This window comes from Pinus tabuliformis, chromosome 4_1 (genome assembly GCF_031772625.1).
Source record: "Pinus tabuliformis cultivar Carrire ecotype Pingquan chromosome 4_1, CPIR1, whole genome shotgun sequence".
Classification (NCBI taxonomy): Eukaryota; Viridiplantae; Streptophyta; class Pinopsida; order Pinales; family Pinaceae; genus Pinus; species Pinus tabuliformis.
Window position 1 is genome coordinate 136,674,035 of NC_142303.1, and position 72,089 is coordinate 136,746,123.

A 72,089-nucleotide genomic window follows, 5' to 3' on the forward strand; every position below is an offset into this window, starting at 1 on the left:
CCATTTCCCAGGAGAAAGGCAAGGCTATAAACCTAGAGCTAGAAGAGGAGGATATCGAAGACATCCCCATGGAGGATGAGGATGTGGGAGTGGAAATAGAAGAGGTTGAAGCCCAGGGTGTGAACCTTATTACATGGTTGCTGGAGTATGTCCCTCCATGCAAGCCTAAGTCCAAGGCCCCCAAGGACATTGATGAAAGTAAGACTCTGTTGCAAACCTCATTGCTACCAGATGAGATCACTTTTGACGGTCTGCATTTGGCACGGGTGCTGATTTTGAAGCTCGAAGACTAGGACTTAGTGGATCATGAGAATTTCCCCCACCTCATGACCATATAGTTGATATGTCGCATCATGGACACAAAAATGGGGATGACTGCACTGGAGTTGAGAAAGTGGCTCAAAAGAGTAGAGAAGGTAGGATTACTCAACCTGCTCTGGGTGCCGCACTATAACCACACCCTCGTGATAGTTTTAGTCATCAAGTAGCTGTTGTACTTGGTGCATGTTGGGTGTTTGTGGTTGGAGAAGCTGATACCCATCACTGATATGTTGATTCACCGCATCACATGCCTAACATATACAAGCGAAAATCAATGAAACAAAAGTTCAAATTGGTGAAGAAGTCACGTGGGTACGTGATCTCCAGCATCTGCAACCCCATTGTGAAGGTGGCAATGTAGATACTTGCAGGAAAGGTGATGTGGAAGTGTCACACCAACGAGATTTCGGCGCCTGTCATCACGCTCACACAACAATGCATGGAAGGAGTCCAGTTTAACTGGTTAGACTACCTTCACGGTGATTTCCTAGCCAACTGCCGCAAAGTCCAGGAGCAAAGCAAGACGTTCCACTACACGTGGCTCTTGCTCTTGATTGTGCTTGCAGCTTGGGAACTACAAGAAGAAAGCCAATTCTCCTCGGTCGCGTTGGACCTTTTTGAAGTAGCGAAGTACACTTCGCTGTGGGCAACCAAGGACATGGAGTGCATTCACGATAGCAAAATCTTCTGGATCCTGATGGAAATGAATATCGGGATGGCTATGAATCACAAGCCGTGATTGTCGCCAACCGTATATTCTAACTTGCAAAGCTATGCTGAATTTGATGAGCCCCAGAAATGGGTAATTAAATGGGCTCATTTTGCCTCTTCATTCGACTTAATCCACCATTCTCATTAGTTTATTGCATGTTTTTTATTATATTTATGCTAATAGAGTGAATTGGGTTAGTAATTATGCCATGAAGTCTAATGTGTGCTTTATGCATATTTTTTGGTTAATTTCGGACAAAGTCAAAGGATTTATGAGCATTTGGTAGCCAATATTTGAGGAAAATAGGGAAGAGGATTTGTATGGGGGTGTCCCCTTCATTTATGAACCCCTAGCTCGAATTCTCCATCAGAAACTCAGAGCACAAGTAGCCACATTAGTGCATCCAAGAGGTAGCTGAGCAAGTAAAGAAGGACTATTGTTTATCTACAATTTTGGGAAGCTAAGCTCCTTGATTTTAGGAGGGTTGTTAAAGGACTCCATTTGTATAAGTAAGGGGGCTTAGAGCCTTAGTAGGTTAGCCAGTCATTAGTAGAATTTTTGACCTTTTGTGCAGCACTTGTTCAACTCATTTTCGAGTTTATTTTTTAGAACAATTCATGTAATTTGACTATTATTTTTCATAATGAAGATGAAACAGTTTTTGAGCCAACACTGATTTGTTTCAGAGGGATGAAGCTCTTGGGTTAGGGCCCAACCCAGGCTGCCCATCGCCTCTTGCTTTATACTTATAGGTTTTTGCTTCAGTTCATGAGTTAATTTTTGTTACATAGATTCATTTTACTTTGTTAGATTAGGTTGCTTTTGATGGTTTTCATAGCTGTTTTTGTTTCAGTTGCTCAAGTAGGTTAATGCAGTGACAGAATAAGATTCAAAAAGGCCAACAACATGCCCTGATCTCCTTTTTCCCTTTCTGTGACTATGATTTGAGGTTAAGGCACTACTACTACCACCAAAACACAATTTTGCTCTTCCATGCAACTTCTAGTGTGATGACTTGATTTGGAAAGATTGACATATTGATTCAGATTCAGTTGCCTAGATAATTTCCTATTCTATTACCATAGATCTCTCTGCATGATTTCCTATTCAAAGTTTACTGTTCAAAATTTTCTGTTTGTAGGTCAGAATTAGGTAAAGCTAGAGAAATTTTTGTTTCATGGTAAAATGAGTCCTTTCTTTGATCAGTTTTTGTAAGTAGATGTGCAGATATCTTGTAGGAAACCTCAGATCACCATACATCCATAAAAGGACCAGCGCCAGTTCAATTCTCACAGATTTCCCAAATCACTCACAACACTTCGCCAATCTGCCCTAATTTCTGCATTTTTCTCCATAAGCTTCTCTCTTGCCATTTGAGCAAATCCAACCATCATGTTCCCTCTTGATCTTCCTTGACAAGCTCCAGACAACTCAACACTTTCATCTAGCTTTTAGTTACCCTTTCTCATTCCCTTTGAAGCCAGCTTGGTGGAAAAGATTTGTTGATGACATTAACCTGAATTGGACTCATGGTAAGGCGGAACTGGAGAAGTTTTTCAATCATCTTAACTCTATATCTTCCGAAATCAAATTTACTATGGAGCTTGAAGAGAACAGTAAGATCCCCTTTCTAGATATTCTAATTAGTAGAAAAGAGGATGGTACTTTGGGACACCAGGTCTATAGAAAGAAAACTCTTACTGATAGCTATCTTCATGCTGACTCTTACCATCATCCTTCCCAAAAATCTGGCGTCTTAAACACTCTAGCTATTAGGGCTTTCAGGATTTCTGACCCTGATCACCTAAAAGAAGAGATTGAACACTTAACCTCTGTCTTCAAAAACCTTGGATACAAGGAGTGGAGTATCAGGAAAGCTATAAGAAGAGCTCAGGATAAGGTCCTCTCTAAGCGTCCTCCTGAAGACAAGAAAGAAAATTATGGGAAAGTTTACCTTCCATTCATCCAAGGGATTACAGATAAGATTGCAAAATTTTTAAGGAAGAACAACATAAACACTCAATTTACAACATGTGGAACTATAAGGCAAATGATGAGGTCAATTAAGGATAACATTGATCGTCAACAACTCAAGGGTGTGTACAAGATTGATTGCTCTTGTGGCAAGAGTTATATTGGGGAAACAGGTCAGTCTCTGAAAATAAGACTAAAAGAGCACGCGACTGATATAAAGAATGAGAGATCCCGTACATCAGCCCTTGCAGAACACTCGTCCAAAACCAAACATCATGTGTGTTTGGAAGATGCTAAGATAATTGCAAGAGAGGATAATTATCATAAGAGAAAAATCAGAGAGGCCATCGAAATTATGAAATTTCCTCAGAACCTCAACAGGGACAATGGGAGTGAAATTAGTGAAAATTGGCTTCCCCTGATCAGACAAATAAACCCCTCCAGGCCTTTGGAAGCATAGCATAATTAATTTTAATTAAATTTAATTAGATTAATTAAAACAAATTAATTAATTTAATTTTATTTAATTTTATTTTAATTTAATTAGTTATATTAATTAAATTAATTTTAATTAATTCTAAATAAAAAGAGAAATTAAATAAAATTACTCAAATAATTAATAATAACCAAGAAAAATAATAAATAAAATAAAGATTATAAATTAATTAATTGATTAATTAGACAATCAGGGCATAATAGGTTAAACAATGAAAAATGGTAAATAATAATAATAAAATAAATAAAAAAGAATTATGGATAAAATTAAATAAAAATTAATTAATTAATTAAATAAAAATAAAAACCATAAAAAGAATTATAAATTAATTACTTAATTAATTTTAATTAAATTTAATTAGATTAATTAAATCAAAATTAATTTAATTTAATTTAATTTAATTATTTAATTATATTAATTTTAATTAATTCTAGCTAAAAATAAAAATTAAATAAAAATTAGTCAATTTAATAAACTAAAACAATTAATAATAACCAAAGATTAACATTTGATTAATAAATAAATAAATAAATAAAATAAAGATTATAAATTAATTAATTAAATTAATTAATTAACTAATTAATAAATTAATTAAATTAATTAATTAATTAATTAATAAATTAATTAAATTAATTAATTAATTAATTAATTAATTAATTTAATTATTTAATTATATTAATTTTAATTAATTCTAAATAAAAATAAAAATTAAATAAAATTAGTCAATTTATTAAACTAAAACAATTAATAATAACCAAAGATTAGCATTTGATTAATAAATAAATAAATAAAATAAAGATTATAAAATAATTAATTGATTAATCAGAAAATTAGGGCTAAATAGGATTAACAATGAAAAATGGTAAATAACAATAAATAAAATAAATAAAAAAGAATTATGGATAGAATTAATTAAAATTAAATTAATTAATTAATCAATTAAATTTAAATTAAAACAATAAAAAGAATTATAAAATAAATAAATTAAACTTATTTATGAATTAAGTATATCAATTAAAATATTTTTAGGTTCTAGGTAAAACAATGGGAATAATTAAAGCTAAATAAATAATTAATTAAAAATAAAAATAAATAAGAAATCATATATATAAATGTCGGCTTCTTTATAAAAATTAGGGATCTAGGTTTATTTATACCCAGGTCAAAAGACTCTTCTCTCAATAAGCTTTCATTCATATTCTATCTAATTTAGTCCTGATGATGGACCCCCTTTGGGGTTTGAAACGTCGACAGAATGAACACGAAACTATGGATAATCCGGATCATGCCACTGCAAAAAACTACCACAGAAGCTTAAAATCTAACATAACTTTCCCATCATTTTTTCACCTTCAAAACTCCAAAAATAGCTCTCAGCCTCCTCTTGTAGATCCTCCTATAGATCCTCCAGTAGATCCCCTGCAACCTCTTGTAGAATTTCCTATGAGTGATTTTTTGAAGTCTGATCGCTATGAAAGTCTTCAGAAGGGTACTAAGGGCTTCTTAGGACCTCTCCACACCTTCCTCCACCTCTACAAAAGCCAACTCCATCTTCCGTCGCCACAAAGCCTCTGCACAATCACAACCAGATAAATTACAAGCATAATAATTTCACATAAAAACACTCAAAAGAACAAAAAGATGTTTTCTTCTCAGTTCTTTTCAGAAGTAGCTTGAATAGATGCAATTTACCTTTTCAGTAGTTAATGGAATTCATTTCATCAGTTTTCATCTCTTTTTCTGCAAAAGTAGGGTTAGTGGGTAAATTAAGGTTTGCTAGGGTTTGCGTTACATTTCAGTGTTCTTTCTCTTTCTGCAAGTAGAATAGCCTCTTTATAGTTAGCTTTCTTTCGTCACAGTTAAAAGTTTCTTCTGGAAACTCATAGAAGTTGGCTTGATCTCCTAGTGATCTTGCACCTGCTGACTAAGTGACAGCCTGTAGTAAGAGCTAGTACTTGTGCATACAGCATTGTTGCTTCAAAGTTTGTTACGAACTAACGGGTTGATAAAAGTAAAGTAGGATGCCCTAGCTCACCATTCTCTCTAGTGCCATTGCCAGGGAAGCGTCAGAGTATTTTGTGATTACTACTTTTCTTCTATTTTCTACTTCAACATTCTCCTAAGTAGTTTATTTTAGCAAAAGTAGAGTAGTTGTTTCATTTCAATTCTGCAATTTCATTTCTGCAATTTCAATTCTGCAAAAGTAGATTAGGAATTTCCTGCTTTCATTTCAATTCTACAATTTCGTTTCAGCAAGTGTAGATTAGGCATTTCCTGCTTTCAATTCTGCAATTTCCATTTCAGCAAGAGTAGAATAGACATTCCCTGCTTTCATTTCAATTCTACAATTTCCATTTCAGCAAGAGTAGATTAGTCATTTCCTGCTTTCATTTCAATTTTGCAATTTCCATTCGAGCAAAGTGGAATAGTCATTTCCTTGCTTTCATTTCAATTCTGCAATTTCATCTCAGCAAGAATCACTTCAGTTAGTTGCAATTCGTTGTTCAATCCATTTCAGTTTTGCAGGTACAAGCAGAAAAAAAATAAAATAAAAAATAAAATAAAAATAAAAAATAAAATTAAAAATTAAAAAAAAAAAATCACCCAAAAAGAGATTTCCTTTCATGCCTCATAGGAATAGAGACAATTTAGGAAAATTACTACCCAACACCCGCACCACATCACTAAGTCACCCTTCTCTCTTCTTTGGTGGCAGTGATCCAAAAGAACCTATAAGTGAACCAACAGAGATATATGAAGATCCTATAGAAGAAGAAGAGCAAGAAACCATTCCTGCTGAGACCATGGTTGAAAACAAAAACATTAGAGGAAATGGGGAAAGAATAGAGGGTACCTGTCCTATCTGAGAGACCAATGGGGACACTAAAATGAAAAGCATAAGTCCTTTAGCCTTACCTCACTTCCATGGATTGACTACCGAAGATCCTGATACCTTCTTGTTTGAATTTGTTGTTCTCTGTCGAACCTATGACTATGCAGAAGATGAGCAGAAGTTGAAATTGTTTCCTTCTACCCTCAAGGATGTAGCATTGTGCTGGTTCATGGGGTTACCTGGAAACAACATCACAACTTGGGCTCAGATGCAGCAAGCCTTTAACAACAAATACCGGGACTACTGTAGATCAAAGGATACCAAGGAAGAAATCTTCCAAATGACCATGGGAAGTGATGAATCCTTAGAAGACTATGAAGAGAGGTTTCAACTTAGTTATAAAAGGGCCAGGTGCACACTTGACCCCGAATCTCTAAAGTTGGTCCTGCTCAGAGGAGTCCCTAAAGACCTTCTAGATACCCTCCAATTACTGGCTGGGGGAGACATCTACCAACTACCTTATGATGACATAAATACTATGTTTAGAAATCATTCAGGGTAGCCAGAAAGAGAGGTAGGGGAAGTCAACCTTTAGCCAATACATCCTCATCCAATTCATCTCTTAGAAGTGAATTTGAGAATCGACTGGAAGATTTCAAGAGTGAGATGAGGCAGACTCTTGCCATGCAAATGGATACCTTGCATATCAAAATGAAACAAGAGAAAGCCGAGAGGGCTTTGGCCATCTTTTGTCCTAGGTGCACTAGAAGGCATCCTATGAATGAATGTCCATTGAACTCTATAGAATTGTGTTCAGTCTGTGAAGAAGACCATTCTACAAAGCAGTGCCATTCCTTGCTTGGACATAAAGCTGCATATTAGGGGGACGAAAGAGCCACTGAACCACTCTATTTCATGAACCAAAGGAGGCCACATGGGCCCAGACCTTACCAGCAGGGAATGCAAGGGACATCCCAGACCTATTACCACCCCAACCAAGCCACTTCCATGCCTTCTTGGGTCCCTCCTCCTCATCCTTCCTGGTCCACACCCCCTCCTTGGTCATATCCTCCTCAATATCATGCTCAACTAGCTACTCATTCATTTCACACCTATGCTCAGCCACAACCTCAGTGGAATACACCTCATCAGGGGTGGAGGCCACAATACAAAACTCCTGCCACTCTTTTGTCTCCACCACCTGTTCAACTGCAGCCATCACCTCCTGCTCCACCAAGGCAACCCCAAATGCCTGCTCAACTAAACCCGAACCTAAATAATAGACATGATCAGCAAGTATATAATGGGGAACCACCATTTCCAAACCCACACATTGGAGTAGCTCAACCCAATTACAATGCTAAGGTACAACACTTCCAAACAACTCCTTTTGAGTTCAATGATATTCACCATAGCTCAGGAAGAGTATTGCAAAAAAGAGATTATATTGATATCATTGAAGGACTACATCCAGCAGAAGAAGATTCAAAAGAGAAGATAAAAGAACCATGGGCTACACTTGACGAAGAGAAGATATTAGAATTAGAGATCGAGAGAGATCCCTCATGGTTACCATCAAATCCTCCATGTATTCAAGAGAAAAATCAGCAAAAAGAGGAAGATGTGAAGGTTATGATAGAAGAAGACATGAAGAATGATCCAAATTAGAAAAAGGACCAAGGAAATCACAACTATATTCAAATATGGTTCCAGACAGTCCTTAAGTTGTAGCAGTACTCTCTTCCTCAACTATGCTTAATCTCTTCAAAGTCAAATCATTTGGTCTCTAAAATCCGGATACCTATCAAAGCATGCATTTCAAGCCTCCACATCATTTTGTCTATCATCTCGATGTGCACATGGATCCATTGGAAGTATTCTTATACTTGAAAATGATTTTGTTTTTCAAGTAGGGTAGGGTAGAGAAAAAAGGAAAGAGAAAAAAAAATGAAAAATAAGAGGAAAAAATAAAAATCTAAGGTGAAAATCTCCTCTGAGGTGCCTCATATTGGCTCATTGATTCAAAACCTCCATGAGGCGGTCAATGGATTGGAAAGAAGAGAAAAAGAAAAAGAGAATAAGATCTCTAGGTGAAAACCTCCCTTGGAGGTGCCTAGGGCAGGCAGTTAGGGTGAAAACCTCCTTGAGGCGCCCTAGTTGTTTAAAAAAAAAAAAGAGAAAAAGAAAAAGAGAAATGAATTTCCAGTTGTATTGCAGGTTTGTAGGAGAACTTCAGGAAGTAGCAGTAGGTGCCAAGAAATATTTGAAACTAATAATAGCATCTATCCTACCTTCCCTCACTTTTCTCCATCATTCTTGACATTCTTTCCACCTCACTGTGCTTCTTTTATGAAAACTGTGTTTTCTATAGGAGGCTCCTGTAGAAATTACAAAGAGCTAGAAATGGTTTTTAAAAGTAGTTTGGGGAATATGGAAGCTTCATAAAGGGTTTTATAAATCCCACTGCAATCTTCAAACCTCTCTTCCATAATTTCCAAGTCTGCATTACATCCCAGGCTCATTTTTTCTTACTGTCCAAAAAACTGCAGAATGCTCTGATACAAAAATACATAGAGCAGAAATTTGTCTTTTCCCTAATTTGAAAACCATGCATCCATTTAAAAAACTGTTTCATGGGGAGTTGTATAGGGATTATGGCAACATGCCCAAGCAATTTTAGCCAATTCCAGAGCACAGTTTCCAAGAAATAAGCTTTCATCACCTTCAGCCATTTTTGCATTTTCTCCATATCGATGCATCCATTTAAAAACATGTTTCATGGGGAGATGTGTATGGGTGATAGTAACATGCCCAAGCAATTTCAGCCAATTCTAGTGCACAGTTTCCAAGAAATTGGCCTCCATCACCTTCAACCATTTTCAATTTTTCTCAAAATCCGTGCATCCATTGACCACAATTTTTCAATGGGAGGTGCATAATGATGACGGAAACATGCTCAGAAAATTTTAGGTCAATCTAGTCTACTGTTTGGGAGATACAGACAAAACAAGTCACTGTCCCATTAAAATCTAGCATCAACAGCATGAGGGTGCAAATATGAAGGTTGAAGTAGACTCCTACAACTTAGATCCAGCTAGCGGATACCTACACAAGAAAAATAACCACACATCAGAAAGAAGAGAGCATGCAGCAAGGGAAATGAAAGCATGTAGTAGTCAAAGGAGCCATAACACCTCACAACAAACGCATTCAGATCTCAGGTAAGTGACTAAACCCATTCCTCTGTTGCATCTGTATGATCTAAAAACTGCATGGACAAATGAGATGGTTGTGATTAAACTAGATCGGTGGCCAGCTAACTGGCCACCCTCATCCAGTTCAAATAATGCTTAGTGGGTGCACTTAGTACGTGTTCAGTCAACTTTGAAAAATCTCAGAATAGGTAGTGGCAGAATCCAACGGGAATGATGGATATGATTACGGCAGGTGGCATAAAAGTTTCATAATGACACTGAAGTAGGGACCAGTGGTCTAGATGAGGGTAACGTACCCTTCCTGCCACCTCACCTCATCACCGAAAAAATCCCCGTAAGCTTAAATGTGTTGCAGTAGACCGCCATCACCACCTTTGTTCTCATTTGTGTTGACGTGCTCTCGACTGTAGCAACCTATCTAGCACTTCCAGAGCCTCGAAATAGTTGAATTCTGTCATTTTTAGGACCTGCCCACTTATCGGGCTCTACAGGAGCATTATCGGATTCTATAGGAGCCTTTCTACAGGAGGGTCAATGAGCAGCATTGCAGAAGAAAAACCAGGATTTTTTTTCAAATTCAGGCTGAAAAAGGTAGGCTCGGTGAAAACCCACTTTACATTTCCATATATACAAAGGGTGATGTGATTTCCAGCGAGTATTGAGTTGAAAAGGAAGGAGAATTGAAATCGAAGTTCTTCATGTTTCTTTAAAAAAAAAAACACACAGTTTTATCTGCTCTTTTCTCTAAGATGTTGTCTCCTTCACCATGTTCATACTCACATATACAAGGGAGTAATGCAATTGTAGAAAATTAAACCAGTAAAGAAGGAAAATTGCATTAAAAGGTCTACCTAGTTCTTAAAGAAAACATCGGTTTTTTCCCTCTATTTTCGGGATCCTACACCCCAAAAACTCAGTATTTCTTATTTCCTCCTCCAATCCCTAATAGAATACAACATCAAATTGAAGGCAAGAGTTCCAGACCAATTGGCTCACCATGGGCTAATTAAATTGATGGTGGAAGATGCCCCCACACTTTCACAATCCCCATAGCTTGGGAGATTTTCAGAAATATGACTAGAGAGGATGATATAAAAGCCCTCACTTATGACCTCAGTCCATCTGGAAGTGAGGAGGAAGAACAAAAAGGGGGAAGCTGGGAAGGAAATCCAAGAAGAAGAAAGGAAAACCCAAATGGAAAGAGAAGAGCTTGAAACAGAGGAAGAGGAAACCCAAGCAGAGAAGGAGAAACATGACACCAAGGAAGATAAGTCTAAAATAGAAAAGAAGAAGGAACCAAGAACAGAGAAGGATAAGACCATAGTAGAGAAAAAGAAGAAGCCTAGAACAGAAAGGAAAAATCCTAAGACAATATAGAAAAAGGCTACCACAGAGAAGGAAGAAACTAAGCAAGAAGAGGAACAAACCAAAATAGGGACAGAAGAGATAGAACCAGCAGAGACAGGAAAGACAACAGATGAGGAAGTAGAGGCACTACAGTGCAGTCAGCCAGCCAAATCATATGCAGTATACCTGAAAGACCAGTGGCTACAATTCCAGATCAAGACCCTGGCCCAAAGGGGCACCATACCTTTCTAGGATTATGGATAGTTCATAGATTTGTGTGAACACAGTTCAACAGAGGACAAGGCGAAGTTGGCAGAGTTTTATCTACATAACATGGTCCTTATTGATATGGGCCTATGGAACCCCAACGCGAGGTTAGATGACTTGTAGTTGATGGCTATGGCATCTTGGATGAGTCATGAGGAAAAAAGAGCAACAGAAATCCAAAATTTGATGGCAAAAGAACAAAATGAACCTCTGATGATTAGAGCATAACCATCAGACCTTATGGCCCTCATTAGCACATGCCAGTAGCTTGCAGATAATCCACAAAGTGTCCCTAAGTACATCAATGAGCAAGCTCAAGCTATTGCACATTTTGAAGACATGGAAAGATTGTTTGGGGAAGATGCATCCATGTGTGCATGAGAAGGTGGAACACACTACCCCATAGCCTACAGATCAGGGAGTACCACTCCCCAAACAAATGAGAGAAGAACTAAGGAGAGTGCCCCTGTATAAGCACTCTATGCAAAGTTTGAAGGTCCATTGGATTGGTCTGAAGTTGAGTCCTCCACTGCTGCTAGGATTACTGGAAGGCACAAGGGAAGAATAAGAAAGACAGCGGTGGGAAGAGGTAGATGACAAAGATGGATTCCATGATAAGGAAGAGGATTTCATATCTGAGGCATGGAATGTCAAGGAGGCCATCAAGGCAATCAAGGATGAGGAGATGAATTAGTTGCTAAGAGGATGAACAACACCTTCAGTAGGGGGGTAATGATGAGCCCCAAAAATGGGTAATTATATGGGCTCATTTTGCCTCTTAATTCGACTTAATCCACCATTCTCATTAGTTTATTGCATGTTTTTTATTATATTTAGGCTAATAGAATGAATTGGGTTAGTCATTATGCCATGAAGTCTAATGTGTGCTTTATGCAAAAAATTTTGTCAATTTTCGACAAATTCAAAGGATTTATGAGCATTTGGTAGCGAATATTCAAGGAAAACAGGGAAGAGGATTTGTAGGCTGATGCCCCCTTAATTTATGAACCCTTACCTCAAATTCTCCATCAGAAACTTGGAGCACAAGTAGCCACATTAGTGCATCCAAGGGGCTGCCGAGCAAGTAAAGAAGGACTGTTGTTTATCTGCAGTTTTGGGAAGCTGAGCTCCTTGATATTAGGAGGGTGGTTAAAGGACTCCATTTGTATAAGTAAGGGGGCTTAGAGCCTCAGTGGGTTAGCCAGTCATTAGTAGAATTTTCACACTCTTGTGTAGCACTTGTTCAACTCATTTTCGAGTTTGGTTTTTAGAACAGTTCATGTAATGTGACTATTATTTTTTATAATGAAGATGAAACAGTTTTTGAGCCAACTAATCTCTTTCAGAGGGCTGAAGCTCTTGGGTTAGGGCCCAACCAAAGCTTCCCAACACCTCTTGCTTTGAACTTATATGTTTTTGCTTCAGTTCATGAGTTAATTTCTATTACATAAATTCATTTTACTTTGTTAGATTATGTTGCTTTTGATGGTTTGAATAGTTGTTTTTGTTTCAGTTGCTCAAGTAGGTTAATGCAGTGATAGAATAAGATTCAAAAAGGCCAACAGTAGGCCCTGATCTCCTTTCTCCCTTTCTAGGACTATGATTTGAGGTCAAGGCACTACTGATGCCACCAAAAACATAGTTTTGCTCTTCCATGCAACTTCTAGTGTGATGACTTGATTTTGAAAGATTAATATATTGATTCAGATTCAGTTGCCTAGATCATTTCCTGTTCTTTTACCATAGATCTCTCCGCATGCTTTCCTGTTCAAAGGTTACTGTTTAGCATTTTCTGTTTGTAGGTCAGAATCAGGTCAAGCTAGAGAAATTTCTGTTTTCACGGTACAGTAATTCCTTTCTTTGATAAGTTTTTGTAAGTAGATGTGTGGATCTCTTGCAGGACACCTCAGTTCACCATACATCCATAAAACAGCTAGCACCATCTCACTTCTCACAGATTTCCCAAGTCACTTGCAACACTTCGCCAATCTACCCTAATTTATGTGTTTTTCTCCATAAGCTTCCCTCTTGCCATTTGAACAAATCCAACCATCATGTTCCCTCTTGATCTTCCTTGACAAGCTCCAAACACCTCAACACCTTCATATAGCCTTCAGTTACCCTTTCCCAACATTTTTCCACCTTCAAAACTCCAAAAATAGCTCTCGGCCTCGTCTTGTAGATCCTCCTATAGAACCCCTGCAGCCTCCTATATAATTTCCTATGAGTGATTTTTCGAAGTCTGATCACTATGAAAGTCTTCAGAAGGGTACTAGGGGCTTCTTAGGACCTCTCCACACCTTCCTCCACCTCTGCAAAATCCAACTCCATCTTCCTTCACCACCAAACCTCTACACAATCACAACTAGATAAATCACAAGCATAATAGTTTCACATAAAAACACTCAAAAGCACAAAAATATGTTTTCTTCTTAGTTCTTTTCAGAAGTAGCTTGAATAGATGCAATTTACCTTTTTAGTATTCAATGGCATTCGTTTCATCAGTTTTCATATCTTTTCCTGCAAAAGTAGGGTTAGTGGGTAGATTAGGGTTTGCTAGGGTTTGTGTTACATTTCAGTCTTCTTTCTCTTTTTCCAAGTAGAATAGCCTCTTTAGAGTTAGCTTTCTTTCATCGCAGTTAAAAGCTTCTTCTAGAAACTCATAGAAGTTGGCTTGAGCTCCTAGTGATCTTGCGTCAACTGACCAAGTCACAGCCTGCAGTAAGAGCTAGTACTTGTGCATACATCATTGTCGCTTCCATGTTTGTTACGAACTACCAGGTTGATAAAAGTAAAATAGGAAGCCCAGGAGTTGCAACATTATTGATGCAATACTGGTGCTCACAAGAATTCAAAGCGAATTTCGATCATATCTTAATCAGGGCACAGAAAGACCCTGTGCAAAAGTGATATGACTTGCCATACCTAGCCATAGATGATGCCATTGATGCAGTGTTGGATAAATGGCTGGTGGAGCGGCACACCTCCATGGACTTGGGGGTGGGTGGAAGAAATTCCACCACACAAAAGAAGAAGGACGAAGCCAAGCTAAAGATGGTGCAGTTGGTCGAGAAGAGGAAGAAGGAGGCCACTGAGAACGCTAATGTAGAGTAGATAGGAAAGGAGGCAGGAAAACACACTTGAGGCATAGAGCAGGGCTCTGACAAAGGCACGCGATCGCCTTCACCTGTAACTTAAGGAGAGGACATAGAGTAGCATGGTGCAGACCCTTAGGAGATGTTTGACCGTATTAAGCACCTGAGAGAGCCAGAAAAGGGAGGGTCCAGAAAGAATTCCAAGGCAACCAAGACCTCACTGGACCCCATCAAACTAACGGAGGGAGATTTATACGACATCAGTGACACAGTCAAAGATGTCACCACAAAGGCCCTGATGCAATTTGAAAAGCAACACCAAATCATCCTAGGGGACATCCAGACTAGATTGCAGAAGTTACAGGCCCGCGTGTTGCAAGTTGGTACAATGTCTACCAACTTGGCTATCAACACATTTGAGACTTCCGATATGATGCGCATGAAGGCTTCCAGTGCACTAGTGTTGTAGGAGGGAGCACTGACAATAGAAAATGAGGCTGACAGGGCCACTATAAGTGCCTTGGAGGGTGTAGGATTGAACCTAGCAACGCCCCTGTGCAAAGCACTCCACTCCTTGGAGGATGGAGTAATTCCCGAGATGAGGGCCCGCAAGCACCTTACCCTCCAAGTGATCAGTGAGCATAAAATAAACAATGAGCAAATGGCCTTGAAGAGGAATGCTGCCATCATCGCTAAGGCCTAGGCGGCCAACTAGAGACAGAAGATCATACAAGTCATAGAGGAGGCCTATAGAATGATCCCGGAATTGGCCATTTTGGAGGAGGAGCCAGTCAAGGTCTACATCTATAAATTGGCCATAGGGGTGTACAAAACTCGGACAGAGATGGCACAGGTACAACTGGAGATGAACTTGCAGATTACAGAGCTCCAATTGAGGGATCAGCCTTTAACACCACCACAGGTCAAGGAACAGCAGGTGGCCACTGTCACAGAAGCAGTCGCTACAGTGGAAATTGTACTAGCAGACTACACATAGTTGTTTGAACATTTGTTTGAGGTCCTGACCGACTTGCAAGAGGACCCAAACATCTAGAGGCTCAAGACGAAAGCAAGCAAACTCCAACAACACTATGACAAAGTTAAGGGCACAACACAAACTGTCACGCTGACACAGAGGTTAGCTAAGTTGTAGGAATCCAAGTAGGTGAAGGAACAGGTGGACACAGTGCTGCACAAGGAAGCAGTGTTGAAGGCATGACTAGAACCATGGCTGGAGGAAGCATATGCAGTAACAAAATAATTGAAGGTAAGCTTATGACTCTACAAGTGACGCTACAACAACTTCATGTTAATAGCACAGGGGCAGTAACTGAGAAGACAATTGAAGATGCGAAGCAGGCAACATCTTAGTGCACAGCCGAGGTTGTAATGATCAGGGTCGATATGGATGAGCTTTGCGGAAATATCTCTGCACCTGCCAAGTGACTCAAGGGAAAGTCACGATGTTCATGTTGGGGGCCTATTGGGAGGGGGATCCCCCAAGGGTTTTGGGTCTAAAAGCCCATGTTTTAGTCAATTTTTTAATATTATTGTGAAAAATCTGCATTTTGTGGTCGCGGAGCGTGAAGGTATTATGTGTCACAAATGGTAGTCCACCTTAGTTTTGTAAAGTAAAGTTGGTTGTAAGAGATCTAACCATGGTCCGCGGACCATGGGATTGTATTAAAAGAGCTAAGATCTAAGTATTTAGTAGAAACACAAGGAAGAGAGTCATAACTTTAGAGCAAGAAGTTTAAGTCTTCGGTTGCAGCGTAGGTAGAGGCTCTGCAGCTCAGTGCGCAGAGGCCTAGGGTAGAAGTCTACAACTGAGTGTGTGGACCCCTGTAATTGTGTGCACAGCGTGAAAAAAGTCTGTAATACTTAGAAGATATTAATAAAAGGAGTTATTTTACAATTTCTGTGTATTTATTCTGTTGATGGGTTTGGATATTTTGTGTATGAATTTCCTTTATTATGCTTATATGATGTGTGAATGAATGCAATTAAATTGAATAATTGAACACAATCATGAATATCTGCTTATGTAGTGATAACTGTAGCTCTCTGATAAGATAAGAAAATCAATTAGGATAATTGAGGAATCTGCATGGCACGCTGCTGTAGTAGCGTGAAATTACCTGAGCTACATGTTAGAGCTACGTGAAGGTTGATCGTGCACTTTCGCGAAGGTATTGAAAGCTGGAATAGAGCATTTGTCTTACAAGAGCTAGAGCAAGATCACGTGCATGAAGGTAGGGATATACGAGTTCAAACGACATCACAACCATCTCAAGGGCGCAGAAACATGGTTCCAACATCCCCCCATATTGCTTGGGGTGAGACTTCAGTCTGCACTCCACGAGTTGATGTCGAAAGGGCTAGTAGTGTAGGGATTTGTTTGACTAAACAACGTTGACAACCATTTCCTTTTCCACTTTCCTTAGCAATTAATCAGTCACAAGTGATCCCATTCACTAGGAGTTTTCCCAACATTCAACTTGGAATAAGTGTCCCATCAACCCTCGTTATTATTTTTCCTTTCTAAAATTTTATTACATGGAATTTTCACCAGGGTTGTTACAATCTTGACAAAAGTAGGTAATGTTTGAAGGTATTTGCCTCATGGACTCTTCAAAAATTTTCTCTCAACAACACTATAAGAGTATACATTCAATTACAAATTTCATTAATATATCCTCTAACAACACTTTTAAACCAATAAATGACTACATGGGAAATTTTTCTATCCACAAACTATAATCTCCAAACTAACTGGTTGCCAATTCCTAGTGTGGTCATTGAATTTATGGATCGACTCGTGACTTTGCTTATAATACTCGAAAATTGGAAAATAATATCTCATAAAACTTGGTGAAACCATACCATTGCAACCATGTATTAACACTTATATGTTGAATTTTGATCTCGCTCACAATATATTCCCATAACTTTGCTTCATACCATTGGTTGATTTCCTCCTTGCTAGGATTCCATATCCCCTTCAAATCGTGAACCTCAGTCTTAGGAATAGAACCATTTGTTCATGCTTTCGTGTGATTCGAACTAGGTTAATGCATGAAACTTGACCAACAAAATCCACTAGATACAAGACATTTTGGAATTACCTGTAAAATAAGTGAAGTCTCACGTGAGGAACCTACGGGGTTGTAGGAACCATGTTTATGCAGTAGTGAGGGGAATTGGAATTCAATGCATGTAAGCATTCTACAAGACCCATCCTAAATTTGAATTCCAACTTTGATTACACATATTCAAAACAATTGTTAAAACATTACCAAATAGAAATATATTTTTATTTAAAAATGGGTACAACATGAAAATATATTATCAGTCATAAAAAGTATAACACATCAATCTTTAGACATCTTTCATTACTAATAAAATGGACCATTGAGTGCAATATTGCCACATTACAAAGTCAATCCATCTCGACTCATCAGCCTTGTCATAACATTAAGAAGTTATAGAAACCAACCATATTTACTCAACTTATCAAACACCAAATAACTATGAACTAATCATCTAACCCCATGGAGAATTGTTTAACCAATCAACCAATATGAATCCCTTCAGTTTCTTCAGATTTATACATAGTTACAAAGACTTGCCTACCATGGGAAATACTACAGGAAAAAATCACAATGAGAAATACCATGGGAAGACACAATATTCTTGCTAATATGGACCAAATCAAAATAGGTTTGTAGATGCAACCAAACTTAACCATTCTAACTCATTTTCTTTCACGTGCTACTCCTTTCTATGCCAATTCTATGCACACCTCTTTATGTGATAAAATTGGATGTTGTTCCTCTACAATGTTTTTTCTTCATGTTTCTATGTGCAATTCCAAAACTTCCTCAAAAGTGTCTTCAAGTATATGACACCAAAAACTTTAAAGACCTTTAATAATTTACACTTTGAAATAATCTCAAAAGGTTTCAATGAAAATGCTTTGATAGCTTTTGAGATATATTGAAGGTTTAAAATTTTTTATAAAACAAAAAATTGGAAGCTAATTTCTTAATTTTTCCATAAAGAGCATACTAAATATAGGAGAGCTAATTATTTTATTTTACATCTATGTTGATGCTATCTATGAAAGTGTTATACCCAATTGGATGTTTGGGAGATTTAGGTTAACAAATTAAGGATTCTTTGGGAAGAGGTATGATCCATGGATCGAGCTTGATTTAGAAATAAATATTGTTTTAAGAATATAAGAGTTTATATTTTAAAATTAGGCTTGATTTAATAATTTGACCACTTCCAAAATCAATGAAAGCTTTGGGGAGGGGTTGCTCGAGGAATCCGGCTTATCTTGAAATAAGACAAAAGTTTAAATTATTTTAGAACTATGAATATAAACACTCCATTTTTAACTTATGAAACAAAAAGGAAATAAAAAGGGTTTATTACTTTCCCATTTCATCAAATGATAAAAAATAATTACCTGAGCATAAGAAATTTTTAAAAAAATTAACAAGGATCAAATAAAAAGAAAATCAACTATGCAATTTTTTAAGTAATCGAAACCTCAATTATGATCATTGAATTCAAATTCACCTTGTGATGGAAACCAATAGAAGACCAAACATCAAAGAAACTGAAGGAAGAGGGAACCCCATGTTTTTCAAAACATGAGGAGTTGTTAAGGGTTGTACATGGGATTATTGAGGGCTCAACAAATGATGAAAAAATGGGTAAACCCTTGCATATCCACTATGTATTGTTGGATCATAAGCATGAAGTCCATGCGTTATCATGCTTTTATTTTCCACAAACATCCCAAAATCAATGCATATTTGGTCCTAGTAAATCTTTCCTGGAGAGGCATTAGAAATGATACCTACATGTTAATCAACAAGGCTTATCTATTATGTCAAGTTTATTAAATAATGACTTTTATTTCTCTAAATATTGCATCAATGGTCTAGGATTAGTTTTCCATCATAAGGCCTAATATATTTGAGATACAAATATTTTCACCAATTATAGTCATGGGAGCATCACATAGCATCATAGTCCTTGCTCCACTACTAGTTAGCATCATGATAGCCTTGGAAAAGAAATTTGAATCCCTTATTTTTTCATTAGTTGCACTTCCTTTCCTCATACTCATTTTTATTTTGATATATGTTTTAATAATCATTAGATGTGACAAGTGATAGACTTTAAAATATTTGTGGGGTATTATTTATAGTAGTTGGGATTTATTTAACTCTTTGATTCACCTAGTTATTAAAGTAATTTCCTATTTTATATTTATCCCACATATTTCAACTCTTCACCATTCATGAGATTGGTTTCTTAAATGTGTAGAAGGATATCTCAGCACATCATACTCACTTACTAGCTAGGAGCTAAGAGGAACCATTGTTTTCTCACCCAGAGAGATCATGGTCCAACCACTTACACAAAATTTAAACACTTTACATATATATATATATATATATATATATATATATATATATATATATATATATATATATATATATATATATATATATATAGATAGATAGATAGATAGATAGATATTCAATATTTTATTTCCTTATAAGTTGCAACCTAGTAGAGGCATGTGAAACTCTTTGGGATTTCTCTATGTTTAATGTAGGGGAAGCTAGAGGAGATGATCCAAGTGCCCTATTTCCCTGATTAGTGGTATCAGAGAACTAGCAATTTCATTTAGTCCTATCATTTCCACCATGTGATGAAGGATGAAAATCTATTAAATTCATATATTAGTTTGGATATTAATGTAAGAATACATGCAAACAAAATAATTTCCAATCATTAATTAGCATGCATGCATAATTGATAAATTGAATTCTAATGCACCCATTAGAAGCCAATTTAAAGATGTCAAAAGTTATACAAATAAGAAACTTATATTTAGTCCACACTAGGGGGATAGCCTATAGGGCCTCAAAGGAATTTGGGGAATAAGTAGGGTGAGATTTGTGTTTTAGAGTCGAGAAATCTATTAAAAGTATGCAATAGGTATCTTCATTGAAATAATTCACAATCATGCTCATGTTGGCAATTTTTAAGTTCAAAAGTGTAAAATAACAAAAGAAAAAACAACATGGAATATAATTGCGCTTCAACTTAATTAAACAATTGTAGCAAGAATATATTAATGCCTCTTGAGAACTTCCAAAGATTAGAAACAAATTGATGGGTTTTCAGGTTAATAATTAAAAATGTGTTTGCAAAAAATATGGAAATGATACAGATGACACATTTAATGAGTGCTAATAGTTATGGAATGTAGTTGAGATAATAAAATGAAAGTGAATCATTGCTTGATTAGGAGAATGTGACTAAGTAATTTTTTCTTTAAAGGAAAACATCAAACTATAACAACTGATCATTAAATAAAAACTTAGTCGTACTTAAGAAAAACTGAAATAATTAATTTTAGTTCCTTTAAAGTAAAATTTTAATATTAATTCTTTCTTGAATACTTTAAATAAGATGAACCAAATTTCCTATAAAATTATCATCGATGAAATTGGATTTAAGCTATTTAAAAGACTTGAAAAATACATAATATTTTTTAATTTAAAAATTTTCTATTTAAAAATTTTACTAATAATTAAGAGAAATCAAGCAACAATTATTCCAAAATGAAGATAAAACTATTATCTTTTGAGAATCTATAAATGTAATTGAAAAGGAATAGAAAGGGATTTTGGACATATGGTTCAATTGTTTTATAACTGAAGAACATTCTTCTCCTACTTTTTCCACATGTTCATGTCAACCTCTAGTGATATTGATTTATTTACTTAGCATTGAGCTATTATAAGAATATTTTTACGTTCTTGGATTATTGGGTGGAATTATTGCCACTATTCTTGATATGAAATTGATATCTATAATATAATATGTACGTGGTTTCATATTTTAATTTTTTAGTTCTTATTGAATTTTAGTTAAGGTTTTAGATTGCGATATATATATATATATATATATATATATATATATATATATATATATATATATATATATATATATATAAGAATTTTAAACATTCTTATAAACATAATTTCTTAATAGTTGAGCCAAAATCTAAATGATTTTTTAGCTTCAAATAGCATGAGGTTTAATTGGGAATTTTTCTTGGAGTGAACTTATTACTATTAACAAATATTCTCTTCAATTAATGACTTTACAAGATGAAGTGTTCTATAATTACTTAGTAAAAATAAAATTATCTAAAGACACAACAATAGTCATAATCCTCACAATCTCACACACTTAAATATTGCTCAAGACACAACATTCTTCACGTTCCTCACAAAGATCTTACACATCAACTATAACTCAAGGCACACTATTCTATAATATTAAGAAATTTTAGAGTAGAGATGATAACTAGTGATTTGAGAAACTATTTCTACTGGTGAGAATTCTATAGTTAGGGAATTAAAATCTGGTCAAAAGCATTCCACTATAGTTTTAAGTATTTCATGAGAGTGTCATAAAATGGATTTTTCCAAAAGATTGATGATTTTTATAAAAACTGATGCAAAACTCATAGTAGTTGTAACTCATTTCAGTATAGATATTCATGATAAAAACTTACAATAAAATGATCTCATTAAAATAGACACCACAATTGTTATTTCAAAATATTCATTAAACTTAAAATAGACACCATAATTGTTCTTTCAAAATATTCATTAGACTTTCTTTCAACAAATTTTCCTAGAGGTTTAATTATCTTTACAAAAGGTGATGCCAACTTCATAGTGGTTGTGAATCACTTTTGAAAAAGGTCAAGGTCAACGGGATGCTTTTAAAAAAAAATAAAAAAATATTTATGTTAAGTGTATTCATCATCTCCAACTAACTAACTATGTTTGTAGGCGTCACTGGGACTTTGAAAAACCTTATAAATTTTATACAAATGGATGGATACCAAATTAAAATGAGTGTTTCCTTTCATCTGTATATAAATAAATATAATATATAAAAATAAATAAACATAATTTATATGATATTGAAATATAATTACGAGAGTATATATTTTAAATTATAAATATTCAAAACCATGTAAAATATCAAAATAGATAGTTTATATTTTAAATATGTAAAGTTTCATTATTCATTGAAATGTTGAAATTGCAACTAGTGGTGGTCTTCATAATTGTCATTGTACTTATATTAATATGTATTTTATGTAAAAATAGAAGAAGAAAACATATTATTATTTTATAGCATTTTCTTCATGCTTTGTTTTGGTCAAAAGAAAATTTAAAATGGAATGTTCTTTGTGACCCTTGTAAAAGAAGTAAAATTTGAATTTTGATAGTTTCATTTGTCCCTCCAACTTTCCAAGTCGACCCTCCAAGGATCAAGTCAACCTACCCAAAAGACATGCCTCTTTGCAGGAACAAACAATTATAAATATAGATAATTCGTCTCCATCAAGGACATATTTCATAGCACCTTTATGAGGCATGAATGTTGGCATTGATGTTATGATGTCGTTATTGAATGTAGTGTTATTAGTTAGCATTGATGTCAACCTGGTATCCTAATGGCAGCATGAGTTTCAGTTGTTTGTGTATTCTTGATTAGATGCAGGTATTATTGACTACAATTGGTTGCAGGTATCTTATGTGCAGATGGTTGTGTAGATGGTTACTTTGACAGTTGTACAAGTTCCCTTAGTATTGGTATTAGCATGTTATTGGTATTAATAGGTGCCCTTGGTATTGGTATTACCATGGTATTCGCTCATGGTATTTTGGTTGGTTTCTTTGATAGTTGTATAGGTGACCTTGGTATTGGTATTACCATGGTACAGGTGCCCTTGGTATTGGTATTACCATGGTATAGGTGCCCTTGGTATTGGTATTACCATGGTATTTGCACGTGGTATTTTAGCTTGCATGGTATTTACACTTGGTTTTGGTATTACCCTAGTATTTCCACATGGTATTTGTTCAAGGTTGATGTGTTTGGATTCCTAGATGTATATGGGTGTATCTTGTTGAGTTTGGTTGGTTGTTTCTCTTGAGTAGTGATGGTTGAGTAAGTAGAGTGTGTGTGAGAGAAGAGTAGTGTGTGCAGGTTGTGAAGGGAATTTTGTAGAAAATCTACAACAATTCATAGCAATAGTCAATCACAACAGAAGCATGATTCAACCAAAATGTTATGCAACAATAATGAGATGGAGTAAGGAATGAGAGTAAATAATTTATTATATGATTTCTTTCAGTATTTTCATCAGATTAACATTTGTGTAAGCAACATATTTTTATTGATGGGTTTGTGTAGTGATTGGGTGTGATTTACAGATTGTTGTTTCGTTGATTTTAAACTAACAAGGAAAGAAGTTGTGTAGTTATAGTTGAGAAATTAATATTGGCTCTAGTATGACATATTAATGAAATGAGGGTCACATAGAAGAGTGAAGTGGGAGCTCCAAAAAATTCAATAGAGAGAACATTTCTTCATCAGTCGAATGGGAGTTGGGCATGGCTCGTTGGTCATTGTGGGTTCCAGCAGATCATATGCATGTTTGTAGAGTCGTGAGATGAAGATAAAAGTTCGAAACTGATAGTAGGCATTTGTATATTCTTTGTGATTTAATTTCTTGACGAATAATCAAATTATTCAGCAGTGCAACAACAACAAGAGTGGTTTTTGACTTGGAGGGGATTTTTCACCAGAAATATGATGTGTCCTCTTGTGAGTGTTTATTTGGTTATTTTTATGGATTTCATATATATTTTTATGTGATCTAATCTAATAATGGGTAATGTACGTTGTGATTCAGTAAGTGGAAAAATATTTAAAAGTCAATAAACATTGTCACTATTGATTCACCCCCCACCAATAGTGAGGCTATTTCCAACAATGAGAGCGAGCTTTCTGAGGCAAAAGAATGAGGTTCTTGAGGCACATATATTAGAGATTGCTGAAGCATATATATGAGATTTCAGACACATAATATAGGGTGATATATGAGGAAAAATACTACTTTTAAAGAGGCAGTACTTCTATAAAATGACGAGTTATTTGAGGCATTGTACTTCTATGAAATGTGAGCTTTTGAGGTGATTTATTTTTGAGATGATGAAAACTTCCTATAAACTTTGTTCTTTGATGATGTGAACTTCCTGTAGCCCTTCCTTTTGTAATGATGCAAGCTTTTTGTGGTAACATACTCCTGTGGTATCTAGGTGCATTGTGATACTATACTTTTGTGATTAGTTGATTGTCTTGTGGAGAAAAACATGGCAGAGTTTGGAGGACTCACTTGGTGCTTGGATCACTCATTAGTTTGACTTGGATTTCTTTTGTTGATGAAGAATATATATGGAAAGGATTGTTGGGTTTTCCCCTTGTGGGTTTTTCCCTAGCATTTGGCCTAATTTTTGGTGTCCCATGTGCACTATGATATCTATTTAATGGATAAATTATTAATGTATTCTTTCTTGATGACATAACTTAATGAAGTAAATACAATAAGGAAACATGTGTATTAGTCACAAGTAATTATCATGATCATAAATTATTTTTTGAAAACACATTTAAACATGGTTTCAAATATATGAAGATGAGATTACAGTCTAGGGAAAGATAACTATGTAAAACTCATGGATAAAAGGATACTCCTTGGTTCTTTCTCTAACATCCATTTCGCATCAAATATGAACTTTAGAATTTTTGAGGTCTAGATTTGAATTTTAATATGATAACAACGTTATGTGAAGAAAGGCTATTTCTAGAAGGAGCTAAGCTTAATTATGTACAAAATCTCAACATCTATAATAATATTGTGAAAATAGCTCTTAGGTATCTGTGGTGGAATGTATCAATTCCAAGTCTATGATTTATTGAAGAAATAATTGAGACTGAAATTTCTGATATTATTATGCCAATTAATTCAAGTGTGAAGGGTTGTCTTAATAATACAAATTGATTTGATTTCCTTTGGAAGGATTAATAATAATTCATTTTGTGATAAGTCTTTGTAGAATAATGTCTAGTAGAACTAGACAAAAAATTTGAGATCTGTATTTATCCAAAAGATCCAAAAGCTCTAAACATAAATATGAGGTATTTAAAGGAATACATCAAGGGCTAAATAAGTCTCCTCTCCCTCACTCAAGGATTATACTATTCCAAGCCCTATGGATACTAAAGTAAAAGTTCTAACATCTACTTCTCCTGTAAAATATCTCCAAAAGTATTCTTAATTTTTTGTCCAAGTTTGACAGTCATTTGAGGTCTAGTTATTAGGCCACATTCTAGAGGAATATAGTAAGCTTTATCTCTGTGATCCATGATATACATTTGGTCCAAGTTCTGAGTTGTTACAGGTATATAATTAGGCCAAGAAATGAGATCACCTCAGGTTTGCCTCGAGTAATATGTAATCAACCCAAATTCCAAGTCTCCTCACCATGCCAAAGATATATATTTGTGGTATTGTTCAAGACCAAACTTCCTCTTTCCTAACCAAGTGTGAACAAAATGATCAAGTTTGAGTCATCATGAGATAAATCCAAATTATATTGGTTATAGTTTGAGTTTATCGACCTCTCCAGAACCATTTTAAGTCCAAGTACATCACTACAATTCATAAAAATAAAATTTGTGGCATGGTTCGAATTTATGGCATAATTTGAGTCTTTGACATGAACAAGACATAAGTCAATCCTAAAAGGAGGAAACATTTGAAACCAAAACTATTTTTGATGATCTATGTACAAGATTATGATCCTTGTGTAAGAAGGGGTTGATTCCCTATGATAGATCAAATATATTAGCTAAAGTCAGTAGCTATGTGAGCCTTATTTTTAACCATAAGTCTAAACATATGTATGACATTCTAGTTTCATTGCAAGAAGTTAACTTATCATTTTGAAGTAAGCAGTTCGAAGAAATGTTGATTCGTATCAAAGATAAAAGTTGCAAGATTCACCGATTTTGGCATGAAAGAGAACTTCCAGATTGGAAGTTTAGGGCTTACAAAACCCTAGAAATTTGAAAAGATGTTGAAGGAATCCTATCAAGCTACAATCAATTTATTAACTCTAGCAAGGATTTGAGCGAGAAAAAACTCTAGGGTTTCTACCCCAAGAATGGTTGTTTATGCTAAAAGAAGAAGAAACCATAGCCTATGAACGATGATGTGGATGAAGTTGTCTTAAAAAATGGATGCAAGATGGAGCTAGAAAAAATCCATAAATTAAAGAGGGAATTAAATCTTCTCAAAAGACAAGTATTCTATAAACCGTTATATTTTTATTACTATTGTTGTTTTTGCATTTACATTTGAATAGGTTCTTGTCTATATATAATTTTATTAGTCATATTTGTTTTTTCATGGCCTCCTAGTGAGGATTGCAAAGTTAATTTTGCTAGAATTGCTAAAGAATTTTCAACATATGGAATAAATAGTGTAATGAAGAAAATCATGAGGATTTTTTTGAATATAATAGAAGTAGGCAGTTTGAAAGATGCATTCATTAAAGAAGTCTAAAATTAGCATGCAACATGAAATCAAGATTTTATGAGTAGAAAGAAGTAGTTATTGATAATACATCTACTTCAGTTGAAAGGATTACTCTACATTTTGGAAGGATATGAAAGAGGACCTGATGATTAAATGACCTTGTACTGTGGGATTGATTTATATATAAAATGGTATTTCCTTTAGAGGGAGAAGAAAGAAGAACTTGACACAAAGGATCTTGGATTGATACACTACTACTAGAGATTTGGTAGAAACCTGGTCAAGGAAAAAGCATATGATCAATATCCTCCTAGAATCTAGACAATGAAAGTTGATTGGTCTTCTAATATATTTAATTATATTGTTGAGATTGTAGTGCTCATTATGAGAAAAGAAGGAAGATATGATAGTTTGTGTAGGAAAATTGGCTTCGAAAATATGATGGCATGTTGGATTTGACATTGATACTAATAAGATGTTTGAATATTGAAATACCACCTAATTTTTCATGGAAGTTTGAAGAACTTTATGATTTGAGAAGTATGGTGCACATAGGAGTCAAGAAGGTACAATAAATCTCCACATGTGAACATGTATTTGATTCAAGGGAAGTATTAATACATCCTAGACAAGCTTCAGCTTGTAGATTACTCCTCCTAGGTTGATCGGGAGTGAGGATGGACATCTTGTTCTCCATCTGTCATGTACTATGGCGAGGACTAATAGTCCTAATTCTAGTACATGAACACATATAGTGAGAATCGTGGATTGAATAAGCATATTGGGAAGACATTCTTGAGTCATGTTTAGTGGATAATGAGGATTAACACCCTACGTCAAGTACATGGATTTGGTTAACGAATGGTCCAATGGACTTACATTTCCTTGGGATTAGCAGGAAATGGTCATGTTGAGGACATACTTCGGTGAAACTAGGTAGAGTATGTGCTTCAAAGACGTGGTGTGGTGTCCTATTGAATGCCTCCTAACATTGTGCTATGATCTCGTGGAGAGATAGATCTTACTTGTTAATCACGTAAATGTTGGTTATGACGATGTTATCATCATTGATACTTATGAATTTGGATCCTTTCTTATAGAAGTCTTCAACTTGAGAATATCCTCATGAGTCACTATGAATACCTCCCTAGTTAAGAGGGATTGTTGAAATTGTATCTAGGGTTAGTCTTCATAATCGTTATTGTACTTGTATCTATATGTAATTTATGTAAAAAGAAAAGAAAAGAAATTATTATTATTTTATAGCATGTTCTTCATGCTTTGTTTTAGTCAAAGTAAAATGTAAAAGGGCATCTTCTTCACGACCCTTTTAAAAGAAGAAAAATTTGAATTTTTGGTAGTGTCGTTTGTCCTTCCAATTTTTCAATTCAGCCCTCCAAGGATCAAGTTGGCTTGCCCAAAAGATGTGCCTTTTCAAATGAACGAAAAACTATAAATAGAGTCAATTCATCTCCATCAAGTACATATTTTGTGGCACATTTATGAGGCATGAGAGCGAACTTTCTGAGGCACAAAAATGAGATTCTTGAGGGCCATATATCTGATATTCCTGAGGTGTATATCCAATATTTCAAAGTAAGAATAAAGGGTGATATATGAGGCAACATACTACTATGAAGGAGGCACAATACTCCTATAAAAATACAAGTTATTTGAGGCACTGTACTTTTTTGAAATGCAAGCTTTTGAGGTAGTTTATCTCTATGATGATATAAACTTCCTATAGTACTTTGCTCTATGATGATGTAAGCTTCCTATAGCACTTCCTTCTATAATGATGTGATCTTTATATGGAAACATACTCCTGTGATATCCCAACTCACTGTAACATCATACTTCTATTATTACCTTACTATCTTGTGGAGAAAAATATGGCAATGTTTGGAGGGATGACTTGGCACTTGGATCACTCGTTAGTTTGACTTGGATTTATCTTGTTGATAAAGAATCTATAAGGAATGGTTTTCCCCTTGTGAGCTTTTCCCTGACTTCTGACATACTTTCTGTTGTCCCTTGTCTTTTGTCTCTTGTGCACTATGATATCTATTTAATTGCTAAATTATTAATGTATAATGTCCTCATTACGTAACTTAATGAAGTAAATACTATAGGGAAACATGTATATCAGTCGCAAGTAATTATCATGATAAGAAATTCTTATTTACAAACAAATTTCAACATGAAAGACCCATTATCCATATTGTTATAATTAGGCGATATGTGCATCCATTTTAGAAGATGGATTGTAGAATTTTAATTTAATTAACAATAATTATTAACTCGATGGTAGAGATTTAACCTCCATATAATATTCTAAGAATTTTAATTTAATTATTAATAATTATTATTAGGTGGATGATGGGGATTTAACCTCTATATAATATTCTAAAATATTCTTAGTAATATTAATATTCTTAGTAATATTCACAATTCAAAGGTTGAGTTTAATCTTAAAATTAGTTATGGAATTTCTTCCATTTTAATTAAATTAATTAATTAAAAAATTCTCATATGAACAAGTGTAATGTGAAATACACTACAATTTCATGGACATGTCATATTTGCAAGTTATGATATGACCCATGCTATTGTAATAACACATATTTACAAGTTAATAATTTACATGATAAAGTGGGTTGAAAATCCATGACTCCTTTTTGTAATTGATAATAAAAATTTACATCTCTCTCTATATATAAGGTAGTGTGATATGTGTCACGAAGTAGTTGTTCAATACTTGGACTTATTCCTATCCACATTTACACACTAAAATGTAAGTTTTATTTTTTTAAATATTCCATTCTAACTTCCATGGAAAGGATTCATTATCCATCTAGTGTCCTAAGCATGACAACCATGAAGAGAATAATTACACATGGCAAAGACATAATTCTTATCTACCACATCTAGAAGACTAATTATGAAGTTTGAGAATTTTTATAAACAAGTTAAAGAAGAAAATGAGGTTAGTTTTGTTTGATTTTAAGTTAAGATGATCATGTATGGTCATTGCACAATAATAAATTAGTGTAAATTCTGAATTTAACTTAAAACAATAATATACAACATTTACACATTAAAATGTAAGTTTTATTTTTTTTATTATTCCATTCTAACTTCCATGGAAAGGATTCATTATCCATCTAGGGTCCTAAGCATGACAACCATGAAGAGAATAATTACACATGGCAAAGACATAATTCTTATCTACCACATCTAGAAGACTAATTATGAAGTTTGAGAATTTTTATAAACAAGTTAAAGAAGAAAATGAGGTTAGTTTTGTTTGAGTTTAAGTTAAGATGATCATGTATGGTTATTGCACAATAATAAATTAGCATGAATTCTGAATTTAACCTAAAACAATCATATACAACATTTGCCCATTTATAAACTAGATTAAATAAATCTAATTGAAATTTGATCCACCTATCTACATAGGAAATCATTTAATACAAGTTTATATAATAAATAATAATGAAAAAGAATATTTCACTAATTTATAAAATGTAATTAAAAATAACACAAATCAATTTATACATTGAAAAATTCCTTCACTAAAAATATAAATTTATATAATAAAAAATTCCTTCACTAAATAAAAATCAAGAAATATCCATTCATAAACTTAACAAATTATATACTCTACAATATCTCAAGACAATATTTTCTTAGTCACCTTATTATAACAAAATAAACATTCCACAACTTATAAAATATTTCAAATTTATAATGTAATTATCGGGACTAATACTCTATAAATGAAAATGGACTTATATAATAACGGTGGGGAACAATACTTTATAAATGAAAAAAAATATTAAATCTATAATTAAAAACATAACCTCCATGTGGAAAAGAGATCTCCATTAATTCTTTTACTTTTATGAAAAAAAAGATCTCCCTGCATTTATATTAATTCTTTTATTTTTATCAAACTTATTCTTTTAATGTGTTAAAAACTTACAACTAAAACTTAATATAATTCAAAATTGAAAAGAGAGAAATAATAATAATAATATGACCCTATTAATAATACTATGATCATATGATCATTAAATATTGAATGCAGGAGATTTCACATCATATTTATTAATACTTATTTTACTTTTCCAGTATGTGTTCTTAAAATAATTTCCCAAAAATAAATACTTTTAAATTTTTCTTTATTTAAAAAAAATTATAACTTTTTAATTTTACATTATTATGTTTTAAATTTATTTAATAATTTTCCTTTAATACATTTCTTATTTTAAAACTTTTCGTTCTTTTGTTTTCTTTTAAGATGACTTTTGTCTCTAGTTTTTTATATTTTATTTTTAAATTAAACTCATAATGGTTTTTATTTTAAAATGTATTTACGACACATGTATAAGAGTTATGTAATTATTAGGTCTCATTCCCTATGGGTTCATTTTTTTATGAAACTTTCATGCAAATAATTATTGGCTCTGATTCATATGGGTCCATTGTTTGACGAAAAAGCCATTCATGTAATTATTTAGACTCATTCATATCGGTCCGTAGATTGATGAAACTTTGGTGTGAAGTAATTATTCATACTCTCACACTCATGAATGGACCCATTGAAAAAAAGTAGTATCCCATGCAAAGTACTTGAGCCAGTTTCCAAGTTATTATTTTCACGCAAAGGTATTGAACCACTCTCACCCTAATAAGCCATAACAATAATAGTTACACGAGACGAGACTTACTGTTAGAAAACACCCATGACCTCCCTGATATTCTGACGTGAGTTCCAATCTAACTAACGATTTCTCTCATTGCTCGCATCCAAATTTGAGTTGAAAATATGAATTTCTACGCTGGTTGTATTTAATTACATGCAACAGAAAGAACAACTGGTCGTATTGGGTGGGTGGACTACATTCGTTATGGAGACTCGCGTAGGCTCCGCATCGTGGAAAAAAATTTAGCAGTGTCGATTCCTCTTAATTCTACTTCCCACACCACTGGTTTTAACCCTTGGATTGAATCTATGAATCATAATTGCCTGACATTTTAGGGTTTTCCGCTTTTCTAGTCTTCAGACAGTAGCAACAGATGACTGTGGTAATTAATGAAAAAAACCAGAATGGAATTTCCAAAGGATAGCAATGATACTGGAATTTCGTAGCGTAACCTTTCATGTTCTTTAGCTGGATCCTTTGGTTAGGTTTGAATGATTATGCCCAACTTTTCTTTTCTGTAAAATAATATCTTCAAATTAGGTTAGGAAGAGGTATTTCTAAAGACACTGTTTCTGAGATTTACTGGCCACGAATAACCAATTAACATGCAGTTTTTTGGCATTTAAATAGATAATAAATATAGTGAACAAAACTTTTTTTAGGTAAAAAATATCTTCCAGCTATGTTAGAAAAAAGTGGTGGTGTCTAAAGAGCTAGAAAGTATGGGGTGTCTAAAGAAATTGTTGCTGGGATTCACTGGCCACTAAAAACAAATTAACATGCAAAATTATTTGACATTTAAATATACTACATTAGATATGAATATCATAAACAAAACCATGGGTTCTCATTATACTGGATCCTAAAAGTGCTGTTAACTTGACAGAGTGCATTTCCAAGGTAAAGTATATTAAAACCTAATCAGATATATTCATTTAATGGCAGAGAGATGGTTGCACTGAGAAAGTGCAGTTTACTGGCGGGGAGATCTCAGTGTATAAGCAGGTCGGTGGGTGTATCATATTTTTAAATCTGGAAAACAAAATAGAACGTTTGATTTCTTTCTATTTTAATCCTGAGCAGGATAAAATCTTAGTCTTGTTCCTTGTGGATACCAAAAAATCTATCCAAACCTAAATTATGCGCATCTTGATCTTAATGGCAGTCCCTATTGCTTCCTTTATGATTTAATAATTCAGATTTCTCTCCAACTCACAACTTCTTTCATAAACAACTTCATGATTCTTATGTTGACAACCACAGGCGTATAAATGGACTGGTAAATTTTTAATCTCGAGGAGGATGGCAGAAAAATTTTCAATGATTCGCACGCGCTAAAGTATTGGTAAATTTTAACCCTGAGGACGATGGAAGATATCTTTTCTACGATTCTCCCTCACTAAAGTAGATTAGTAAATTATTAATCTTAAGGACGATGACAGATAACTTTTCAATGATTCTTACGCACTAAATGAGGACAGATTTTCTGCAGTTCTCAAAATAAATCCTCAAGGCTAATAGGCTTCCACACTTTCTAAAAGAATTGCCAAGACTGCTAAACTTTATTATAAAACACCGCAGTTATAAAAACCTGGTTTTAGAAAATAGTTGTAAATGTTGGACTTTTTATGTGGTTGAGCTACTTAAAAATCCATATTTTTTATTTGTTTAATGTTTATAGCACTATTGGATTGAATATTTCTTGAATGGTTGTACTATAAAGTTCTTGACAGGAGAGGAGAGGAGGATAGACTTTATAGATTCAGAAGGAATTCTAAGATTAAAGGTGTCTCTGATTTTATAAAGTTTTTCAAAGGAGAGGAGAGGAGGTAAAATTTTATCATTTTAGAAACAATTTCAAGATTAAGATATTGGAGAAAGGTATGTCTAATTTTTGTAAAGTTTAGTTTTGAAAAGGAGAAGAGAGGAGGAACGACTTTATAACTTTAGATACAATTTGAAGATTAAGATACTTAGGGAAAGGTATGTCTGAATTTATAAAGTTATTCAAAGGATAGGAGAGGAGAGACTTTATAGCCTCAGAAACAATTATAAATTCCTTCAAAGGAATAAAGTTTTCCAAAGGAGAGGAGAGGGGAATTCTACGATTAAGATATTATAAGATATTAGAGTATGGTATGTCTGATTTTATAAAGTTCTTCGAGGAAACGGAGAGGAGAAACTTTATAGCCTTAGAAACAATTATAAATTTCGAAGTAGAGGGGAAAGACCTTACAGCCTTGGAAACAATTCTAAGATCAAAGATATTAGAGAAAGTTATGTCTGATTTTGATTATGTTAATATTTTTTAAGCAACTGAACAGTCTGTTTGTGTATAGCAAACGTACCTCTCTGAGGGAGGTAAATTGATGGAATGGAACACTAAAAAATCAGCGATTTTGAAAAAGAAATTTTGGAAATTCTAGATGGATTCCTAGGATTGAAAGAATACCATGCTGGAACAACTCCATCCGGGAATTTGTGTAATTTCAGTAATTAAAACTAGTAATTCTAACCGTCTATAATAATTTTGTCAAAGTATAAAGAAAATCCACTGGAAATTGGGCTCTATTTGCTACAGGATAGCCTAATCCCTCCTCTATCAACTCCACAACCAAGCAGCTAATCATTTTGGAGATGTCCCATTAACAGAGAGAACTTACCGAAATCATGACATAATGAAGTAGAGAAACGTCCAACAGAAAGATCTTAACATACTCATGACCTAATTAAGCAATATAGAATGCCCATCACATGTAACTGGAATGTATTATTAAATTAAATATTAGCTTGGATAATATTGATCGTAAATAACGAAAAATAAAATTGGTAATTAAGAATAAAGAGGAGAAGATGTTAGTGGGAACTCACCTCCTGCTTCACTCTGTTTTGTCAATGGCCGGCGGGTTTCAAATGCTAAAAACAGTAAATATTTATGGAAATAAATGCTTTTAAAAATATAAAAATATAAGAGTGTTTAATGATATTACCTATATTTCGAGAATTTTCATCACAAACATAATTAGAATAAACTATAAATGATTAGGCTACCAAAACCATATACAAATAAGCTATTCTCAGTCCTGAGTTGAAGTTCATAGGTCCAGTTGGGATACCTTTAGTATGGTTCTAAACAATCTCGTTTTTAAATCAAAATGATTTTTTGAAAGAAAAACAATTGCAAATTTACAAAGACTGGCTTTGATAGGAATCCATGCATAGCTGGCAAATATATTCAAAGTATCAACCATAAAAACCATATAGACACAGTTTCTAATATTTCATTAATGAACTAGCAAACACTGCAACTGACCTGTAATAGCTAATATCGTTCTAAAGATGTCTAAAGGATTTAGGTTTTGGATAAGGAAGAACTTTAGCTTATGAAATTTTAAAGGGTTCAATATATTCTCTGAAAGGCTATAGACTATTTTCAAAATAAACAAGCTGACATAGAGCAGATGATATTAGGTGCAACTGCCATTGCATCTCTTACATTTATCACCTGTACACTATTACTATATATCCTCCACAATAACAAAATAATCCTAGTTAACCCTAATTCGGACCATCACAACTTGATTCCCCCGCAGTGCAAACTCTCTCCCTTGAGTTTATGAAGCTTGAGACTTCAAATCAAGAGAAGGAAATTGCAAGCCTTGAAAGTATTCAAAATGACAGAAGTTATAAGAGCCTATATATATATGCATGAGATATATCTATGGACTTGCTAGCATCTACTAAATGAGCAAATCTGAGTCATACCGTATAAATTATATGGTTCAGGCTCACAGCTGCAACATAAGAATATTGCAAATATATGCTACCATTTAGGTCTAACGTTCCAAGCTACAGAAATCATGGACCTCTGCGAGCAAATTGTTGTGCCCAATTTAGCGTTAGGTAGGGAAATCTCCGCTGGCCTGAACGGAATATTCCATAATAATGGGGCGATGCTTTTTCCGTACTTGACTGATATACGACTGGATCATTGTGTTTGGCACGCCTGCAATGAAAGCCGTCGGAGAAATGAGTGCTATCAGAAGAATAAAAGGTTTCACATGCAAAACTCATCATGACGCCGCTGAAACCATGTATTTGAAGATCGTGGCATCTGGAAATGAAAATAACCTGGCCTCCTACGAATCCCACCTTGCGAACCCTATGTGCTATGAACGGACGAGGAGGGGTCGAGGGTTAGGCTCAGGATGGGGAGATGTTGCAGGGGGGCGAAAAAGAGAGAGTGAATGATTGAAGAAGAATTAGGGTTCTGGCTAGCCATTCGTGGCAGAGATCTGAGTGTCCACTTGGGCGTGCTGGGTCTCTGGCGACATTAAAGCGGTGCAACAGTATACATGGACACGGGGTCATCGTTGATAATCCAGGCCGGACGATTTATTCTTTTTCTTTTCTTTTTAATGTCCAAAGTCAGCGATCTTGCCATCCATACCGTGGGTGCGGTGGGAATGTGATCACGCATCATTCCCGGCTGCAAAACTGAGGGAGGGAGCTCCGAGAGTTGACAGGAATTACGCCGACATCGAATTGACTCTCCCATCACGGCCATCGCAATTCCTTTATACAAACAAGTTTTAATCACTGCATCTTGAAATTCAAATGAAATGTCATTCCACATTGTCCTGTACTTTGAAAAGTTTGCTACTTTTCGATTTTTTAAATTATTGGAGATAACATATATTTAGTTGTACAAACTATCTTCACTCGCCTCTGGAGGACTATATCCACTTGCACAATACAGTTAAGTGATGAATTAGGACTATTTCTATTGGTATGAAATAGTTAATTAGTAATTAGGACTAGGTGTAAGTTCACATTTCTAGATTAGTTATTAGGTGTACGTTTTCGGTTTACATTTCTTAGATTAGTTATTAGACTCACCACTATTAATTCAGCCAAATTATGTAGAATATATTTCATTGAATTGTATTATTTTATAATTTTTTTATGTGTATGGATAGAAATCATTAATTCATTTCTCTATTTATTTATTTTCATTTTTCCTTATAAGTTTTGTTGATTGCTTTCTAGCTAGATCCAACTTATGCAGGTTTAGCTACAATTTCACATGGTATTAAAACCATTTCACATGGTATTAAAGCCCATGAGAGCTATGAAGAAGGAGCATAACCAATTGAAGATTTGAGATATTGGAAAGAGTGGAGTTTCCACCTTCCATAATTCTAACATCATATGATATTTTGAATGGAAGCCAAAGAATCCACTTCAACTCCGAAGTAGAGGCTTGTATCAGATAACCAATGCAATAGAGATTGAACCAACTTTTGCTATTGAAAAATCTAAATATTTCAATAGCATGGACGAGGCCTTCGGTCTCTTATGCTTATTAGTTTCTCTACAATTATTTTTTTATGATGAAGTAGACATTAATATAAATCATGAAGTTTTTTCTCTCTGAAAAAAAAAAAAAAAAAGACATTACTCCAAATCAAGTTTGGACCACTTTAGAGAGAGTCTTTGGGAAGCGGAATTAAATGCGAGGTCACATAAAAAGGAGCTCAATTCATGAGATCCAAGGAGTTTCGAAAACATTCTATATTTCTTCACAAGGTTCAACACCTTGTTGCTCTAGTTGAAAGAATGTGGAATCCACAATTCCAAGCACAAAAGCTAATTAGTTCTTGCCATATTGTCAAAATTGGGTCGAGAGTATGCTATATTTGTCTCCACTTTTCACACAGTGAGGCCTCTGACATGTGCAACTTGGAAGATGCCCACACTTGATGCTTTTATTGATTCCATGATATATGAGAAAGATAAGCTCATAAAGATGGGTACATTGAAACGTTTCAAATCCCATGCACTCACTATGCATGAAAGAAACAAGGCCAACTTGAAATCCAATCAAGAATCCAAAGGAAAAGGAAAGGAAAAAGAACCAAATCTAAGAAAGCAAGGAAATCCCAAACCTCGAGATGAATATATGAGCTTGAATGAAAACAAGGGCCAGAAGGGGACATGAAAATATAGATGTTGCAACCATGGCATGAATATGACAATTGATCTCATTGCACAAACTCTTTTATTGAACAATCTTGGTGATTGTATTCCAAAGAGTGCCAAGAAGAAGCAAGGAGAAAGAGCACCTGAAACAAGAGGGAATGCATATGCATTAATTGTTATTCATTCTTCTCCTAATGCATGGATAATAGATATTGGAGCTTCAGATCACATGGAAGCAACAAAATATGCTCTCTGATGTTTAAAACCATATTTTGGTCCTCCTATTCTCGTGGGAGATGATGATCTAGTAGAGGCAACTCAATAAGGGAGGGTAGATCTTGGAGATAGAAGTTTCAAGAATGTCTTACATACTCCGAAGCGTTTAGGTAATATTCTCTTTGTGTATCAAATGAAAAATACATGCACTAAAAGAAGAGTTGAATTCGCCCTGGGTTCAGTGAGCATATATGATATGCAAGATAACTCCAAAATTGCAGTTGGTAAGGTAAATAATGAGTCTTGTTTGTACACTTTCTCCGAATTTGTTTCTTGATTAGATTCCACTTTACTACTGACCCATGCAAATGATGAAAGTAGGAGTTTTCATGAAAGCTTTGGACACTTAAATTTCAGATACATGTAACAACTTAGAAAATGGGGGATGGTGAAAGGCTTGTGTGCTATAGAATTTTCTAATGGAGTTTGTGAAGGATGTGCCCTTGGAAAGCATCCACAAGAAAATTTTGGCAAGGGGCCCTGCTGGATGGCCTCCTCTCTCTTGGAGACTTTTCATAGTGACCTTATGGAGCCATTTTGATCTAAATGGAAATTGGCATCTACTAACGGTATTCATTCACCCATGGTATTTATCCTCCCATGGTATTCATCCACCCATGGAATCCACCTATGGTATTGTAAGTGGCATCCACCCATGGTATTGTAAGTGGCATCCACCCATGGTATTCATCCAACCATGGTATCTATCCACCCATGATATTGTAAGTGACATATACCGATGGTATTCATTCACCCATGGTATTTACCCACCTATGGAATTTACCCGTGGTATTGTAACTAAAAATAATATAATTAACAAGTCACATTTTGTAAAAGAACAGATTGTCCACAATGATGTAGCTTTTACAATTATTCTCTATTTTAATAGAAAGTTTCTTGATCATTTTTCACTGTGCATTCTCCTCTTTTCTTCTAGCATTTCAAATTTTTAGATCTTGGGGGCCTCCCACCAAGATCTAGATTAGTGGTGTCAGATTCAGGTTATGAATCCATGGGAATGAGTGTTTGAAGCTTATTTTCAGTTTCAATGTTTTCCAACAATATTTAGCAAAGTTCATGCAAGTTCTATGACATCCACGTATAATTTTAGAAGGTTCTAAATATCACCTTTGAAAGTATTTTCTCTTAACTCAAATGGATTTACGAAATTTGATGTCATTTATCGGTTTGAGAGGTATGAGGAAGTGAAGTTACACATGTCTGGAACATTGTGCAGTCGCACGTACTATGAGTTTCTGGAATCGTTTTCTCATTCCACAAGTCACGAAAGTTCAAGTGTCTTGTATCAATGGAAATATCTCTTCAATAACTCAAATGGGTCTTTGATGTAATTTGTTTTCATCACCTGTAGCAGAAGTTATCAGCAAAGTTGTAGAAAGAAGTGTATAATGTGAAAGAAGCCTTTACAACATCTCATTGCATAGTAGAATCTACAACACCCATGGCCACTTTTTTATAAATTCTGCAACACATTTATAGTGCAGGTACATCTCTGGTGTGGCCTCGTTCTGTACCCGACCCAGAATCCATGAGTTTTTATATCTAAGCAACAGGTAGAGTGGGCTACCCTTGGAGATGTGCCCTCCCACCCCAGGATATGTAGGCACCCGTTACTTCATCAAAAGTCAACATCAAGGTTATGGATCAACTGCACAAAACCCTTGTCATCAAAGTCCATTTTCTAGGCCACACATTATTAGTATCACAGTTTGTCACAAGCATTAAAGGGTATCTCTATCCTTAGATCTTCATCTTTTATGGTCGTGGGTAATCTATAAACCCGTGATTCATCAAAGTCAATTTGTTAGGTCGCACATTGTTAGTATCATAGTTGGCCATAAGCATTACAGGGTATCTCTATACTCAGATCTTCATTCATCATGGTTATTGATCCGAATGGAAAATGGCATCCACCCATGGTATTCATCCACCCATAGTATTCATCGACCCATGGTATTTATCCACGCATGGAGTTTACCCATGATATTGTAAGTGGCATCCAACCATGGTATTGTAAGCGACATCCACCCATGGTATTCATTCATACATGGTATTTACCCACCCATGGAATTTACATATGGTATTGTAACAAAAAAAGGCTATAAGTAACAAGTCGCATTTTGTAAAAGGACAGATTATCCACCATAATGTAGCCCTTACAATTATTATCTGTTTTAATAAAAAGGTTTCTTTGTGGTTTTGTTTCATGTGTGTTTTCCTATTTTCTCATGGAATTTCAATTTTTCAGATCTTAGGGGCCTCCCCCCCAAGATCCATTTCAATTTTTTAGACCTTAAGGGTCTCCCCCCAAGATCCGGATTAGTGGTATCACATTAAAGTTACGACTTCATCAGACTGAGGGTTTGACACATATTTCGATTTCAAAATTTTGTAGCAATATTCAACAAACTTCATGTACTTTCTACAACCTCCATAGAGTGCTTTCTTGGGCAAAGCGGGCAGAATTTTCTTTTTCATTTTTTTGTAGGATTTTTTTTGGGTGACAAGTTTGTAGATCAGATCTAAATTTTTTGGTGCAAAATTTACAAAATAAATTACAGATCTGGATTCCTTGCGAAAGAAAACCCAAATTCAAAAACAAAATCGGCTGAATCGGAGTCGGGATGAGGGAGATATCACTGATTTAAAATTAGCTGTGCTACAGAAATTTTTCTGACAATAATTTGTGGATGACGACTCTCCTATCATTTTATTCAGTTTTTGTGTAGAATTTCATAAACAAACAGTATAGATCTGAGTTCCTCTTGAAAAATCACTCAATTTCAAAAACAATTAGTTGAATTCAAGTTCAGATGAGGGAGATATCACTCATTCAAAATTAGTCATCCTTTTAGAATTTTTGTGACGGAGGGACAGTTGCAGTGCGAATCTAAGTTTCCATAGTGTCCAGATAGGGATTTCAATCACATGCGAAGATGCACAATGATCACTCTATTTCCAAAAAGAGGTTATAATAAAGATTTTGAGTTGTATTGGCTAAGTTATGCCCATTTTAAATCTAGAGCAGCATTCAGAATGAGTTCCCTTTGCAGACGTGCCCTCCCAGCCCGCTTTAATAGGCACCTTCTTCACATTCATCAGTTTCATCATAGCAACATCCAACTTGGGTTCTTTCAAAATATTCCCCCCCACCCGAGGCTATGTAGGCACATGTCACTTCTTCAATAGTTAGCATCATGATTATGGGTCAAGTGCATAAAATCCTTATCATTGAAGTCCATTTTCTAGGTGGCACATTGTTAGTATCATAGTTGGTCACAAGCATTACATGGTATCTCTATCCTCAGATCTTCATATTTCATGGTTATGGGTCATCAACAAACCCACACTTCATCAAAGTCCATTTACTGGGCCGCACATTGTTAGTATGACAGTTGGTCACAAGCATTAGAGGGTATCTCTATTATTGAATCTTCATTTGTCATGGTTATGGGTCATCCACAAACCCACACTTCAACCAAGTCCATTTTCTAGGCCACACATTGTCAATATCATAGTTGGTGACACACATTACAGGGTATCTATATCCTCGTATCTTCATTCATTACGATTATGGGTTAATCACACAAAACCCTTCTCTTTAGTGACCCTTCTTATTTAACAAAATAGTTTCAGGAGGGAAATTCACATAATGGGGACCATTGCTTCTCAAGGAAGGAGGAATGCTTTGAATGGAAAATGGCATCCACCCATGGTATTCATCCACCCATAGTATTCATCCACCCATGGTATTTACCCACAACATTGTAAGTGAAATCCACCCATGATATTGTAAGTGTCATTCACCCGTGGTATTTTCCCATGGTATTGTAAGTGACATCCACCCATGGTATTCATTCACCCATGATATTTACCCACCCATGGAATTTACCTATGGTATTGTAACCAAAAAATAATTTATAATTAACAAGTCACATTTTGTAAAAGGACAGATTGTCCACCACAATGTAGCCCTTACAATTATTATCTGTTTTACTAAAAAACATTTCTTTGTGGTTTTGTTTAATGTGTGTTCTCCTATTTTTTCTTGGAATTTCAATTTTTTAGATCATGGGGGCCTCCCCCCCCACAAGATCCATTTCAATCTTTTATATCTTGGGGACCTCCCCCCAAGATCTGAATCAGTAATGGGTTAACCACACAAAACCCTTCTCTTCAATGGCTCTTCATATTCAACAAAGACTTCTCAGGAGAGAACTTCATTCAATGGGGACCATTTCTTCTTAAGGAGGGAGGAATGATCCAAATGGAAAGTGGCATCTACCCATGATATTTATCCTCTCACGATATTCATCCACCCATGGAATCTACCCATGATATTTATCCTCTCACGATATTCATCCACCCATGGAATCTACCCATTGTATTGTAAGTGGAATCCACCCATGGTATTCATCCATCCATGGTATTTATCCAACCATGTTATCCATCCACCCATGGAATCTACCCATGGTATTATAGGTGGAATCCACCCATGGTATTGTAAGTGACATCTGCCCATGGTATTTACCCACCCATGGAATTTATCTATGGTATTGTAACTAAAAAGAGACTATAAGTAATAAGTCACATTTTATAGAAGGAAATATTTTCCACCATAATGTAGCTTTTACAAATATTCTCTATTTTAGTAAAACATTTATTGATGGTTTTTTTACTATGCGTTCTCCTCTTTTCTTCTGGAATTTCAAATTTTTAAATCTTGGGGGGCATCCCCCAAGATTTGGATCACATTTACAGATCCTTCCATAAGAAAATCTAGATATTTACTCACATTCATAGATGATTGCATGAGATACACATGGGTGTACTTTTTTAAACTCAAATATGAAGTGTTTGAGCATATGAATATTTTCAAAGTGCATGTGAAAAAATAGTCTAGAAAGATGATCAAGATACTTTGTACAGATAATCGAGGGGAGTATTTCAACAAGGATGCTCAACATTTTTGTGATGAAGCATGAATACAATTGGAATACACAATTCCTTACACTCTGCAACAAAATGGGGTAGGTGAGAGTAAGAACAGATGTTTGAAAGAGATGGTCAGCTAAATGTTGCATGCAATGTTCTTTTCCTCCAAATTGTGGGCTACATCAATCAATTGTGCTTTCCACATACATTCATATATACTCACAAATTGATTATAGGAAAAACACCTTTTGAGGCATGGAGTGGCCTGCTACCAAAATTTACATATTTCCACATTTTCAGATCTCATGCATGGACTTGAATTCCTTCATAAAAGAGGAAGGATTTTGAGCCTCAAAGAAGAGAGTGCATCTTCATTGGATATCTAGGTGGTGTAAGGGGATACATATTGCTAGATATTTCAATAGAAAAGGTCTTCATTGAGAGGAGTGTTTACTTTGACGAAATTCCCCTGCATCCATCTAAGAAACAACATGCCAAACTTATGTTCTTCCTCCTATAACATATATAAGAAATGATGCATCCTTTAATTTATATCAAATTTCAAATCTAGGTTTTGAAGTTGATTCAAAAGATCATGAGTATGCATGTGAAAATTCTGATTCTTGAACACTCTGACAAAAACGTGGCACCTCATGAGTGATCTCTTAGATGATCTTTCCATGGGATCTCAATTTGAAGAAGCATCTCATGCATTCACAATTACATAACCAAACATGCCCATGCATTGCTACATGGTTCTAAAATCTAACCTTCAAACTTATGATGAAGCTACATGGAATCCTTTACAAGGAAAATTTTAGGGGCTAATATTTGTAGGTGGGAAAATTTTCCATGTTTTTTATCAACATAAAAAATTGTAAGATTTTCCAATTTCCAATTTTTAAAAAATGATTAGCCCAAATTTTATAGTATAAAATTATTTTTCCTTAAAAATAGCCAAAATTGTATATAAACTAATATAAAATCATTAGAAAACTAAAACGTTTTATAAAAAAAATCATGAAACACTTAAAAATTTGCATATTAGGGATAAGTAAGATTCACCAAGGCCTCTAAACGTTAACATAAACATCCATCCTTAAAATTTTCCTTGATCCTTTTTGGGAAGTAGCTATGGACGAGGAGTACAACTCCCTCATTAAGAACCAAACTTGGAACTTGGTTCCACTTACCTCAGATTGTAAGCTTTTCAAATGCAAGTGAGTCTACAGAACAAAGAAAGTAGTTGATGGACCTGTTAGCAAATATAAAGCATGACTGATGCGTAAAGGATTTGCGCAGATTCATGTCATGAATTATGATGAAACCATTTCTTTAGTCACCAAAATGTGTTCTATTCAGTTAACTCTTGCATCGCAGCAACAAGAAGGTGGGAGGTTCACCACATGGATGTGAAGAATGAATTTCTTCATGGTGATCTCAAAGAGGAAATTTACATGGAGAAACCACAAGGATATGTAAAGAATTCATATTTAGTTTTCTGACTCAAGAAGTCTCTCTATGGCCTCAAGTAGGAACCTAGAGAATGGTATGCTAAAATGGATTCCTATTTACTCTCTCAAAATTTCATTCGATGTAAATATGATCCAAATTTTTATATTCTAAGAATATATCACTCTCTGTTGCTCATAGTCCTCTATGTAGATGATATAGTAATCATAGGTAGTTTCACCTCAACCGTTTCTATAGTGAAAATCACTTTGCATGACAGGTTTTCCATGAAAGATATGGATCTGTTACACTTCTTCCTCAGACTAGAAATCAATAAGAATGATTCACGGATAAAAATTTCTCAGTCCAAGTATGTGAGAGATCTCTTAGTTCACTTTCACATGATCAACTGTAAGCCAACATCGACACCTTTCTTATTGGAGGTACACCTTGAGGATGGAAAGGATACACCATTGGTTGATTGTACCATGTACATACAACTTGTTTGGAGTCTCCCCTATTTGACTCATTATCATCTAGCTCTCTCATATGTAGTAGGTGAAATTTCTAGATACATCCAAGAGCCACATGAGCTAAATTAAAAAGATTTCAAGCTCATACTCAAATATGTCTAGGGAACCATGAACTATGGGATTCATTATGCAACAAGATATACTTTGGATATCATTGGCCACACTAATTTAGATTGGGATAGTGATAACATTGATTGCAAGTCCACTTTAGGGTATGTTCTCAATTTGGGTTCTGACCCCACTTGTTGGTCCAATAAAAAAAAATCTTCTTTTTCATTGAAAAAGAGCAAACATAGATGTGCAATCAACATTTTTATGTAGGCCATTCGGTTGTATAAATTATTCACTGATCTTGTTATCATACTCCATCATCCAACTGTCCCCTAGTGCGACAATCAACGAACACTAAAGTTTTGCAGAGATCTAGTGCAAGCACAACGAACAAAACACATCGATATCGAAATGCACTACATCCAAAAATTGGTACATCATGGGATTATCAAGTTCTAATATTGTCCCACTTTTGAATAGACTATTGACATTTTGACAAAGAATTTCACTTTCTATGAAACCGCCTTGGGGTGAAGGACCCAAAGACCTAGTAGTTGTATTTTTTTTTTCAGTATTGTATTTTAAGAGAGGGTTTTGTTCACATGTGGTTTTCCCTCTTTCCTCTTATTGCATTTGTTTTATGTTACTTAGATGCATTGAAAAATGGTTACCTTACATGGCTACTTATTCGGACCGATTCATTTTGTTCTCTCTAGTAGTGCTTCGAGGGGTTATTGGAGATAACATACACTTAATTGCACTTTTGTTTACTAAGACTATCTCCATTTTCATGAGATATTTCACTGATGACTGCATGGTGAGTTAACTAGGACTATCTCCACTTGCTTGAGATGGTTAATTAATGACTGCATGGCCAATTAACTAGGACTAGGTGTCAATTTTCTTTTATGCATGTTCACATCTATCTAGATTTACTACTATATTAATTTAACCATGTAAAATATATATTTCATTAAATTGTATTTTCTCGAATCCATTAATTTTTCTCTCTATCTATTTTCGTTCTTCTTTCCTTGAAAATTTTAATCAGTACTTTCTAACTAAATCCAAATGTATAAATTTAATAACAATTTGTTATAAATTAGATGCCATATGTTGATTCATTTCTTATTGTGATCCATTAAACATGAATATAAATGCTTTCTTAAAGCATATTTATTAAATATTATGAATTTAAAAAATTACTTTTTTTAATAGTGGAATTAGTAATTGAATTGGATTTTTGAGCATTACTTTTATAACTTTTAGTCATGTAAATTTGGATTTTTTTTATTGCTGTATATTAATTAATGGAATTTGTAGTCGAGTTGGAGGTTTTATCTTTAATCTTATAACATTTTTTCATGTAAATTCGACCTATTAAATTCGGTACACATCAGAAGTTTGAAGTAAGTCCAAAAAAAATAAGAGTGTTTACAAAAATACTTTATTGGCATCTAATTGATGCCCAAAGACTTTTAAAGGCTGCCCTTTTAAAAATTAAAAATTGAATTCATCACCCTTTTTATTCACATATTGATTTTAACACCCTTCCCATTTTTTTTCGAAATGCTAAATCTGATATTAGTTTAATCCACCTATGCGTTAATAGAATTTTAAAAAATAAATGATTAAATCTATGGGTAGATTAGAATTTTGAAAAATAAAAGATTAAATTTATGGGTAAATTGTTACTAATAAACTTCAATATAAATATTTAATAAATTTATAAAAACTCAAAGTCGAAGGATAGGGATATTATAAAGTTATAATAAATTTTATTCTTTGATATTATTTTTATCTTAATTTATTTTATTTTTAGTTTTAAAGTTTAAATTTGTTGGATTTTTAGTTTATATATATATAGAAAATGACATACATGGCTTTTTATTGGGGAATTTTCTAAGGGAAACCATTCCCAATTAAATATCCACATACCTTAGTAGAGTTTCATCATAACTTTATTATTTTAACAAAATGAAATTTTGTAATGAGTAGTTGCTTAATTTTTTTTTTTATGGGGTAAATTTCATTAACTGAAAAACAGACAGTTACATAGCAAATTAGAAAATTCAAGTTGGTCTCTTCTTAGGGAGATCAGGCCAATGCCAGAAATGGACTCCCCATAAGGAAGAAAGAGCCAATTGAAACTTGACAACAACAAAACTAAAATAACTACTTCTACTATGCAGTCTAGCCTTGCTAATTACAAGGAAGATAGTAACTATACTATTACACATAAAAAAATTAACCATCATGCTACAAGTTCCAAATATGATCTTGGAACCGAGATAGGGGTTATGAGTCGGTTGAGTTCTACTTCACTGTAGGGGGAACGCCAAGGTGTTTCTCAAGCCACTCCACTCTTTTCTCCAACTTGCAGAGATGATTGTGTATATGCTCGATGGAATGGAGGATATCCAAATCTAATTCATGGTGATCAACTATGGTCCTCCTCATGAGGAATTTCATTTGTTAGTATAGGTCGATAACATATATTGATTGTATCTTCCTTTTGTATTATCAGTGTCTGAAACCTAATTAGCCCATTCAACAAGGACATTTGTTTAAGAAAGAGAGGACCCATGAGAGGAGGCTTCCTCCTCCATATTGGTGAGCTCATATTGAACATGTGGAGGTGTAAGTTCCCTGAATTGAAAAGAGGATTCTTGAATGTTGTAGTGCATGCAATTTCTTCCTTGGTAAATTCACTCCTGGTATGAGGAAACCCCTCGTTTAACTATGTATCATTCTTGTGACATGGGAAGATGCCTGGCTTGACCTATGCTAACCGACGATGGAAGATAGGCCTGAGGTCCCTGGAGACGTAGGAGTGGGGTGATAAAAACCAAAGCAAGATTCCATTGATATAATGTTCGTAGGAGTTATAGGACCATCCTATAGATAAAGTGATGTTATGGCATAATTGGTCAATCTCCAAAGATTGTGAGTTTGCTACCTTAATGCATGAGATCACATGTCCTAAGACACACGAGTAGAACAGGACCATAGAAGAAGGGAAACTAAAGGAATGACCTCTCAACCCAAAATTTGAAAGAAATTCTTGACTAGTTTCATACTTGTTGATCCTCTTGTCTTCTTTACACCAACTGGCTTTCAATTTTCAGTCTTCAAATCAAACAACCAAACAAAAATCCATGCAAATAGATCAAACAAGAGAGAGGGAGATTTTACCTCCAAATCCCATGTAGTTGGAAAGGAGGAAGAGCTACACAAATATGGCTAATATAAATGCGATCTAGAGTGATAAATGTTGAGAGTCAAGACTTGGGTGTACGATAACAGAGAGTATTGACTTCCATGAAAAAGCCATAGAAAAATATAAGAATTAACATCGACTGATATTAGACACCTAATTTCAATGCACCATTGAGGCACTTAATACTTAGCTTGAGACCTCGACTGAGAATGCAACAATAAAAGAATTGGATATGACCTCCCACCATCGAAAATACACCAAATTATCCTTTCAATAGAGAGACCTCCTAGGAAACTAGCCAAGGGAGAAAGCACTAGTAATGGAAGAATCAAAATAGAAACAACATTACAATAGCTAGAGTTTGGGACTAAAAAGGAGAAACAATTAACACTCCATTAAAATAGGAAATTAAACCATAACAAAAGTTGAGATAGATAGGGAAAAAACCTCAATTTTCCCCCAAATCTGACTATTGTGAGGATTCTGAATCTAATAGCTTAGGTGCAACATCCTACAAACTTCCTAATTTTTTTTTCATGGAGGATTTCCATGGTAACCTCCCCTTCATATTTGAAATAAATTAAAAACATCCCCATCGTAGTAACATCCATGAAATTATCCAGTCGCCCACCCAAATCAGAGCATTAATGGTCATATAGGGAAGAATCAATATCAACAGGAGGGTGTGTTGCCACTACCTCTCTTGTAAGAAATATGTGGGGTAGTGGCAACCCACCCACACTCCCCCCACCCCTTCCTCCCTTATTGGGTAGCACATGTCACCACATCTAGGGGACTAGTTTCCTAATACTAATCATATTGATAAACATTAAAAGGTTTATGGATAGGGCCTGGGCTTAGGATCAACCAAATTTTTTTGGAAGTTGCTACTTGAATTATAGATCCGAGAAATTATTATTATCCTTTGCATTGCTCAAATCTTAGGTTGAGGTCCCACCTTCTTGAGTGGTAGAGTTGGGTTGGGTGTTAGTCAATATACCCCCCTTGTAAGTGGTTTATCCCTTAGGTACTAGGGAAAATGAAATTTTAACACCAAACACACCTTTGAAAATGGCTTCAAAGTTTTCCTCAAAGAATCAGACTCTCTACAAAATGTTTTTTTTTATCAAGGGCATGCTAAATAATGATCTTCACTAGAAACCAACCCATTAAGCTCCTCCAAAATTTTGTTTGGATACAGGCTCTTCTTCCTCTCCTCCACTACCTTCTCAATTTGTTCCATTTTTTTATGGTAGTAAGGTTTCTTGGATTCCCAAGCCTCATTATCTACCTTGGATGACTGAGTGGGGTGGGAAATTAAAGAGGCTCAAGTAACCTCCATACATCTTTTTTGTTTCCTTCGAACCATAGGAAACCCCAAGTGTTATACAACCTTCAATAATTAGCAACCTCTATTCTACAAAAAGTATACTAGGTATACCGATGAGGAACTAAATAGATTAGGTTTGAAATAGTGCCCATCCACATGATCTTGTTCTTAACCCAAGCTGAAACCCTTAATCATTAGAGTAACCAATCAAGGCCAATACTTGATCACTCTCCAACAAAATACATCACATGGAAGAAAGACAAAGAATGATGTTACCTAACTAGAGAGGGTTGTGACTGATATGAATGGCTTAATTAGTGAGCCTCTAGTGTCCTCCCCCTTCCCCTAAAAACTTAGGTGAATACCAACCACATTCGACCATTCAGTTAAAAGAATGTATTAAGCACCGACCATAAATGGAACTCATCTAACCCTTCCTCTATTATCCCTTACTTTGACATAATGACATGCATAAATCTCATTCATCCTTGCTTCATCTTTCAAATTAATTTAGCAATCATCTTCCTTGGTTTCCGATACACTCTCTTAGAACTAGTCTTATAGAATGTTTTGTGAAATCAAGCTAGGGGATGTCCCACTCCTCCCTTTTATTTGCATTTCCATCACACCAAGTGACCAAGGATAGAGGAAAACTTGGTGATGATGAAGCTGGTAGGAAAGGAGGATAGTGTACACACAACATGCAATGGACTATTGTATCCTTGACCATTAACACCCCACCCATCAACAACGGCCCATCACGGTAAACTATGTGGACATTAAGTAGTTCAATTTAACCAATATAAATATGTTATTTATTTTAAATTATAATATTTTTCCTTAAATTTATTAGTACTTAAATTTTTATATAATTAAAATAAAATAAATTAATATTATTAAATTTTATCTACTTAAAGCAGGTTATATATAAAAATACTTAACAATAAATCTACTAACACCAAAATATATATTTTATAAAATTTTTGAGCATAGTCTATCATCTAGCTGTTGCGTGTTTATGTTTTTTCTTGGGCATATTTTCTTATTATTTTTTCTTGGATTCCCTCAAATTGTACGTTTGAACTATGTAATATCCATAATCTGAGTGCCTCATAGATTTTTTAGGGTGTTAAATCCATTTTAGCATTCAGAAATATAATTTAAATAACAAAAAAATACAAATTTGGGAATAATTATATCACCAAACTTTATTGAAAAGACAAATAACATAGTTAAAATCCACCTATATTTTGACTCCCCTCACTACCAACCAAAGTATATCATATGTCCCCTTATATTACTCCAACTGAAAACACTTATAAAGGATTAGCATCCACTATTTTTTATTTATTATATTGCTACTGTAATAAAGTTTACTTGGAGGATATGATTAGTGGAAAAATATTATAATCAATATATTTAATTTTGTTTTAAATATCATAATTTTATATGATTTAAAAATAAATTATTTTTATATAGACACACACACATCTATAGATATATATATTTTTTTATTTAGAAAATATGATGATCATGATGAAGAATTTTACTGAGACTATAATACATTTATTGGACATCTAACGAGTTAAGGGATTATTTAAATCCATGAACATCTTATTTCTATGCTTGAAAAGCATTAAAAGAAGTATTATTACCATATATTTTTTTATCACTTAGGAGGTTAGGAATGTTGCAATTGTCATAGATATTTTGAAACTAAATTTTAGTTTTGGTTTACACTAGGAACTCTAAGAGAAGGTTCCTTTCATCTTCAATTCTCTTAGTGTCACAAAGATGACAAATTTTTACATCCCATGAGGTTTTCCAAATAGTCCAATGCCTAATTTCACTATGTATCACATGGGAATTAGTTTATATTTAGCAATGTTAGTTTTCTTCTTTGTGTTAGTGAGAAATAAGAGACACTTTTACTCTTCTATATTAGGGAAGACCCCTTCTTTGTAATATTTTAACTTCCTTTTATTTTCTAACTCTTTATTACATTAATACCATAGTTTCCCTTTAAATTTAAATGTAATAATATTTTTAATATTATTGATATCATGTAGGATGGCATCTTCTTTTATTTCCAAATCAATTAGCCAATTCTTGGAGTATTGATAACATCTTTGTTTAAGATGTTGATGGTTGTCTATAATTCGTAGCAATTTCTTTTTCCTTTTGTCATGCATGTTGTTTGTTTTTGCCCAAAGTTCACACTAAGAGGGGAGGGTGAATCAGTGTGAATACAATTTTACAATTTTACAATCTTAATTAATCAAGCATCCATTTAGCAATGATCATAAACATTATCTCATCAGTTATCATAATGAATCATCACATGAGTAGAAAAACCAGAAATAATAGAAAAGCATCACATCATAAGGAGGCACAAATTTTTAGGTGGAAAATCAAATGGGAGACAACCAAAAACTCTTCTTATGCTCAATCTTTATTTTTTTTACGTCAATTTGCAGGTCCCAACCTACAGGAGGAAACTATTATCAAAATATGTAAACTGCCACTTGCAGTATGCTACAACCTGATTGAGGCATTGACCTTGAGGATGCACTCAGTTTCTCATTGTAGGATAAAATATGATTGAGGCACCAATCTCGATGATGAACAGGCTCTGACTTGCTCTATCCTCTAACCTGATTGAGGCTCCATCCTCAATAATGAGTAGGCTCCAACTCGATTGAGGCTCCAAACTTCTTCTTTAACTTCCTTTTGGACCTCTGTATCATCACATTTTCAAACTGGATCCATGATCATAATATATCACTGAATTTTAATATGTCACAAACTGAAATTACAACGTGCACACTCTACCATTGCCATAAATATTTCCATTGTATCAATCACTATCTCTGCACTATACGTCCATAACCTACATGCACTACATTGCCACAAAAAATGTGTACCATCATCTCAACTCTGGTTACCATCACAAAATTCATATGTATTTCTATTGTTGACTATTATACTACTATCACAAATTTTTCTCCAACTAGTTCATCATTCTGGTCAATCAAATCCTTTTTCATACCCAATTTACTTCATGTAGCCAAAACACCTGCAATATGCTCACGGACCTTCCAAACATACACAAGAGCATCTAGTCATCAAATAAGAGTAAAACAATTATCAAACCTTTCTAGTTGTATCCATCTCATAGTCATGCTCAAACAACTTCTTTTGGATTGCAATTTGGATAAAAAATATTCCAAAAACCCATCAAAAACATAATATATATGTATATTCCAATTTCTGGGTTCTTTGCAATTAGACCACAGGATTCCGACATTGGTCACTAAAACTTGAAAATAATTCGACAATTTGGTAGTGAATAATAAAATATAAAATTAAGCTTGTAATTTGACGGAATTGAAATTGTAACTGCCAACACACCACACACCTGTGCTATAGATTCCATTGGTATCAATCTCATTATGTTGTTGATTGAATGTGAGACTTTAACGAAGTGGTTGGTCTACATTCATTTTCCTCAACATCATTTGAACATCATGACATATATTCAACCAATCAACAATCCTTATAAATCTCATTTTGGCTGATTAACCCCTACTTACTTCAACGAACCTCTCAATTATTTCCTGTCACATATCGGTTCAACATGCCACATTTTTCGCCATTCAACTCATGGTGGGTCTCAGTTATAATGTTTACCAAGAAAGTGTGTTTTGTAATGTAAACTTACCCATACGCATATGGTAGGCTTCTAATCTTCACCAAATTTTGGATATTTTCCAAATGCAAGATTGGAATTATAAATATGACATACAACTTACCCTTCGTTAATAGGTTTCTTACAAAACTACATATGTCATCACCAACATGGCACTGAACTTATCCTAATGATAGCAAAATAAAAATAGACTTCATTATGATAGGACCTCATGGTGATATTTGCAAGCGCTAGCAGTTGTAACTAGGATAGTGTAACTCGATGTTGGTACCTCATGATTCCTTAGCATATACAGAACTCGAAACAAAGAAAGATAGAAGAATTGTTCACCTAGGACAAAAGAACATATATGAACTCAACCATAGACAAAGACCATCATTTCCAGAACCACTGCATTTTTTCATCCAGTCGTCGGTGCTATAGATATTGTTTCAATGTTCCTTGGTTGACCATAGGATTGTTGAATGGGGTGGGAATGTGGAGGTTAAATAATTATAAAACTAGAGCCAACATTTCATGACTTATCTCTCCAATAATTAGTCCTTAAACTAAGTGGCATGGTGCATATGACCACATCAAATGACCATTTCAAGCCCACGTTTATTTTCCAACACTAGGGATTAAACCATGTGACCATTCCCATGTGACCTAGACCCAAGGGTTGTTGGTTGATCCTTTGTTTATGTCATCATGGCATCGCTCCTTATATGTGGTAGACCCTGAGTGAGCCATGTGTGATCTAAAAATGCACATATTGGAAAATTGAAAATGTTGTTCCTACCTACAACGTGGTAGCCCCCAGTGGATCCATGTCAACATGTTGACATCAACTAGTGACATGTCCTGCCATGAGTGCCACTGTGCCACATGTCAATACTTGATTGGTCTCATAGGACTAGTTAAACATTGAGCATATTTAAACTCATTTTTCCATTTCCCATTAAAAGCACCATTGATTATCTCAAAACTTGCATGCCTTTTAATGGTGTGAAAAAGTGTGCTACTCTGTGGAATTAGGACTGTTGATCTGCTAGTTCAATGGTGTATCCGCTCCAAAATTACACATTGTTTAACAAATTATTTTTTTGGGTTTGATCCTATAGTTTGGCCTTTTAATTTTGTTTGAGGAAATACTAATCTTCCATAGGCCATAACTTCTTATTTTGGAGGTATCTTCTGAGAAGAATATATCATTGGAAAGGTATCGATGAGCACTACATGACCATGCTATTTTTAAATTATTTTGAGCATCATAAATTCATCAAAAACTCAATTTACTTCAAGCACCCATATCCTTATGTAGTGAGACCTTGTGAAAGATTAAGCTGTCGTACTACTTCACAAAGAGCCTTGATGCTTCTTTGATCATCAATTCTTTCTCCTGCCACTATTGTCCCATACATCCCCTTTGACATCAATCACACATTGTTTTCATCAAAGATAACACTATGTTCAACAATCTCCCATTTTTCCATTGATGGTAACACCCCTAGACATTCATGGCCATTGGATGTCAAAAAAAATCAAGAGCTCCAAGTGAAGTGCCAAAATATCTCCCTAATTACAAATATAAGTGTAATGAAAAAAATATTTCCTAGCTACATAAATGTTTGTAATATCTACCCCTTTGACATCAATGGAAAAGGGTCACACAAATATATAGAAGGCATGTCATGTTAATGATCCTAGATGAGTACCTATTCCTGGATGATCGTGTGGACTGGTCTTGGATCATGCTCCTTTCAATGAATCTCCCCTTGAGGTGATGCTTCCACTGCCTATTTGTGACTATTCTAGTTCTCCCCTTTAAACCATCCTTCTACTGCAACTTGTTCTTGTAATCCTCGTAAGACCGTTATCTATAATTTTTCATACAATACTTGTATGCTTTCCATTGTTTTTATACTATAGTTGTACTCCCCCTAAGATCATTTTTAAAAGTTACCCTTCATATGCCTTCTAAAGTTGCCCCAAAATTATCCTGTATACCTGAAGTGTCCCCTTGTCTGACTGCAATTTTTTTTCCTTCTTTCTCTCCTCAAATCTACTTTGTTACCAAGTGTTAATATTTATATCAATATATGCATCATATATTATTCCCAACATCCTAGTCTCTTTACAGTAACTTCTTCCATGAAAATCCTCCTGCTAACCTTTTTCCATACTCATGCTTGTTATAAGGCATACCTATCATAGCAATATTTGAACAAGGAACTCCATTATTAGGAACAATTTAAAATAAAGAAATTATAGGCTCTGCCTTAGGGAACATAACATGGTCAAAAACACATGTTAGCACCTTGATCATTCAAGGTAGGTTCAACTTCTAGCTCACACATTTTTCTCCTCCAAATATTGTTGTGACTTTCTCTTTGCCTAGTATGTCCTTCTTTACTTAGGGAACCTTATGTTGCATTCTTGTGCAATGTGACCAATATTGTGTCATTTAAAACATCTTGCATAATACTTAAATGAGGGAGTAATTGATGCATACTTTATACCATTGAAACCATATGAATCTAATATGCTTGCAAAATTTCTCCTAAAATAATGATAACCATCTCTTTCATAGTCTCTGGAATTATTAGCCTTATGTCCAAAATTTGTACATAAAAGGAAATAACCAAAAAATGTACTTTGATAACTACATGGGAAATATTCTCTTTATGAAATTTTGAAGTCATTCTACCTTTGAAGAGGATTTTGATGAGCCTCATTCTTTATTACTTTTCTTTGTTCTTCCTGATGGGGTATCTTGATGCAACAATCTAGAATAGAAACTTCTCTAGTTTGGTCTTCATTTTTTCTTCAAACTTTTCTTCAATTTCATTTATTGGGTCGTCTTTACAGCAATACTTGTATAGATTATGTCTTTTCTATCACTAGGATATATTTGACCACTAATAATGTCATCCAATACTTATGAACTCCTCAATATTTTGTTGATTTTGCTAACTTCAACCCTTAATGACATAAACTCTTTAAATTGAGACTTCAAGGAAATGGTTTATTCTTTAAGAAGACTATTCAATTTTTCTTCTTTCTCTCTTGCTTCCTTTTCATCTATTAGAAGGTAGTGTGACACAATCTTGTATTATTTTATTTTTTTATCATAGCTTTTCTTGGCCCTTGATTCATCAACTATGTATATATTATTTTTATTCCTTATAGCTTTAGTTACCACCTTTTCTGTGTTTGAATTTAGAATTTCACACCTTTTGGAGTTGAATATGGCATCAAAACCTTTATCACATATTTTACTAACACTCAATAGATTATCTTTCAATCCTTCTATGTAAAAGATATCTTGTTCTTTAGTCTCCCATCACCAATTACAACTGTTCCTTTTCTAATTATTTTAGTAGATGTATTGCACCCAAATTTCACTTTACCTTCATCCATCTACTTGAAGTTGATGAACTTACTTTGATCCCATGTCATGTACATACCACTTATTCTTTTGCTTCTAAGCATATAATAGAATACCACAACTCTATTCATTCGCTATATTAGATGGGCACTTTTCCTTTTAATAATGATATGGAAGATAACTGCAAGAAATTTCCTTATGACCAAATGAATGACATAGAAAAAAATAATCATAAAAGAATTTATGGTACCTCTATTTTTGCCTCTTATTGATTTCTTTAATTTGAGCATCTTTCTGAATTTCCTTGGTTGATTTAATTTTTACATCCGCCTCTTCCTTGATATTGGAAATTATGTAATTTTCTCCTCCAACTGCTTTTTTGTCTCTCCTAACTGGTTCATGAATTCATTAAACTACTTTGTTAGGATTTCATACTTTCTCTTAACCTCCTCCAACTCAAATTATAAAAGCATAACTGATGATGCATCTAAGTCCATATTTCTTTGATTCATATTCCAATGTTTAACTATTCCTAAAGATGACCTTCTATAATACCCCCTGTTGGCCCAAAGGTAACACTTTGGAGGGGGGGGAAGGGTGAATTAGTGTGAATACAATTTTACAATTTTAGAGTCTTAATTAATCAAACATTACTTTAGTAGTGATCAGAAACATTATATCATCAGTTACCATAATTCATCATCACATGAGTAGCATAACTAAAAAGAACAGGAAAGCATCGCATCACAAAGAGACATAGATTTTTAAGTGGAAACCTAAATGGGAGAAAATCACCAATTATTCTTCATCTCAGTGTTCAATTTTTACATCAGTTTGTAAGCCCCAACCTATTGGAGAAAAGTAGCCTCGGAATATGAAATCTACCACTTGCGGTAGGATATAACCTAATTGAGGAACTGACCTTGAAGATGAAAGAAACTTCTCAGTACAGGCTACAAGCTAATTGAGGAACCAACCTTGATTATGAGTGGCCTTTGATCTACTCTAGGCTCCAACCTCAACAATGAGTAGGTTCCAACTTTCTCTAGGATCCAACCTAATTGAGGCTCCAACCTCCTTATTCAACTTACTTGTGGACCTATATTTCATCATATTTTCAAATTGGATCCACAATCATAATATATCACTGAGTCTGCATATAAGTAACATGTCACAATTTTTTTTACAGCCTGCACATTGTCATTGCCATAAATCCCGCCATTGTATCAATCAATGTCTCTACTACTATATTTCCATATAACCTGCAACCAATGCACTTCCATTAGAAACCTATACCATCATCTCAACTATAGTTACCATCAAAAAAATCATGTCAAAATCTATTTTTGGTTGTCATATTACTATCCTATATTATTCTCCAACTAGTTCATCATTCTCCTCACTCAAATCCTTTCACAAACCCTATTTAATTGATTTATCCAAAACACCTACAATATGCTCATAGGACCTCCAAAAATACAAAAGAGCTTCTAGTCATCAAATAAGATTCAAAATAACATCAAACTCTTCTATTTATATCCATATTTGAGCCCTAGTTACCCAATTATTTCGTATTTCAATTTGGATAAAAAAATTATTCCAAAAACCTATAAAAAAACATAATAAATTATATATAAAATTAAATTTTCCATAGTATGCTTGTTTTCAGGCACTTTTGAATCAGACCACCAAATTCTGGCACTAGTCATTACAACCTACTAATCACTCTATGGAATCAAACCTGCAACCACTAACACACCACACAACTATGCTAGCTATTTCATTATTGAATGATACTTTTTATGACATGGTATCGATCTCATTTTTTTGTCGATTGAGTGTGTGAGAATTTAATGATGTGGCTAGTCCAAATTCATTTGACTCAGCATCATTCTAACTTCATGGCACATATTCAACAAATCAACAATCCTTATAAATATCATTATGGGTGGTTAACCCCTACTTACTTCAACGACCCTTCCAATTATGTGTTGCCACATATGGATTCAACATGCCACCTTTTTTGCCATTCAACTTGTCATGGGTATCAACTATAACATCTGCCAGATAGTGGCCTTTGTGATGTAAAAATAACTACACTCATACATTAGGCTTTGAATCACCATTAAATTTCAAATGTCTGCCAAATTCAAGACTATAATATAAATTTACTAGAAAAATTTCCTTCCATTAGTAGGTTTATGCCAAAACTAGATATGTCATCACCAACATGGAACCGAACTTGTCGCAATGATAACGAAACTAAAAGAGAATTCATTACATCAAGACCTCACGATGATATTTGCGAGTGCCACTAGATGTAACTAGCACAACGTAACTAAACTAGAACAATCCTGAATACTATTCCTTAGCATATACATAGCCCAAAACAAAGAAACATAATATAATTTTTCTCTTGGCACAACAAATCATGTCTAAAATCAACCGCAAAAAAATACCATCATTGCTAGAACCATTGCATTTTTTAATCAAGCCCTTAATGTTATTTATATTGTTTTGATGGTCCCAGACTGACCATAGGAGCATGGAATGAGGTGGGAATGTGGAGGTCAAATAATTATAAAATTAGAGTCAACATGCCATGACTCAACTCCTTAATACTAATTCCTTAAACTAAGTGCCATGGTCCATATGATCACATTATATGACCATTCGAAGTGAGCATTCATTTGTCAAAATTAAGGATTAAACCATGTTACCATCTCCATGTGAGCTAGACCCAATGGTCCTTAGTTTCTCCTTTATTGATATCATCATGATTTCACACCTTCCACGAGGCACACCCCGAGTGGTCCACGTCTGATCCAAAAATGTTCCCATTGGATAGTTGAAATTGTCATTTTTACACACCATGTAGTTTCCCTTCATGGATCCACATCAATGTGCTAACATCAACTAGTGACATGTCCTTCCATGCGTGCAACTATTGCATGTGTCAATACTTGAATGGCCTAATGGAATTGGTTAAACATCAGTCATATTTACAGTCATCTAGATGTTGACATGTTGAAAGCATCATTAATTACCATGAAACTTACACACCCTTTAACAAAATTTATAAGTCTGCAACTTGGTCAATTGTGACCATTGATCCACTAACTCAATAGTGAATGCATTCCAAACTTGCACACTATTTAACAAAATAATTTTTTGGGTTTGATCCTATAGTTTGGCCTTTTAATTTTTCCCAGAGAATATTGATTTTCAACAGGACATAACTTCTCATTTAGGAGGATTTTTTCTGATTATAATATATTGTTGTAATGTTATCAATGAGCACTATGCAACCATGCCATTTGTAAGTCCTTTTGATCATATTCACTTTATCGAAAAGTAAAATAATATCAAACATTAATATCCTCATCTACGAAGACGTTGTGAAATTTTAAGTTGTCATTCTGCTTCACGAAGAGTCCTGTTGCCTCTTTGATCATCACAGATGGTCTTTCTACTATTGTTCCATACATCCCCTTTGACATTAATGGCATATTGTTGTCATCAATTACAACACTATGTGAACCAATATTCCACCTTGTCATTGATTGTTAATTTTTCTTAGGGTTATATTGTTCTTTTCTTTGATAATTGAATTTCTCATTAACACATTAAGTTCACCCCATAACATCATAACATTATTCAGATTTACATTATTAATCATCATTATATGCAACTATGTAGAATGAACAATATCATCATTATCAATGCAAAGGAACATAAAGGAACAATAGAAGAAAAACATTCAAACATAGAGACACCAGGATTTGTCAGAGACCAGGGAAAAACCCACTATGAGGAAAACCCTTGCAAATTCTTCTTCTTAGATTATCATCAAATGATTCAGAAAAAATATATTACAATGAACAATATCTTCATCTATGCAACTAACCAGAAAAACAACTACAACATCCATGAAATGAACCTAACAATGTATGTACCTAGAAATCTAATTCTGAAGTTTGTGTCGGCCGGATAAGTCGTTCTTGCGGACAAGACTGACCTCTCTAGTATCTAATGATATCTAGCGACAAGCAAACCAAACAAATTCTATCTTTCTCTAAATATGCAATTTATAAATAAAGGAAAACAAGTGTTTTAGGCCTACCTTGGGTCCAATGCAAGTTTGTAGAAGCCACGCTCCGTTGACCCAAATGAGCTCCCTTGTAGAGAATCTGCAAACAAAAACAAGCACACACATTAAATAACACCTGAAAAGCCAATATAATAAAGCATACTTATCACGACGATCAAGTAATTCATGAAACAAATCACATAAAACAATTTGTTGAGAAAAATGAATCTGATTGTATTAACTTTAATCAAAGAAGAACTTTACAACCTTGGTGCCTTGATGCTATACAAGCTCCTCCCAGGGTCCAGTAAGAAGTCTCCTCTACTTTGACAAGTTTCACTCTCTTCCCAATGAGGCCAAAAGGTATGTAATCTCTCCTCTCAAGCTTAACTAGGAAGTCTCAATTCCAACATCATTTACCCTAAAAAATGTTCAGCTTCTAACCTCCCTAGCAACCAGCCCAATGCCTTAATTTATAGTGCAATGGAGGGAAGTTACTAGGTCCACCTTCAAAGGGATAAAGCCCTCCTTCAAAGGGATAAGCTCCTCTCATCAAGGGATTAGCTCCTTCAGTTTTGGGATGCGTGAACCACCTAGGAGCGAACCATCCACGTCAAGATTACTTCTAGAATCATCTAGAATTAACCCAAAGTGAGTTTTTAAGAATAAACTTGCACCTTTTTGACTTTCACGGGGGTCCGCACCCACTCCTTTAGAGACAGAGCGGGCAGTTCTACAGGTAACATGAACAAGGGGTGCGGGGCCATAGGTAACAGTGAGAGAAAGTGCAGAACCAGAGCTTTATTGATTTTTAAGGTCTTTCTCTCATTTTCAAAGCTTGACATGAAGAGCTGAGGTTTGAGACTTGCTAAGGAGGACAGTATGAATGATGATAGACCCATACTGACTGCAAATAGTCATGGTGACAATATTTTGTGTAACAGATTGCCCCCTAAAGTGCAAAGTCTGTAGTAGATGAGGATTTCATTTATCATCTAAGAAGAGTGAAGTACTTTATCATTTCGAGGATCATCTTGTGGAGAGCCCGGTTGGAACCTGTAAAAACATTCAATGCAAATATATATATGATATCATATCATCGCTGAGGTAGGCATTCCAATAGTCAGATCAAAACTGACTAGAAAACTAACTACTGCTCTGATATAGGAATGATCTTGTAATACATCACAAGTATAGACACATGTAGACATAGTATGGACACAGCCATATTTTTATCAATAGTCTACTGTATAATGAATACAAAATTCCTCGCAGCCTGGATGGTGGAAACTAGATCCAAGGTCTTGATTTCTACTTCCCAAAATAGTACGATTCTAACCATGTGAATGAATGTGTCGAAGTCGAACATGGTAGAAACCACTTGATTACCAGTCAATGATGTAAACTGTTAACAAGTGTGAGAGAAACCACCAGTAATTTCAATGGCTCTCAAAGTACTCAGTACAATCCATGAGATGTGAATAGATGTGTTGATGTCGAACATGTCACGGAATCCTTCGATCGAAGGTCAATGATGCAACCTATCGTCGAAAGCGAGAAACCTGCCATTGATGCATGTAGATCCCAAGGTACTGACGATTTCTAGATCATCTTTCTAGATAATGAGCTGAAGTCGATGGAAAGCGATCCGTCGTAGGCAAGCCCACAACACGAAATCATAGATCAAGTTTGAAGAAATTTAGTTGCAAGGACTGACTCAGGGTTGGTCAAGATGGATGACAGATATTTTGCAGATGAATGGTTTATTTACACTGACCTCTTGAACACATAACGACACAGCAGATGGTTTGGTGACAATTGACCCAAAGTTAATACCCAGAAACCGGCTGAAGACTTTCAATATGGTTTGATCAACTGTTAGGCAAAGGATTTCCCAACCCAGGTGAATAAAAGTGTCGTGTTCAAGAGTGGTTACAAAGTATAACAAACAAGCTCATTTTTCTCAGCACTCTCTTTTCCCCCACCATTCCTGGCAAGTACCTCTTTATTTTTGACAAGCTTGAGGAGGATAACATTTGCTTGATTATAAGCTCATCCTTCGGATGAGTCCAACTTAGTTTAAATTCGAACCCTAAGAAGGAGTGGTATGTTCCTATTTGTAATTGAACAGGTCCTTTACTATTAAATTTTAACGAGTCCAGTATACGAGAAACTCGGCATTTTTCAATTTTAGAGAGTCTGAAAAACTTAAGAAGACTCCATGGTTGTCCTTTTTCGTAAATTTGTGTCTCCCAAGCTTGAAAAAGTATAAAATAATACTTGAGAGAACCGCTTGATCATTACGACCAAGGAGTACTTTTCATAATTAGTGCCTTTGATCCGAAAAATTAAAAAAGTGATCAATGACACGTCGTTTTATAACCAATATCGAATTTGAAACGACAAAAATCTGGCAATCTTTTCATGTTTTTACGATCAGAAAAGAGCTGTAAGTGGACCGTCTTTTTAGTTCCATTTTAACGTGCTTAAAAAGAAAAACTTGACAACCTTTTCATGTTTTAGGAGTCAGAAAAGAGCTTAAAGGTGACTCTAATGTTTTTTGTGGAAAATGACCAATTTTGCCTGAAAAATCCGTTATCCTGCACAAAAACTCAAACATTACTCATACTTGTTTAAAATAGATAAAAATGCTGCAAAAGTTACCTCTTTAAAGTGAAAAATAAACAAATTAAAAACTCATTTATTCAAAAAAGCTTATAAAAAGGGCTTTTGTAAATTCATTTTTACCATTTGACTTCAGAGTAAGAAAAGAGAGCTTTTGGTCAGAAACTTCCCATGAAGATTGCGGAAAATCCATCTGTTGGAATCGAAGGTCGTCTCCTCTAGGTAATCTTCATCACCCTACTCTTCCATTTCATCCATTTCAAATTTGTTTTTAGGCTTTGATTTCATTTTTAAAGGAATTTTTTAGGTTAAAAACCCGCGCGCGGGGGTCCACAGGCATAACATAGGTAACTTGCGGACCCCGACTTTTTCGTAAAAGGAAAAAAGTCAGGGGTCCGCACCTGCCGTGAAGGCAAAGTGCGAACCCATGCACTGTCTCTAATAGAGAGGGTGCGGTCCCTGCAGCAAAGTTTTTTAAACCTAAATTTCTCAAATTTCACCCAAAATTTTGATTTTAGATATTCTAATTTGCCTTTTTATTGAATGTAGGGCATACATCATGCTTGATTGGCGAGAACAGGAGCACGAGGATGTAGATCTCGCCGCGATAAATCATCAACCTTCGATTGATGCATTGAAGGCACACGCCTTATACAAATTCTGGGCCATACCTGGCATGAGGGCCCAGGTGGACTTTTTGCAGTGGATGGTAGACAGGTGGAACATACAGGACCAGTGCTTCTTCATTGGTGGCCACCAGCTCGAAATGGAGCTGGAAGACATTGAACTTTTGACTGGTTTGCCTAAGAGAGGTGAACACTTGACTCTATTCGGGACTAGGCCAGGTGGCGAGTCTGTCGATAGCCTCCAGCTAGAGTTTTGCAATGACCAAACTAGAGACAAAGGGATAGATATCAAAACCATATCCCTTCCTAAACTGAAAGTGATTGCGTTTACTGTTACTAAGATATGCGGAAGCACAGCACTACACATAGCCACTGGATCCCAAATGCGGATGGCAGTAGACTGCTTTCGAGGCACCATCTTCAAGTGGTATGATGCTGTGTTGTCTAATATAAAAGGCCAACTGAATAGAGAAAATAACGGACAACTGAAGACCTTTGGATATGGTGCTTTAGTTGTGAGCTTTGGTCTGGAGAGGGTTCCAATGTTGGTCCCACAGCATCTCACTGTTGGAGCTGGACTTCCCCGAGAGCCCAAACTGATGCGTTGGGTTGCAGTTATGGCCTATCATCCTGAGGAGGGGACAGAAGTCGTTTGATTCACTCCTGAGTATTTCCATTGGTTGGAGAACCAAGTTTTTGCTATTCAGGACTTTCCTTATGCTGGGGTAGATTATCGTGGTGACCCAGACATGGCTCTTCCACCAGGAGAGCAATGGGATGACTCAGGTAAAATCATTTTCAACATTTTCTAATTTAATTTTTTTTTTGTTTTTATTTCATCCCAAAATTGATAGTAAAAGTTTCAAATGCAGATGTAGGTCCATGGCAACCAGCCACTCTCCGGCCCTATGAGAGGAAACAACCAGCTGCAGCAGCACCAGCCCCACAAGACGAATCTATAGAGACCTTAGCAAAATTGGAGAGTCATCTAGAGCATTTGACGGCAGACATTCCGGAGACCAGCATAGATGACATTCCTCTTAGGCTACAGCGCTATGTGATTGGGGTCCTAGGACCTTTCAGGAGGTTCCTTTGTAAGGTGGCCCGTACAGTGGTTTCTTATCGTGATCATCACCAGTGATAGGATGATCGCCTGTTGTAGACACATATGACATTTTTTGCTTTTTGTACTATCATTTTTGCCGATCATAAGGTGTTTTTCAACCTATGATCAAAGACGATGTATATTTGACACACTTCTATGTTATAATATATCACTATTACCAGCTTATCTTGTAAAACATATTATGGAATGTTTTTAAATTTACTTGTATGATTATTGCAAATGTCTACTTAACATTCGAGAAGCAATTGCACTTGCTAATGTATTTAAATATCTTGGAATATGTTAATATTCAATATAATCAAATTCAAGTTCCAATAGATGAACTCTCAAAAATAATCTCAATAACACTGGATTTCTAATGGCATATACTCTATTAAGCTGTAATACAATGAGTTCAAAATCTAACCTCACTATCAAACTCCGAATCCCAAATGAAATAGATTCAGATAATAACTCAATCACTGCAATATACTCGGAAATGTTGTTTGTTGTTTGACCGAGGCTTACCCCATGCATAGATACCAACTCGTCAGAGGGAGAATAAATAACCCAAGCTGCGGAAGAAATATTCCGTGTGTTATGACAAGCACCATTAGCAAAACCAATGTATGTTTGGAGAGGCGTCGACATCTGCAATATCAAGAGTAAAATCAAGATAAGCAGGAATAATGACAAAAAACACTCTCTAAGCTAAGCACACTTTTTAATATAAAACAGACCAGCTAGAAAGAAAACTAACCTAACTAAAAATCTCCACACCCAAATTTAAGCATAATATCTCTTCAGGTAAAGACCATTTCTAGGTTTACCTAAAGAGACCCCGTCAAAGTCTACCAATTCATAGGCCCCTTTTGCCAGCTTTTGCTTAACAACATAAGGACCATGCCACATGGGTACGAATTTTCCAGTGCCTAATTTATCATTTGCTTGATCGTACAATAAGACTAGGTCTCCTTCCGAAAAATTATGAGGGGTAACATTTCGATCATACTGAGCTTTAATACGTTTGGCATGAGTTTCAATTGCTAATGCAGCATCACGTCAATTCTCATCTAGCTAAGCCAAGTATAAAAAATGTTTTTCCTCTTCGGAAGTGGCTGGAAGTAATTCAATGGCCATTTGCAATGACGGGATTTCGCGTTCAATGGGTAACATAGCTTCCAGACCATAAACTAGTTGGAAAGGAGTGAAACCAGTTGACATTTTTACTAAGGTTCGATACGCCCAAAGCACTGAAAATAGCATGTTATGCCAATTGAACCTATGAATGCCAATGATTTGTCGGATCATGATGACTAGAACTTTGTTGATGGCTTCAACCAGACCATTAGCCTTTGGATAATATGGAGTTGAACTATCGTGACACAAGCCAAGTTGGTCTGTAAGTTCAGTCATCATAATGTTTCGAAAATGGCACTCATGATCAGTGATAATCGCTTGTGGAACACCAAACCCAGCAATTATATGATTGAACACGAAAATCGTAGCAGTTTTGCAGTCTGCCTCAAGTGTAGGCATCGCCTCGGCCCACTTGGTAAAATAATTTACCGCAAGGATGATATACACATGCGCCCCAGCCGAGTGAGGGTTACATGTAATAAAATCGATACCCCATTTTGCAAAAGGATCGACGGCAATTATAGGGTGGAGAGGAGCTAGTGTAGCGCGCATCTTTCGATCAAAAATTTGGCAGTTGTGGCATTTTCAGACTGCGTTAATACAATATCTAAACAAAGACGGCTAGAAATAGCCAGTGCGCAATATCTTTTGGGTTGTGGCAAACCCAGACATATGACCCCCACACGCTCCAGAGTGACAGTCATTTAGAACCCCTTCAGCTTCCTCATGAGTTAAACAACGTCGAAAAACAGAGTTCGCCCCACGACGATAAAGTGTATCTCCAATAATTTTGAATTGTTGGGTCTGGAATCGTATTTTTCGATGTTCTGATCTTGAAATTTCTGGCTGAAAGGATTGGGTCTGGAGATAAACTATGATATCCTCATACCATGGATCTAAAGTGCTGATTAGAAACAAGGATTCTTCTACAATGGGCTCCTCCGCCATAGTTTCTGTGTCAGCACGTGGGAAGTCACACATTAACTCTGCAAAAACTAAAGATTTCTTCGACTTAGACTTTTCAAATTCCAAGTCGAACTCCTGCAGGATCACAATCCATTTGGAGTACTTGCCCCAAGCAATTGTTTGGTCAAAATATAGATCATAGGGTTGCAATTGGAAATTACTGTAGTTTTGCGTAGTAAAATGTAATGACGAAAACGTTGGACAGCTTGAACAGCTGCCAATGCCAATTTCTCCACATGTGAATATTTTAGCTCAATTGGATTTAAAGTTCGACTAAGGTAATATATCACATGTTCACTACCAAATTCATCTTCCTGAACTAACACCATTCCAATGGTGGAATGCGAGGCAGCGAGATATAAGAAGTAGTCCCGGTTGTAGTTGGGACAATGTAGTAACAGTGCATGGGTCAATGCGTGTTTTAGTGCATCAAAATATTTGTCAGCTATCTCATCCCAAAAGAATGGAGTATTTTGTTTCAACAATCGGGTAAAACCCTTTGTGATCTCGGCGTAGTTAGAATGAATCGTCGTAAAAAGTTTGCTTTCCCTTGCAAACTTTGGAGTTGGCGAAGACTCGAAGGAGGAGGAAATTTGACAATAGCTTCAACCTTCGAGGGATCGACACGGATGCCGGCTTTCAAAACAACAAACCCCAGTAACCGACCTGTTTCTATACAGAAAAAACACTTGTGTGGATTCAACCTAATTCGATAATGCCTACACCTCATAAAGATTGCTCGTAAATGGATGAGATGATCAACTCGATGTAATGAATGAGCAGATAAATCATCGAGATAGGGTTGCACAATGTGTTTGATATCATGAAACGCGTAAGACATAGCTCTTTGAAAAGTTTCCCCGACATTCTTGAGCCCAAAAGGTAATTTGCAATAAGCAAATGTCCCCGATGGACAAATGAAAGCCGTTTTTGGTTAATTAGCAGGTAGAATATTTATTTTATTGTATCCGAAAAAACCATCCATGAAGGAGAATATTTTATTGTCAGCACAATCATCAATGATTTGATCGATATACGGAGTTGGGTAATTGTCTTTTGGACATGCTCGATTAATATTCCTATAATTGACACATATTCTTATTGTTCCTTGATTTTTGTTAACAGGAACAATATTTGATACCCAATCCATTAACAGAATTGGATAAATGAAACATGCTTTAAGTAATTTTTCAACTTCTACTTTAATAGCAGCAGCTTTTCACGGGTGGATCTGACGCAGACATTGCCGGACGAGTTTAGCATCCGGGTAAGTTTTGATTTCATGAACAACAATTGATGGGTCAATTCCTAGCATTTCCTCATATGACCAGGCAAACACGTCGCGAAATTATTGAAATAGGGCCTTATATGTTTGGATTTCATCTTCCGTACAAGAGGCACCTATATGAATGTTTTCAACAATTCCAGGCTTAACTAAAATGTCAATAGGAATAGTTCGAGAAATGTTTCCCAAATTTAACTCAGAATCAAGATTTTTCATTGGATTTCGGGGTTCCTTGACATATTCAGTCGTAAAAATAGATGAAAAATCATTTTCAAAGCGATCAATCTCAGGTAAAAATGAAGATCTATGATGAAGATCTTCCCATGGTAAATCATCAACACACAGGATTTCACGAATTTGCTCATCAGTGTGAACAAGTTCGGAAAACGTTGTTGAATCTGAGTTTGATGTTGAAAGTGATTCTTCATGGACCACATTCATTAAGTCAATTTCGGTTGAAGAAGGGTCGGAAAACGACTGCATAGCCTGATACGCAATTTCATATGGACTCAAAGGCATAACATCACCAAATGAATCTATCTCAGATTCGGAAGGTACGATCCAAGGATCGTCATAAAAAATAGTGTATGATGAAATCATATGAATGGTTGCAGTAGAAGACGATGCGCTGATAGGAGGAAAAGGAAAAGTTCCTAGTAAACCAAAATCTTTAACTTGTCCTACTCCAACATCCTTATATGGGATATTTGTTTTGCCGACATGCTGAATACTTTCAGAAGAGGCTGGGTCAGATGAAAAGTAAGTTAGCTGGTCTATAGTTACGATCTTTCCATTATGAGGGAACTTTATAAGCCGAAAGACCGATGAAACAACATCTGTAATAGCATAAGACCAACTATAACCCAAGAGAAGGTTGTAATCTAGAGGGGCATCAACCACCTCCACATCTAGATTAACAGTTTTGCCTTCAACCCCTATAGGTAAATCCTATAGAGTGCCAAAAGGATGGAACCCACGACCACCAAAGGCCTTTAGAATCGTCGGGGATTGATTAAGTGTAGGAGAACCAAGCAATATCCAACACTGGATCGACATAATACACGTTGAGGCTCCCTCATCAATCATAGTCCTATAACAAGGTCTGTTTTTTACTAACACTGGAATCTGGAAAGCCATTTGATGAGGTAAGCGTGGTGTGCTATTTTCTAGATCGAAAATTATGAGGTTCGAGTCCTGAACATCAACAGCTCCTATAGCCGACAATAGCAATTTACGCTGTGTTGGACATGATTGCAGCACTTCCAAAGCCGACATTTCCGAAGGTGAAATAGCCAAGTCTTCAACAATGTTATAGTTCTGAGCCGCTCTTGCATGTGGATTGAAAGCTGACTTTCGAAGTATACCCTTAGCGGGTGGTTTGATTACTAAGTCTGGGTTAGGTTTCTCAATCTGTAGTGGATCAGAACTGGGAGTTGAAGTTGATGGGTTTGAATGAGAAGATTCTACTTCCTTACCATCAACGGGACTTTTACTTCCATAATCTTGCAATCGAGTCGCAATCCTAACATGGGACATCATCATTATGGGTTCTTCGGAGGCATTTGAGGAAGAACCTATCATCTTACTGTCTTGACTAGGAAAAGGATCCTTCAAAACAGCAGGCGTTTGGGAACCTTTGACGATTTTCGCAACCTCAGCGCGATGAGGGCAGTCTCTTGTAAAATGCTCTTCATCACAAATGAGACAGGGATAACGAGGTTTGCGTTTCTCATTAGTTGATTCCATTTTTCTGGTTTCTCTTTCGAATTTTTATCTGTTTTATTTTTCTTCTTCCCTTTCTTTTTACTGTCGGATTTTGATTTGGCTGTAGATGACTCTACAACATGAATATCGGTGGAAATTTCTGCGGAAGATTCTCTTGTTGGGGAATCTGGTAAAGTTATGATAGGAGAAGAATTCTTGGAAGATTTCTTCTTACTTTTGGTATTAACCATACCAATCATACCATCAGCGGCATGAGACCCTGAAGGAGCTGCAGTTATTTGATTTTGTTTAGGAAGGTCGGGGATTTTCTCGTGTAACGTACCTGACTACGTATAAACTAAGTCAAGGTACTGAGCTTGAGCAATTATTTGCTCTTCAGTAACGACTCCTGCCTTAGCTACATCCTCAGTGATCTTCAGTAATAAAGATTTTACAAACCATTCAGCTAAGATTTGATCCGGGATAAAAACTTTCACTAAACACTGTCGATGTCTCCATTCATGAAAGTGATCTGAAATGTATTTGGACGTTGACTATTTTAATGAAGTTAATAATTCCGTGCCATTGTCATATCTGACTGGCAACTGAAAATGAGTTAAAAACGAAGTAGCTAACTGACTAAAGTTATAAAAAGTGGCTCGCGGTAATTCAATGTACCACTTGGCCGCAAGACCAATTAGAGTGCGTTGGAAAAGCCTTAAATGGATTGAATCATCTGAAATGGAATTAGATGCACACCAGAGGTGATAAGTCATCACATGGTTCGACGGGTCCTCTCCTGATTTGCCTTCAAACTTAGGAATATCACTAGGCAACTTATTCGGCATTGGTAGCCAAAACGGAAGATAGTTAATTGGATCGTTCGTAAGGTGCGACAAGTCAGGTAAGTCCAAAGTTGCAATGAACGGTAACTGACGATTAGGGTCCCTGAAACCCTGGGTCATGAGACCAGCCCCAGGAGGAGGATATCCTGGATAATTAGGAATTGGAATTGCATTTGGGATATTATATCCTCCCGGAAAACCAGGATTAACCGAACCGTATTGGGGTTGTTGAGGTTGTTGATATGTATATCCAGGGTACGGTTGATACTGATAGACTGGCTGCTGCACAGCAAGACCGAATTGGTACTGTCCCTGGTAAGGTTGATAAGTAAATTGAGGTTGAATCGTGACAACCGTACTTGGACCAGGTTGTCCTACAGGCATTTGAACCGAAGTCTGAATAGTGGATCCAGACTAATGTAAAGATGCTTGAGGAGTTGATACAGGAACAGTAGAAACCGGAGTTGTCGATACTCTAGAAGTAGGTGAGGTAGATTGAACAGATGTTGCAGCAGTCGTTTGAGGCAGAGTATGAGGCGTACTAGGCCCAGGCTGAGAAACTACAGAAGGTGCAGAAGTTTGAATGGTAGACTGGACAGGTTGCTGGGGTGAACCAGAAACCAAGGGTTGTCCAGTTTGAGATGACAACTGCACATTCCGTTGCAAGATCTGTTGAGATTGAGATGGATCCCACACTAAGTTCATTTCGGGGTACGGACCCATAGCAGGTTGAGAATATTGAGGACCATAACCGGGTTGAGGGTAGGGTTGATAATTCAAAGGTACATTTCAAGCTCCTTGGACAAATGATTGACCAGAAGGTGGTTGGAAACCTTGGGTTGGGTACTAACCTTGAGGTTGATATCCTTGAGGCACGTACTGATACTGGGGTTGACCTTGAGGTACATATTGATACAGGGGTTGACCTTGAGGTATATACTGAGTCTGGGGTTGACCTTGAGGAATGTATTGTCCCGTAGGTATGTACTGTCCTTGAGGTTGCCCCCCAGGTGGAAATTGGGTACCTTGAGGTTGCCCCCCAGGCGATAATTGAGGACTTTGAGGCTGCCCCCCAGGCAGTAACTGGCCACCTTGGGGTTGCGAATTAGGAATGGTACCTGACATCATAAGAATATCTTCTACACTCAACGACTTAGTTCCGTTATTACCAGTTAATAACCCTTGTTCAATAGGTTGAGGAGATGCTCCTGAAAAGGTAACAGTAAGTGACTGATACCCAGAGGGAACAAAAGGATTGCCGTATTAAAAGGTTTCTGGAGATTGAGAAAACATGGACAACTGTCTTGACATATTTAACGGAGGATAATAACCCCTAGGTGTTGGGTC

General features: G+C 35.3%; 1 long non-coding RNA gene across 1 annotated transcript; it reads right to left on the reverse strand.

Moving 5' to 3' along the window:
- Positions 1-34,883: 34,883 nt before the first annotated feature.
- On the reverse strand, positions 34,884-36,001 carry LOC149174585 (uncharacterized). Its single transcript, XR_016258503.1, has 2 exons — positions 35,609-36,001; positions 34,884-35,483 (listed from the first exon to the last, which is right to left on the reverse strand). It is a non-coding gene; the product is annotated as an uncharacterized LOC149174585 (long non-coding RNA).
- Between the last annotated feature and the right edge of the window lie 36,088 nt (positions 36,002-72,089).